The sequence below is a fragment of the Dryobates pubescens genome, chromosome 18 (assembly GCF_014839835.1).
Source record: "Dryobates pubescens isolate bDryPub1 chromosome 18, bDryPub1.pri, whole genome shotgun sequence".
Lineage (NCBI taxonomy): Eukaryota > Metazoa > Chordata > Aves > Piciformes > Picidae > Dryobates > Dryobates pubescens.
In genome coordinates, this window is record NC_071629.1 from 6,909,955 (window position 1) to 6,982,043 (window position 72,089).

Genomic DNA, 72,089 nt, shown 5'->3' on the forward strand with positions numbered 1-72,089 from the left:
GGTTTTGGTGTTTGGATGCTCCTGGCTCTGCTGAATTCTGTCACAGGTTACTGCTAAATCAGGCCTTACAGTATACCTGCCTTAGTGAAAGCTGGAGTTTACTCTTCACGTCTAAATTACATTTTCTTCAATGAAAAGTTCTCCTCTTTGTCTTTTTTTTTTTTTTTTTTAACATAAAAAAATCACAGTGTGGGCCTAACTAGTTGCTGTAACATGCAAGGGCTGCTTCACATCTCAGTAATGCTTTTGTGCAATTCCTGCAGTTGCAGTTCTAACAGCAGCAGAATTTACCACAGGACTGCGAGGGGCTCCAGCCTGCCCCTCTTAAATATGTTATAACAGAGTCACTACCATGGTCTTTAATTGGCTTGGCTTTTGCCAGAGGTGGCTCTGACTTAGAGCTAGGAAAGCTTTCAGGAACTTCTCACAGGAGCCACCCTTGCAGCCTCTCCCCTCGTACACAAACCTCTCCACACAAAGCCAGTGGTTCATATCAACAATGCTTGATGTAAAAAGGAGCTAAGGGAGGTTCCTTAAAACATACTCGCTTCCTAATAGGTGAATAATTTGCCATCTCTTAATGTTTGCACTAGTCCAGAAAAGCACTTAAATTGTTTTATAACTTCAAGTAGTCTGAGTTTGTCAGTCTCTTAGTTTCATGTGTAATTAAGGTTAAATGAGCCCTAGGTTTGGCTCTTTGAAAATGTCTCTGAAAGAGAACAATAATCTGAGTTAACAGCAAAATAATCAACGTTATGACAATAATTCAGCAGTGTACCTGCAAAAAATATCTGTGAAGCGTTGTGGAGTCCTGTGTCTTGCACCTGGTGTTTTAAAAGGAAGAGGCAAATGCTTAAAAGCTTTCACTGTGAATAAGATGGAAGTGACAGAAAATTCTTCAGATTCTTTCCAGTGAGTCTCCCATGTTTGGTAGAAGGGGAAGCTGTGAGACAAGGTGCAGTGGGAGCATTGTATGAAGGCATGCAGCTTTGATTCCACAACCCCCACACACAGTGATTGGAATGAGACACCTTAGTGCTTCAGCATGCCTCCTGAGATCTCAAATGCTGAAAAGGGTTTCTTTCCCCACCTTTAAATGCAAACTCTGACTTGATACCTTTCACTCACAAAGACAGAAGAAAACAGGTAAAGGGCAGTGAGCTTGCCTTGGGTGATAGACAGGGGAGCTTGCTGTCAATAATTATTACTGGGAAAAAAAAATAAAGAAAGAAATGAAAGCAGTTAAATTTGGACAGGAACAAGTACTGAATATTTACATCTGTCCTATACAGCTTGTTGGAGCTGTGGGTCTCTGCTCATGAATGAGGACAATATGTGCTTGGATCAAAGTCAGTAACAAATCTCTCATTGACTTCAGTTATGTGGGAAGCAAGTGTAAAATGACATGTAACCATGCCTGCATGTAGGCATTGAAGAGAGAGAGAAATTAAGAATGTTGTTTAATTGAAATAAAGCAAGTGAGGAGGTTGTTTAGTTGGCCTTCCTGAATGCTCTTAGGGATCTTTGTGCAAACCTCACAAAAATAATAATGCATATGTGAAGATTGTATCCTTTGAGTGTTTCTCATCTCTCTTTTCTGGGTTTATAATGAAGGAGGAAAAAAAAACCCAAGTGTCTCTGAAGCATTTAGTGAGCTGGTTCTGATTCATCTGGTAATGGTGGTGTTTTTGTTCTTCCCTTTGAAGTACCAGTGCACTTTGCACTTGTCAAACAGCAACTGAATTATCCTGCTCTGTTTATAAAATGTTTTAGTGTCTGTAAAGAAGAATGTTGCTCTGCTTTGCCAGGATGTTGTATCGCACAAAGATGCAACTGTATTATCTTGGAGCCTGAGATGAATGGAAGGGTTGTGTCAAAGAACTGAGGGAAATAATTTGTAAAGGGATCTGCTCTTGCCATCTTGCATTTGGTAGATATATTGCTCTTATGAAACCTGAAGGAGTCTTCCTGCCCCTTCAGATGTGAATTTGATTTTGAATTTATAAATGTAATTCATGGTTTTTTTTTTCCCCACAGCTGTTGGCTTGTGTTCAACGTACTTTGGCTGATCTTTTGAATAAAAATAAGCCATATTCTTTTAAATGTCTTGTTAGGAACAAAGGGTCAAGATCAGTGTGAGGTTTTCAAAAACTCTAGGAAAACAAGTCAGTGGAACAAAATTAAATTGGTGAATATTGCAAAGAAACAGTGTGGGTTTTTTTCTGGGACTGGCTATAGACAAATTAATGTGATATTATGCAGGTAGACTCCATTTTGATCAGTGATCAAATCCAAGCACTGCAATAGTCTGGGATTATGCCTCAGCAGTGCTTCTCCACCTTTACTTCTGATGCATCAAAATATAGAGGTGAACCAGAGAGAAGGATGGGGATTTCAAAACAGTGCAGTGGGGGAAAAAAAGAAAAGAATATTCTTTGCCTTTGTAATTTTCCTACTGTTCCTTCCCTTCACCCTCCACATGTAATTTCCAGAGCCATGCAATAGTAATAGCCTTTCTAATAAGAAAAAAAAATTAATTAAAATCAGTGATCTCAATTAAATTGTCATATTACTCAGAACAAGCATCTCAGAGCAAAAGAAAGGGTACTAATTAATACAATAAATTGCTTTACTTTCTATCTCTTAAAGAGATCACCACATTGTTACCATTGTAACTAAGATGTGAATTATTGGATAGATGCTGTTTGAAACCTATAAAGCATGCTAAATGAGTTTATACTGAGCCCATAACTGAAGATTCATATTTTACATTATTGGGATGAATAGTTTTCTGTGGGAATGCAAGGAGTTCAGCCTCTTACATAGAGCCTCTTTTCAAGGGTTTTAACCTGATATCATCTTTCCGTGTGCAGAAGTTGCATGCATTTATGCATATGTAGAAGCTATATTTTCACACATTTATCACAGAGTCACAGAATGCTAGGGGCTGGAAGGAACCTCAAAAGATCATCCAGTTCAACCGCCCTGCCAGAGCAGGATCACCTAGACCAGATCACACAGGAACACATCCTGGTGTTTTTTGAATATCTCCAGAGAGGGAGACCTCTGAGCAACCCCCCTTGAGCAGCCTGTTCTATCACCCTCACAGTGAAAAATTTTTTCCTTGTGTTTACATGGAACTTCCTATGCCTCCTTTCCACCTATTGCCTCTATTTCCTTCATTGTGCACCACCGAGACTATACAAGTAGCCAAGAAAATGTGCCTGTGGTCCTAACTATTGTTTGCACTGGCAGAAGTTGATATATGCACAAAAAATTTACCTATGCTGGAATAGAAACTACTTTTGATTTCCTTCCTGGCTTAACAAACTTCCCTCAGACAGCCAAAATTTCTGTAATAGGTGAGAACATCCTAGATACTGCATGCAACAGATTTTTTGCCTTTGGGCACATAACATTATCTTTCCCCTGCCTTTCAGATGAGTTAGGACACTGTCCTGCTTTAATTGGACCAGATGTTTCAAAGCAGCGATAGAGATTCTGCCTCAGCAGCATGATTTAGACACCAAAGCAGTCCTAGCTTCTGTACTTCTGCACTGCCAAGTCAATTAAGAAGATGCTACACTTCCATCATGGACTGCTCTAGTCTATCAGACAAATGAAAAATGACTGCAGCTAGGAAAGAGAAAAAGTTTGAGTGTTGAGTTTGGAGGTTTTCTTTGAGGGAAGAATGTCTGGGAGCTTGCTTGAATGCACATTCTTATGCTTGTTCAAATTATGTTGATTTTTAGTATGATAATGTTATTTCTTGAAAGAAGTTCATTTTCTATATATGTATAAACAGTTTGTTTGCCTGCTTATTTATTTATTACTTTTCTCTTCCCTCAGAATCACTCTTACTATGTCCAGATAATATCTCTGCTTTTGGGGCAGTATCTCATTCAAATTCTACTAATCCATGTTTGTCCCAGATGCTGGAAGAGCTTCACATCCAGACTTGATGAAAGAAAGACATAAATGAATTATAGAATGGTTTGGGTTGGAAGGGACCTCCAAAGGTCATCTAGTCCAACACCCCTGCAGTGAGCAGGGATATACTCTACTAGATCAGAATGCTCAGAGCCTTGTAGAGCCTCACCTTCAATATCTCCAGGGATGAGGCCTCAACTACCTCCCTGGGCAACCTGTTCCCATGTTCCACCACCCTCATGATAAAGAATATTCTCTAGAAATTGAGAACAAATGATGATGAATTTGTCCCAATTTCTTGATGGAGGTTTGGCCTTCTGCTTGTTTTCTTTTCTTTATTTTTTTTTTCTTTAGTGATATAAAATTAGCCAGAGGTTTGAAAATATCTGAGTCTTTCTTGCTCCTTATTTTTAAATTCTCTAAAGAAAAGATAAAGACATTTCTATGGTTCTGTAGTCTTTACATAACTGTGGGTAGTATAAATGTAACTGGAATCCCCCAAACACCTCATGCTTTAAAAACCAATAATCTGGGAAAGAGCACTAAGCCCAGACATAGACGTAGATTTCCTGTGTGCAAGCTAATTTTGCAGAATTCCTCTGGGGTAGGAAAGGTGTTGCACACAGCTGCCCCATCAATTTAGGTTCTGCTCCGAGACTTCTTCACTTCTGTTCCCTTATGGTTTTTTTGGTATGCAATATAAATTCAAAATGGAATCTACTATCCCCATCCAAAATGCCTTCTTTGATTCAGCTGGCCAGGAAGAAAGAGAACACAGCACATCCCTGGTTTATTTTTTGATGCATTGGTTTCTCCTCTTCTATAGTGCTTACTAAGCTGGAGTCACACAAATTGATGGGGCTTTGGGGATATCTAAAGCAACCAGTAAGTGATGAAATGATGCAGCAGCTGCATTGTCCGTTGTCCGTCATATGTGAAAGTGCTTCCCTTAAGATAGGACTGCACTGACTTATGGCCACTGTGTTCTCTACATTCTCTTGTGATAGAGAAAAAGTAATGAATCTTTAAAAGATGGGAATGCCAGTGTGAGAGGTGTGTACAGTCCACTCATAAAACCCCAAAATGTCATACTAAGTGTTTTGCTTTGTTTTAATTCCATACTACTGTATCCTGCCTTTCAAAGTAACTGAGTATGTACAGTCTCAAGCTGTGCCAGGAGAAGTTTAGGCTCGAGGTGAGGAGAAGGTTCTTCACAGAGTTGTTGAGATGTGCTGCCCAGGGAAGTGCTGGAGTCACCATCCCTGGAGGTGTTCAAGAGGCGATTGGACATGGCACTTGGTGCCATGGTTTAGTAGTCATGAGGTCTTGGGTGGCAGGTTGGACCTGATGATCTTTGAGGTCTTTTCCAACCTTATTGATTCTATGATTCTATGAATTAGTGGGGGGAACTTGGGAGTCAGATCAGATGCTCCATCACACTGCAGCTGTGTGTCAGTGGTATTGTCAACTCATCATTTATTGCAGTTTGGATTTGGCTTACTGATGGAATGATGGGTATGATTCAAAGGCAGCTACCATGAACAATTTTATCATTTGCCTATTTTAGCAGCTTCTCTTTTGAAATTTACAGCAACTTTCAGTCGCACTGACTTTGTTGAATGAAAAATAATAATTAGGTTATTACCTGACTAATCACAGGTATGTGTTTGATGATTCACACCATTAATCTAGGCTGTATCACTCGCATTTTGTATCACTGAAGTGCTTCGAGACTGGTCATTCTGATTCCAGTAAACAGCTCAGTGGGTTTCAAACTTCTTTTAAAAGGAGTGTTGTCTCCTGCATTCAGAAATATCTGAAGTAATGCATTGCTTTATGGAGAAATAGGAGTCCTGTGTGGAAGGAGACACCCACAAATAGTGTGAATCTTCTGCAGAGTCTTGTATGAACAATAGTTAATAATGCATGTTGGATTTCTAGGGGGAAAATCAGTAAAAGGGGCAAGTTGTCTTCTGTCAGTGAGGCATTTGAGAAGAAAAGGATATGTTAGGGTACAGAATTTCCCTCCACATCAAGCTAGGTGAACAACAGAAAGACCTCCAATTCCTTGCTCTCCCCCACCACTCATTCCCAATGATAGAGATGACATCTGAACATCAAAACTGCTGATTTTACATATGGTGGAAGTTAGCACATATCACATCTATTTCATTAAGTGTTCCTTTTGCTTTTCTGAATATGTTCCCCCCCCCTCCTTTCTTTCTCCTTTCCTCATAACTGTCATTCTATACTAGATAAGAAATACTAAGTACCTCCCTTTCTCAATGATTCATTTGCAAAGATGCAATAATACTGCTTTATATCTGCTTTACGACTTTTACCTTGATAATTAAATGAAAAATACTGAGAAAAGTAAGGCATGATAGAAACTGTTCCATTTATTTAATTGACTTTCAGTCAGGAACTGTTTACACAAACAGTTGGCATTAAAATATGTTGAGCATTTAACTTAAATGTAAGCCAATTATGCAGATGACAGTTATAGTACAAAAAGAGAGCATATGGATGTACACTGAGACACCAGAACTCCCCAAATGCATGTTAAAATCAACTGAAAACAAATATTTTCTCCCTGGATGCAGGAATGCTGGAGGGTTTTCCTTATGCTATTACAGAGGATATTAATGATACTAGAATATGGACTATGGTCACTGATATTTTAAGCAAAAAACAATTCCAGGAATAGACACCAAAGGTCCAGTTCTAACATGAAACTTTATCCATCTTATTTGATCTTCTTTACTTATTTTATTTTTCCCCTGATACTTGCCCATGACTTTTCCTTTGTCCTCTGATCCTTGTCTTGATTCCACTGCGGCTCTAGCCTTTTCATCAATTTGTTACACTTCTGTGTCTCTGGATTCTGTTTTGCTTTTTACTCAAAGGATCTTCATTTTGATCTAGAAGAGAGGGAGGAGAATGAAAAGAGGCTTCCTTTCAGTTTTAAAAACTTAGAAATAGGAGATCTGAGAACTTCAAACAAGTCTCTTTTACCATTTTTTGCAGTTAGTTTTCTTCTGATCTCATAGTACCGATCCTTCTTTCCCTCCCTCTTTTTAACTCTGTGTATTTCTATCAAATGGATAAAGAATCTCTTGCTTATCTGCCATTATTCCATTTTCCTAAAAGCTCTTCATTTTTTTTATTGTGAGAAGTGCATCTCAGAATCATAGAATCAGCCAGGTTGGAAGAGACCTCCAACATCATCCGGTCCAAGCTATCACCCAACCCTATCCAGTCAAGTAGAACATGGCACTAAGTCTTCTTGAAGATCTCAAAGAATGGTGACTCCACCACCTCCCTGGGCAGCACATTCCAATGGCAAATCACTCTTTGTGAAGAACAACTTCTTAATATCCAGCCTGAACCTCCCCTGGCACAGCTTGAGACTGTGTCCCCTCATTCTGTTGCTGGTTGCCTGGGAGAAGAGACCAACCCTCACCTGGCTACAACCTCCCTTCAGGTAGTTGTAGACAGCAATGAGGTCTTCCCTGAGCCTCCTCTTGATGCATTGTGTGGTTAAACTACAAACAACTAAGAGCAGGTACTTTGTGTGTGACAGCCCTTTGCTTTAGATTACAAAAGTTTCCCAAAGGACTGGAGGATGCAGTAAGAATAATCTCGGTAGCCTTTTCACTGTGAAATCCATTATTCTTCCTTCTATCCTGATGACATGCTCAGTATGCTGTTTCTGAAGTACCTCCACTCATGTCATAGAGAATCTTGCAAACTGAGTGATAGAGTCTCATGAAATGTCTGGAAAATGTCTGCTGCTGGTTGCCTGGGAGAAGAGACCAACCCCCTCCCCGCTACAACCTCCCTTCAGGTAGTTGTACACAGCAATGAGGTCTCCCCTGAGCCTCCTCTTCTCCAGACTAAACAACCCCAGCTCCCTCAGCCTCTCCTCACAGGGCTTGTGCTCGAGGCCTCTCCCCAGCCTCGTTACCCTTCTCTGGACACGTTCAAGTGTCTCAGTGTCCTTAATTTTCCTTTTATTGTTCCTTTCTTGCTTTCCTCCCTTACTCCACAGTCAGGTTTGGATTTAATTGAATACAAAAGGGGAAGAATGCCATTTCAGAGTATACATACAAATAATATGTATATAGGTGTTTCTGTGTGCACAGACACACATGGAGAATAAATTTAGTTAGCAGGGCAGCAGTTGGTGATCTTGAAAAATTTAAATGCAGCCAGATTATAGTTTCTTAATTTCAGGAATTTATATGTCATGAATGATAAGAATATTCAGTGTTTTAAGAATCAAATTGACAGAAACCCACTTGTGATTTAAAACACAATTAACGGATTATACCTTTTAAGATACAAATACACTAGAGAGAAAAAAGCCCAAACTCAAAGCCCACTTTTTTTATATCCAAACTTGCTGCTGCTTTTTTCTCTTTATAAGTGATTGCAGTTAATTGCCAACAATGATAAGCTCTTTCAGTAGATTATTCTTACAATGTGCCATTTTAAAATGAACTCTGGCTTTGAGCACATGCAATCATCTAAAGGAGAAAGCAGAGATTAATCAGCTAATAGTGAAAGAAACTTGATTATGCAGAAGTGGCAAAGCATAAAACCCCTTGCATTTGCAACCCATAAAATATTAATTAAAATAATTAAGATTAGGGAGTAGTGACTGTAAAGGGTTTTGTTTCCTATGCCACTTCTATTATGGAAGTGTCTTGATTGCTTTGCTTGAAGAGAAACTTGAACTCTGTGAGTTAGTTCTGACTTTTGTTGTTGTCTGCTCCTGTAAGTAATGCTTTGGAAGATACAGTCTGAGACTTGGTTGTTTTCCCTCATTTTTGATCATAGAGGGATTTTTTAGTGTGAGGAGATGGGAACTGTGTCAGGCAAGGAGACAGGTTTGATGGGTGAAAACTGGCATGAAACTGGTCCTTTGCTTGCTGTAGTGACTCAGCCAATGATTCCTTGCATGTCAGTAGGAGCATATTAACCCATCCTATTAACTCTATGACCACCAGCAGCACCTTCCCAGACAGATCTATGGTCAGGGAAATGAAAGCTAACTTTGTCTTATGTAAAAGAGCATTAGGATTTTGTTCATAAAGTCTTCACTTTTTGAAGTGTGTTTGGTTGTTTAGCCAAGGAACTTGTTAGAAACTAAATGGTGGGCTCTGAAGAGAGTTAAGTGCATGAATAGGCCACACTCTAAAAAAATGTCTTTCAGTTCAGCAGAAGTGAGTGAAAGAAGTGTGTGCATAGCTTCTGCTGTGGGGACTAAAAGGAGATAATTTCTTAAACAGAACTTCAGGAAGATTGTTCCTTTACTTGGACAGCAATGAGCAAAGGATAAACCTGTTTTTACTTACAAGCTTGAACTGCTAACCATTGCTCAGATTATAGTTCTGCTCAACACCTTCTAATGGGATGAGCTGGTAGAAAGGATAAAGCTAGTCACCAGAGGAAGGAAAAGCAAAAATGAAGAACCTCTAGACACAAGGCTTTCTATGTATGTTCCAACTTCACATCTCCATTTGAATGATCATTATCTTGGGCTGATGAAGTCTTTTGGAGCTTTAGCCCTGGGTGGATATACAGTGTGCATGTATCTGAATAAGCAAGCTGATCTATTCTTGGGTCACCCACAGGCCCTTTTTAGCTGACTTCCTTTTTTTCCCCTAGATCTCTGCTGCTGTCAGTCATGTGTGCCCTTGGAGAAGAGAATTTTTTCAACCTTACCAATACTGATTCTCCCTGTACAAGTTGTCAAACTGAAGATTCAAGCAGTGAGTAACCTAAAAGGTCTGTTTGTTATTAACAGATACCTTAAAAACAGCTTCAGGTGGTAAAAAACACACTAAGAGCTAGCATTTTATTGATAGAAAAAAGGAAACAAACAAACAAACCAACCCAACACAACCCAACCCAAATACTTCTGGCAAGGCTGTTGTCACTAATGGTTAAAAAAAAAACAGTTTCATGTAGTGGAATGTAATCTCCAAGTCCCTATCCTGCCTTGGTGATCGACCATTCTTCAAACAGTAGCTGGATGAACAACTACTGATCATTTTAACTTGGTCAGCAGGATACTTCCTTGCTGTATCTGGGGCCATAAGACTTTGTAGCAGAACACATATAGTATGCCTTTGTAAATCCAAAAGCATGTTGCCCATCATTTTGAACACAAAGGACATAGATTTTGTAAGTGTCACTATGCAAAAAAAATGAATGTGTGATAACAAATGTGGGGAACTGCATATGTGGTGTGTGTGTCATCATTCACCCTCCAATGTTTTCCAGTAGCAGTATTTTGGTATACCAGTTTGAAGGAGTTTTTAATATTGCATCCAAATCTTTAGCATATTTTGACTTTCAGAAATATTCAATGTTTAATTTGCCCTTACCTCTCTCCTTCTTGTATTTGTCTTCAACAGTCAAAAGTAAAGGGATGGCCAAGGTAGATGACCTGACAAACATTATAAAGAACAGAGCTAGCTGCAGCCATAAGATGTTTGTTTTACTCTTATAGTGTGGTGCCTGGGTTTTTGTTTTCTTCTTTTGCACTCTGTGCCCACATCATCCTCTCTACAGCAGAGGATTCTTTACAGTTCTGCAATCTCAAAGTGTTTATCAGCTTTCTTACATGCTACAAATAGTTTAGGATTGTGGTTTTAGGGATTCCCTGTTTAAGTGAATGACCGAGATCACTCTGAACATTTGTTAAAGGTTCTGATCTGTTTCCAGCTGAGCTGTCTTTGGCTTGGAGGTATGGTTGTCTTGTTGACTGGGTCATGACTATTTTACCCTTCTGTCCTGACAAGCTGTCAGTTCTGTGTTGACAGCACTATTTAGTCCCTTGCTGGTTTCTTTTTTTTGGAACTTAATTCAGCTTCTCCTTTCACTGTTCCTTCTCACTTTAATCCAGCTAGGCATTTTTTTTTACTGCAAGACGTGGCAATCTGATATAATAGAATATATGCAACCAATATTTTTTCTGTATCTTACCCAGCTTGGGTTATGCTAATAACAATATTTAACACATTTCTACAGCTTGAAATAATTGCACAAATTAAATAATTATTCTGCACAGGGAGGTAAGTGGAGGAAGAATTATAGTTTGTTTTTTAAATAGAATGAAAGCTGAAGTGAGTCACTCAAGCTCTATAATGAGATAGAATAAAAGCAAGTGGAGAACATGGAAGACTTTTGCTTTGTTTGAGAAATAAGCCTATAATGCCTTTCATGATACAGTGTGTTTTAGTAGCTTAATAGAGCAGGATAGCCTTGATAAATGTATTTTTTATTACATGTGTGAAGCACAAATGTTTTCTATATTTGAATTTGTGAGCACCTCATGCAAAAATTACTGGATAGACCAATTCTGCTTTGATATGCAGGAACTTTAGGCTATGCCAGTGCAGCCTGATTGTATAATTAATAACCTATGTAACTTATTGATTGGTTCTAGTTGCTACTTTTGTTGCACTGGAAAAATTTCAGCCTTATGCTTCAGTATGGCACAGCCACAGCTTCAAGATTTTGTGAAAAGATACACTTCAGAAAAATACATTTTAATCTAGGATATTGCTGACAGACATCACAAAGGGAAGGGAAGGTGGTATGTAAGGTTCTAAAATAAGGCAAACACTCCTCCAACTCCATTTCCTTTGGCTACTATTTCAGGACAGTAGAAATATTTCACAAACAGGGCACATAACTGGTTAATATAACATGAACATGTAAGAAAAAGTAGAGAGTTTCATGCAGATATTTGCCTGAAGGCGTAAAGCAGGAACTGGTGATCCTCCTACTCAAACCAGTCTGGCATTATCAAAGGCTATGGAAAAATTATTCTACACTGCTGTTTTGTCTTCCTAACCATAGTGGTTTGGGAAATCACAACTGTTAACGTTTTTTCCCCCAAAAGATCTCTTTGGGCTTTATGTGGTTATAGAGGCTGAGGGAACTGGGATTGTTTAGCCTGGAGAAGAGGAGGCTCAGGGGAGACCTTATTGCCCGAAGGGAGGTTGTAGCCAGGTGGGGGTTGGTCTCTTCTCCCAGCACCAGAACACGAAGACACAGTCTCAAGCTGTGCCAGGGGAAGTTTAGGCTCAAGATGAGGAGAAAGTTCTTCCGAGAGAGTTGTTAGCCATTGGAATAGGCTTCCCAGGGAGGTGGTGGAGTCACTGTCCCTGGAGGTGTTCAAGAGGAGATTGGACGTGGCACTTGGTGCCATGATTTAGTCATGAGGTCTGTGGTGACAGGTTGGACTTGATGATCTTTGAGGTCTCTTCCAGCCTTATTGATTCTATGATTCTATTCAGTTCTATGTAATCCCTGTTTGTATGAGTGAACATTTTAAGTGTTTATCTCATTCAAGTCGTGACTGAAAATATGAGTAGTGCTGTGTCCAAGACAGGCTTCTCTAGAATGCTGCTTAAACTGCATTTCTGATAGCAAAAAAACTGTTGATTGCTGCATTTATATGAAGTTTTGTGCCTACCTTCTGTTGTCTTCATCAAAACCCAATTTCCTGGTTTACTCACTCTGTCCCTCAGGAGACTCTCATCAGGTGCTTTACTTAAAGTCAAGACAGATTGTCTCTAATGCTTCCCCCTTATCTGCTAGGCCCATTATCTTGTCACAGGAGGAAACCAGATCATTTTGATGTGATTTGTTCTTGACAGATCCATGTTGGCTGCTTTTTATCACCTTTATTATTCTGTAGGTGCTTTTAAACTGACTCTTAAGTGATTTGTTCTAGTACCTTTCTGAACATTGGTTTAGAGTGGCTGATATATAATTTTCCAGGCCTTTTTCCTCATTTTGGAAGTATCCACAAAGTTTGACCTTCACCAGCCTTTTATATACCTTCAACAAATGCTTGAAAGTAAGCACCAACGACTCACAGATTGCACTGGCTGGTTTCCTGTGTGTACCCTAGGGCAAAGTGCATGAAGTCCTATCAAGTTGGGTGCACTGTTTTCAGTTATTTATTGTTTTACCAGCACTGTGGCCTATTCATCATCTGTTTTGCTCTAAAGCACAAATATGTTCAAACCAATGACTGTTATACTCCTTTAAAAGCGTACATGCCGTTATTATAGACGTGCCATTGTACATGCACATCCTGTTTAGTGCATATTATTAATGCATATCACATTTAAGCTCTGAAGATGAGGTTTACAAGGGACACTTACACTTAGGAACAAAGAAATTGCATTACTGGGGAAATTCCAGTTGCTGAAATTCATCTGTGATCTAATTGTAGCTGACAATGTAGTTTAAACGAAGGTGCAAGTAAAGAGTTGATATCCTGTCCATCCCCAAAGCTTTTTCATGAATAGATGAGAAGTTTCATTCTAAGTATGATAATTTTTATTACTATTTATTTTTTTTTAATCAAAACTCCAATCATTCACTTCTAAATATCTGGAAATTTCTCTGTCAATTGTAAAGAAGATTTTTTCTTTGAACCTTAATAAAATGTTGCCTTTAACTGTATTTTTACTTCCCTTCCCTGCCCCTTTCTTTTATGTTTTTCTTTTTTTAAATTCAAAAAAATATTTAGAGTGGTTTAAAAATTTTGGCAGAGTTTTTGAAGAGCAAATGGTGGTGAGAACTTCGTAATGTGCTAGCTTGAGTGATGGGTTTTTTTCCCCTTGTTTTCTATATGCAGAAGGGATTTTCATCTCTGTGTGGGTCTTTAGTTCAGATGCAGCCTGCATTGCTCTGTTTAGACCAACCATTTGTTACTGTGGATTTTCAAAATTGCTCAATTTTCCAGACTTGTGCAGGAGCCTCCCCTTTCAATCCCAGCCAATTTCTCGGCATCTCTCATTCGCTATGCAACGCATCATTTCATTTAATGGTAGCGAGGAGAGTGTGCAGCGTTCCTAACAATCCCAGAGATACTTTATGGAACAATCAGAACCCTCAAGGACAATTTGTGTGCAGCCAACACTGACTCAGCAGAGTTCAAGGCATCTCTTGTAAAATAGACGTAATCATTGTCTATTTTGAGCACATTTGCTTGCACAACGGCTTGCCAAGGCAACGTAATTTGGGAAGAACATCTTTGGGATTGTGGTGCTGTCTGAAACTTTCAAGACAGATACATAATCTGTGGTGGAGAATTCATTTATAAATTTAAACCCTGCTACTCTGAGAACTGCTTTAAAAGTGATATAAAAGTGTGTTTGCAGGTGGAAAGTTCTCTGATTGAGATACAGTAGGATATGAGCCAGCAAAGTGCCAAGAAGGTCCATGCCATTCTGGGGTGTATTAGAAAGGGTGTGGGTTAGCAGGTCAAGAAAGGCTAGATTCTCCTCCCCCTCTACTTTGCCCTGGTGAGGCAGCATCTGGAATATTGTGTCCTGTTCTGGGTCCCTCAGTTTAAGAAGGATCCCAGAGAACTGCTTGAGAAAGTCCAGTGCAGAGCCACAAAAATGATTAAGGCAGCGAAATATCTTCCTTACGAAGAGAGACTGAGGGAGTTGGCACTCTTTAGCTTGGGGAAGAGGAGACTAAGGGGTGACCTCATTAATGTTTATAAATATGTAAAGGGTGTCAAGAGGATGGAGCCAGGCTCTTCTCAGTGATGCCCAATGACAGGACAAGGGGCAGTGGGTGGAAGTTGAGGCATAGGAAGTTCCATGGAAACAGGAGGAAAAATTTTTTAACTGTGAGGGTGATGGAACCCTGGAACAGGCTGCTCAGGGGAGCTGTGGAGTCGCCCTCTCTGGAGATACTCAAAACCCTCCTGGATGCGTTCCGGTGTGATCTGCTCTAGCTGACCCTGCTCTGGCAGGGTGGTTGGACTGGATGATGTTTTGAGGTCCTTTCCAATCCCTAACATTCTGTGATTCTGTAAATAAGGAACTTGAAATTGACTGTCACCCAACCTAGGCTGTTTTATCCTATGTAGTGTCTTCCACTTCTGCCCAGCAATGCATATTGTCTCCTTAGGCAGAAAATTGTCTCTCTGCTAAAGCAACAAACTCCTAGACACGGTTTAAATGCCACTTCCCTCTTTATCTTTAAGTGTAGAATTGTTTCTGTGAAACCTGGTGAATCTCACATGGTCAGAATCAGCCATAGTCATAATTGGATGCCCTTTTCATGGGGTAGGGAGGCTTATTGCACTTGAAATGGGAAAACATTGCACATCTGGCTCTGGACAGACAAATTTCTGTGGATAGCTCTCAACTGGACAACTCTCCACTGGTCAGGTCTCCACTGGGCAACTTCCCATGGCAGTACCAGCCTCAGAGTAGCTGTTCTGGCTCAGTGTGGGGTGGGAGACTGTTGGGGCAAGGGTGTGTGTGTAGCTGCCTGCTTCCTGATGGCCAGAGCAAAACTGCATCCAGGAACAAGACTTCACTTTTGTTGCACTTTATGAACTGGGTTGACTCTGTCTGCAACAGCTGGGATCTAGGCTGAGCATCAAAATAGTCCTCTTTAATTTCCAAAGTTGTGTTTGATGCTGATGTTGCCTATATAGCTGGCTGTGGAGATCATCCTCGTCCTCTGTGAAACACCAACAGGGTTCCCCTTCCTGCAGACCATCATGTTACAAAGGAAGCTCTCTCTGCTTCTGTTGTCACAAAGGGCTCCCTGCCTATGCCATGAAGCGAGGACACAATGCCCCAGGAAAACATATGAAGTAGGTGGTGGACACCAGAGTGTGGTGTCCTCTCAGGCTGCAGCCCCAGCCACTGCCACCCAAGCAGTGTTTGGGCTCTTGTCCATGGAGATTCAGGAACTCACTGGGGATCTCCATTATTGTGCCTGTGACTTGAAGTGCTGTGGCCAAGCTGGTGCCATGTTGCTTGGCCTCATTGTTGAGCTCATCTTGCTCTTTGCCATGCAGTGCATCCAGAGATTCTGGAAGGATCTGGAAGTTTCAGAGGAGTGTGTCTGTAGCCCTTTGGAGGCAGTGGATCCTGTTGAAAAGAAGCCTGATGAGGCGGAAGAACAAGTTGAGGTATTACAGGAGAGAATCAAGAGCCTAGCAGAAGTGGAGGAGCAAGCTGAAGGTTTGGAGGAGAGCAGCATGAAGACATTGCTGCCAGCCACCACACTGCCATGGATGCTGAGCCCAACAAAGGATGACAGTTGTCTTTAATTACATGTCTCTATCTACTAACAACCTGAAGCTCTTTAATAAAATTTGTGTCCTTTTGAATACTGTCTCTTTTATCAATCCTTATATGCTATTGAAACAGAAATGGTTTAGCTCCTGTGAAATTTCACCATGGCTGAAGTGGTTGTGTCAGTATTTCCTTTTTATTTGTCAGCAGTCTTGCATTCTGTGGGGGACCCTGGCCATCAAAGCAGTGAACAACAAGAAACACTGCAGCCTTTGTCAGATTCTTCCTGCAGTCTCTTTTACAACTGTACTGAAAAGGCTTGCAGTAACTTTTGTAAGCTTAAGTACTGAATTAGAGACCTCTAAAACATTAAGAATTACAAATATCCAGGGCTGTGCTCGCAGACAAGAAGAGTATGACATATATCTGCATTCCTGGTGGAACAGCAAGTACGGCAGGCTAAAAGATTTGCCACTTAAATACTGATATTTTACTTAAAAGGTAAAACCATAATCACTGCTTAAATGGTGCAGTTTTCTTAAAAGACATGTCCCTAAGGACACTTTTTCATTTTCACATGCAGTAGTTTTCTTCCTATTTCTACATGGTACAAGGGAAGAGTCTGGCATATCTTTTGCTATCTGCATTCTTCTGAGCATCAATTCAGAGGCGTGTGGGAGTGTGGATCTAAATGTAATAGGTTTTTCACCTTGCTTTGTATTCACTGAAAAAAACAACAAAGGCAAGTCTTCCTAAAAGTTAATAAAGAGATCCTAAATCACTTGGTACTTCTTTAAAGACCTGTTTTCTTTTTAATATTTGAGCTATTTTCTTCTGAAATGAAGCACAGATATCTGCAAATGATCTCATATTGTTGTTTAACTAATTTCTCTTTCTCTATAGCAAAGGTTTTGAGTGGTAGTTGAAAATCCAGGGGGGAAAAAAAGGAGTAAAATAATTATATTATGAATATGACTGTTAGAGGGTTGTCAGGTATTGAAAAGAGGGGACAGTTAACTCTAAACTGTAAAGGACTTCACGAGAAGAACAGGACAAGTTTGTGTTAGGTAACAGAAGCCCAAAGGCAGGAGCTGATATATTATGAAGGACAGTATTTATGGCTCATTAGATAAAGTCACAATTTAGCATAGCATTCAAACACATGATGCTGTTGGGGGAAAAGGCATATACTTAATCAGCTTATATAGGAGAAGGCAGACAATTAAAACTCAGATCTAAAGCTGACTGTGTAAAAGTTGGGCAAAAGAAGCACTGACTCTTGTTTGGAGCATGGTATGTGTAAACTAATCTGTGTGAGTCACTTCAGAGCAGCTCAGCAAGTAGTGGTAGAGAAATGGTCTCACAGGAGGGTTGATGTTTCTGTTGTTTTTACAGCTGTTTGTACCTCTGGTCTCCCAGGACTTGTTGGGCTAGGTGTTTTTTATTGTTGTGTGTTTGTGAAATACTTTTAAAAAGAACTTCTGTTCTCTTCTCTTCTATTCTATTCTATTCTAATTAACAAGATGTTGAAGGGGCTCAAAGGTCCAAGGGGAGGGGGAAGAATATTGGCAAAACAAGTTGTAAAGTTTATGCTGTAGGTAAATCCTCATATCTATTATCTTGGCAACTGACATATACTACTTTATTTTAGTTCCCCTACTGAAAGACACAAGCAACCCCATATAGGCCTTGCTCCTAGTGTGCCAGCTGGGAATTCAAAACTGATGAGTCCTTTGAGCTTTGAGTCTTTTTGCCTAGGATGCTTGGTGTCCATTCAGGAGAAGTGAGGGGAAAACTACATTGTTCAATATAGGAAATCCTGGGGAAAAAAAACCCTGCTTTCTGGCTGCTGCAGTCAATATCAAGTATTTATTAACACTGCAGCCTTATTCTTTTTCATGACTGTCATATTTGTGCTTGTTGCTGAGGTTATTTTTGAACATTAATTGGCTGTTAAAGTAACCTTGTCCAATGGTCTTTTGCTGCTTCTTTTCCCTTGGTTGCTTTTCTCTTCTCATTCTCGACGCTTCTAATAAATATTTCAAATTCAGTTGTTGCTTTTTATTGCACTTTGGTCACAGAAGACAGAGAGCTTGGCTTATTCTGCACTCTGCAAGGTAGATAAGCATTAAAAATTGGAGCAGAGAATTCCTGGGTCAGTGGCCAGGATGGCACAAAATGACACCCAAAAAATAAGACCCCTAATGGCACAAAAACAATGCTGCAAAAACTCTTTTATAACTCTAACTTCATTCAAGCTGCAGTGGTGAATTTTTATTTCTTTGGCAATGCATACATTTATATGAAAAAGGCAACAGAAAGATCAGAGGAAGGATGAGGAGAGAGTTGTGATGTAACACAAAAGAGAATACAGTGGGGGTTGCTTCTCTTTTCAACGCGCTTTCAAAAATCTTTGTAATATTTGTAAGTCAATTTTGGTGATTGGGACATTGTTAGATAATTAATGAATGAGGTTCACAGATGTATTTGGTATTTTAGAAAAGGACAAGGGAGAGGTGGGATTTGGGGGATAGGTAAATTTGGTGTTCATTGCTCCAGCATAGGATTTCGAAGCAGGTGGTGTGTAGGCATACAATGCTAGGTGCAAAGTGCTCCTGTCATGACAGAGCTGCTGTGCTGCCACTAGTGCAAAACAACACTGAAATACCCTTATTCCATATCTTCCTGAACTTTCTTTTAATCTTCCTAAATAAATATGTCTGTGTTCTCCAACTCAATTGCTCTTCCTAATAATCCAAACCTAGTTGCTTGCCTAGCCTTATATAATCTGGTGGCTTTCTCCTTCAGCACTCATTTCATCTTCCTGTTTCCCCAGGTATATTTTTACCTGAGGAACACCAAACCAACGTTGCATTCTAACACTCTCTAGACCAATGGTAAGTCCTTATCTTTATTCATTACTGACATTTTATTGCTCAGATTTGTATTTTTTTGCAGGTTTTTAGATTGGAGAATATATTTGCACTTTAGTATCTGCATAAATGAAGTTATTTTAATTTGCCATTTTACTTTATAAGTTCATGAGGGTCCCACAAAAAATGCAAACCTTATGCCTTATGGCTTCTAGAAATTCATAAAAATACTTGGATTTCATTCCTGTCACTGTCAAAGAATAATTATGAGTTATTTGAAAAGCACCATACAATGGAAGCATCACTGAACAATGGCTCTGGATGTATTCAATAATGGTTCTGATTTTCATCTCATTTGATACATCTCTAATTTACTACACTGTAGCAAAACAGAAACCCAGGAAGGAAATATCCTTGTGTTTGCTCCTTGTGGAAAGGAAAGACACAGTCCCTCCTGCTAGAAAAAATCTGGAATATATTACCAAACTTAGCTCATGTAATAGTCAAGAACTGGTAATGAGATAGAGATGTGTAAATTAATCAGAACAGGGGGGAAAAAAAGACAATTGTTGGTTCAGTTGGTTGGGAGGTATGTGGAGAGTGAATGATCTCACAGTGGCATAGTGAACGTTTATTCCAGCTTTGTGTCTTGTACACTTCACTGCAGGTATTTCATGGCTTCAAAATGGCACAGAGACTCAGATACTACTGATGCTATTGTCATGTGTTACTCTCTGGGTAATTATATCAGTCTGTTTCAGTGGGGCTGGTGGTGGGGAGGTTAGTGGTGATGAACAGTCATTCAAGCTCCCTTGAAAGTACACATTTTAAAAGATAATTATTTTGTCAGGACTTTCATTTTATCAGGAAATTTTAAAGGCTGAAAGCTTATTGGTTAAAACCAGTTTTAAGCTGAGATGTGCAATGATAAGCACCATTTTATATCTATTTTTATGCAGGTTTCTCTTAGTAGGCTTCTGTTCAGAGGCAGAAAGTATAAAAGCAATCATGTGTTCAATGACTGTGCCCTTTGCAAGAAGTCAGAATTAGAATTAACCAGGTTGGAAGAGACCTTTGAGATCATCGAGTCCAACCTATCATCCAACACTATCTAATCAACTAAACCATGGCACCAAGCATCCATCCACTCTCTTCCTAAACACCTCCAGTGATGGTGACTCAACCACCTTCCTGGGCAGCCCTGGACTATCCTCTAAAAGGTGATGGGTGCATGTATGTAAGCTGTGTGTACCTACACAAAGTTCTTGATCTTTCTCAAGTACCTTAATTTGCCAAGAATCTAGATAATTGCATCCTAGCTTTCAAAATACATGGACCCTGAAAATGGAATTGTAGCCCTTCTGGAAGACTGGGGCTATGAATGTTTTTACCTTGCTTCTTCATTGATTCTCAAGATAGGAGACTTGTAGCTTGCCGTTGGGTCACATATTTCTGCTTTAGTCACCTTAGCCTTCTTTTCTCCTTCCCTTCCTCCAGCCATTTGCTCTCAGATGAAATATATTGTCTAGCTTGCTCTGTGTCCCTGAATCCAAACAAGTCACGAGGCAGTGAGTATGATGGGGAAGATCATCCTTGAGCAGGTGAGTTTAGCACAAATTTTTGCATGTTTTAAATTATCCTCTTAGGTGCTGTGCCGCAATGACCTTGTTCTGCAAACTCAAGAGCTGGAACTCTCCTGTTGCATATGACAATTCCAAACCCCTGCTGGCTATATTTTTCTACTCCAGCAGCATAACTCTCCACAGTCAGAGTAGCACTTAATCTCTTCTGATGCGGAGGTGTTCTTTCGGGCTTCCAATTTTGCAAAAGCAGTTTTGTGAGTCAATTCTCATCATGCAGTGATGTGAATTGAATGAAGAGAGCAAAAGGAGAAAAGAGACCCTTAGTGATGTCAACGGTCTAGCTGTGAATGCAGGACTCTGAGAAATCCTTGTGTTATAATGCGAGTCATTTCCTGAGGATCATCTGATATTTGACATTTTGAAGCAAAGTTAAATGCTTTATTTCCTGCCTGATCTCTTGTGAGTCAGTTGTTAGCATGTCATAGTGATAGGCTGCATAGACTATTTTCTTTCATACTTTGATGAGAAGAGGAATCAAGACATTACTTTCATGTGAGGCAGAGACCTTGATATTGCCTTGAATAGTTGCAGTATGCTGCAAAACAAAATTTTGTGCTATGAAATAGGGGGGAAACCCTCTGCCCAGCATCGTTATCAACTGTGTGTGATTCAATGCAGATCACTTGTGTAGCATAATGGAAAGATTTGTGTGGTACAATTATGTGTAAATAAACTCAATATGCTGTGACATGAGCGCTTTCTCAGTGTCAGAGATGTCACAGGGGAGGTGATTATGCTGCTTTTCAGTTGTGACCAAAGACTGGCAAAAGCTGTGAGAATGAAGGCAAAAGCTCTGAGTATGAAAACAGAAAATAAGCATAAGGGAAGAAAATATTCAGATACAGTAAAACCAATTTTGCTGCACAGGAAACATTTAAAAATAGTTGCTGCACTTAAGGCTGGTTAATTAAACCACAACATTCTAGAGAATAAGAAGTGATACAAGAATATCAGAAACAGACTTATTTAACATATCATCATCTGAGATGTAAAGGATTGCCATGAGTCTAGTTAAATTTATTATAGATTCAAATATTCTCTGTATTGATATTTTCTACCTAAATCCTTTTACTTAGATGGAAAGAAATTTTTACCTAAAGAGCATTTCTCACTGTTTCCAAGAAAAGAAAAATAATATTAAGAGAGACATTTGGTTTGTTATTATTCTCTTGGCAAAGTTTGTGGGGTATTTAAATTGTTTTGGTTTTACTGGTGATTTTTCTCTTGGGTTTTGATTGTGGTGAAGCAAGCGGAACGCATTCTGCTTTCCATGTAAAAAGGGAAAGGAGAGAAGGAAGGTATTAAAGAATTCTTATTAATCCTTACAAATGACATATTTAGTAAAATGGTAAGGATTTTTAGTCTATTTAGAAAACCCTGACAGGAAAAGAAAAGCAAAACAAAACAACAACAAGAAGAAAAAAGAGTGTAGATGAAAGAGGCTGGAACAAGGGTTCTTGAAGTCAGAGATATCTATTTTGTGCAAGATTACTCATGAAACAGTTGTGGTTGTGTGACTCTGATCAAAGGTTCTCCTTTTGCAACATGTTTGCTTCTTATATAAACTTTTCTCCCTTTACAAAAGTGCTGAGAGGCAAATATTAACAAAATATTAGCTTTCAACTTAACAGAAATGGCTTTAAAAACACACACATGTAAACTGGCTGAGTTCACTGGGGCTTTACATTCAAGATGGGGTAATGATATAATCATGGTGCAAGTCTTCTAAATGTAAAATAATCTCCATCTTTCACTTAAGCAATGTGCTGTATAAAGCACCTCTCTCTGAACTGGTGGCCTTTTCACAATGCAGTGATGAAACAAAGCAACCATATATATGAGAAAAACCACGGTTAGAGTTCATGTTATGTGCATTTCACATCCTTCCAAAGGCTCCGTTTATACTTTTATGTCTTCTTATCTTGCTAGCACTACCATTATTGATGATGATGATGATGATGATTATTATCATCATCATCATTACTATCATTATTATTATCTTTCCTAAAAAAATCATGGGATCACAGAATGTTTTGGGTTGGAAAGGGTTTTTAAAGGTCTTCTAGTCCAACCCCCCTGCAGGGAGCAGGGACATCTTCAGCCAGATCAGGTTGCTCAGAGCCCCATCCAAGCTAACCTTGAATGTTTCCATGGATAGGGCTTATACCACCCCTCTGGGCAACCTGTGCCAGTGGTTTTGTACTGTTACTGTAAAATAAAATAAAATATTCCTATACCTAGTCTAAATTTCCCCTCTTTAAGTTTAAAATCCTTACCCCTTGTTCAGTTGCAAAAAACCTTGCTGAAAAGACTGTCTTGTATTTTTTATAGCCCTCCTTTACATACTCTTTGCAATTTCCATACTTTAGGCTTGCCCTCAAGATCTCAGGGTCTATGAGGAAGAAAAGACTGAAGTCAGGTTCCATGGTATGTATGCTGACATCTGGTTGATATTTTATGGATCAGCTGCTCACTGAGAATTTCCTGGAGCACAGACGCTTTTAACTGCACACCCAAAATACATTTGACACTGGAAGAAACTTTTGCAATATCACAATCAACAGAATGTGCTTTAGCCAAATCTGACAGTAGCTTTTCACTACAGATGTACTCACAGAGAAGGTGTCAGTAGTCAGGCCATAAGGGAAGCAGGACAGATATCTTTTAACAGGAGGCTTCCAATTATGTAAATAAATAAGTACCCAATTTTAAGAGCAAAATGCACTGTCTATGAGGTGGACCTAGTATGAAGTTGCTAGCTGATGATAAATTCCTACTGCTCTACTGGCTTTTGCTTTGTATTCCCTGTGGATTTGGCTTTTTAAATTTTCATATTGTAACTACTCAGATCTTTAGCTATGTGCTGGCTTTAAGAAAGCACAAAATCCAAGGCAAATTGCATGGTTTTTCTCTTCAGGCATACAACAAACATTAAGCTTGAAAGAATTAGAGCTATAAGGTTTAGTCTGAACCCATCACTTCAGCATTTGAAGTGCCCTGTCCAGCATTTGCACCTGTCAAATTCTAGTCCTCTTGGAGTTCAAAGGGCCTGTATTAGTGGAAAGTTGCTCAGAGTGCTTTGGAAACAGTGATGATAGCTTGAGCTGAAAAAAAAATAATTAAAAAAAAAAGGGAACAAAAAAATTGTGATGTAAAGCAAAATAAAACCCACAAAGTGCAGAGCTTCAGAAATTGCTATCTAATTAGCCTGCCTTTTTATTCCTTCCTTTATTTTTGGCACTGCAGGTGTCAGTAGCTTAATATACAGCTAAGCATCCAACACTTTATTTTCTGCTTTGTTTTATACATGGCAATTGGACAGATAGTCCCAAAGGGTTCCTTTTTATTATGGATTATTCCCAGTGAACACCATGACTGCAAGTACTCTATGACAGCAAGGTTATAGTGAAATGGCTTTTTTTCTCCCTTTGAAGTAGAGCTGTAACACCGAGAATAACTTTTATGAGGCCTTGTGGGAATCTTGTTCTTTATGAAACTTAATGATTACATTCAGAGGCTGGAATAAATGTTCCTGTGAACTTTTTAAAAATAAGAGAAGGGAAGAAAAGAAATGAGAGCATTTGCAGCTCTGAGGGTCAGGCACTTTATTACACATAGTTTACTGGATTCCCTGCCCTAACGGTCACCCTAAACTAAGGTTGGACGTGCCTAGAGACTGCTCTGTAGAGCAGGAATTAATTGATACTCTGTACCAGCAAGGAATTATTTAGTCATGTCCTATGTTTCAAGCATTTTCTGTGTCCTCCTGTGAGTGGCGAAGGCAGGGCACTGAGAACCTAAACAGGATCTTTTGCAAGGCTTTGAAAAGAGAAACTTCAGACTTCTCATAACTTCAAACTATAACTTTCTTTAAAGTTCCAATTTAATTTGCCTCTTACACAGGGCTTTATGCTCATAAGGGACAGAAGCAGAGATTCTCAGCTCACTGTGCTGCTTCTGGATCTGCTATGAAGTAGTTTCCAGAAGGCCTCTGGTGCCAAATATATGAAATGTACAATGATATCCAAGTCCACATATGGGCCCCTGGCAGCAATCATGAACTGTAGCTATACAAGGTCTCTCCATATTTTATCCAACCTTTCCTCCAAATCCATCTAGTTTCTCCCAGAACTTTTTCTCAGTGGCATGCACAGAAATTGTTTCCCTCATCATGCACACCAAAGCTCCCAAGAAAGGCTCTTCATATCAGTAGAGAATTTTCTCTGCTGGTATGTGAAACAAATACATCTCAAATTGAGTCCTTATGGTCCCCCCATCACTGTGACTTGACAAAGGGAAAATCAAAGTATTATAAGTCAGAAAAGAAAGCTATTGGCTATGAGAGAGCAGAAGGGACAGGTGTGCAGGGAAGACACAACGGCTTCATTGTCATGCAGTTTACCAGCCACCCTCCATCATCATCTTCCTGAATGCAATTTTATTCTCTTTGCTCCTCTCCATGCTTTGTAAACATATGAAAAACCCTAAAGAAGTGAGGGACAATATGGGAATGAAATGAAGTTCAACATCTCAAAAACAAGTTTCAGTTTTTCACAAAGACTAATTGAAATAGAAAGCCAAAAAAAAACCCAGCATGAGACCCTGAAAACCCCTCTTCAGAAAAATAAATGCAGAAATGCTTAGTTACAGGGCCAGAAGACTTTGACTCTTGATTGTATAGCAGATAGAAAAAAAAATCCAAGGAAAATGGTGAGAGAGAAAAAGCCATTGATACTGAAATATTTTCAACTTCTTGTCATGCTCACCTCTGTTTTTCTGGCACTGCTGAAAAATAAAATATTTGCTGAGCTGAGGAACATCACTGAGTTCAACACTAAAAGAATATGCTGACAAGTCACACAAGTTGAAGGCTTGCAAGGGCAGGATGGTTAAACACCCAGTGGAGTGTATTTTCAAAATCCAGTTATACATGGGCTTTCATTTTCATTTAAGATCTTCAAAGGGAGGGAACACAGAAGAGAGAATGTTAAAACTATCTACTAGAAATTTAAGACAGTTTTATTTTCAATTTGCTTCTTTCAGGAGAAGGGTTCATTCTTTTGTTTTAAAACATAACATGGACAACAGGTATTGTCTGTCTGGGAAAGCCACTGATAGACCACTAGCCTCTCATTTTGGTGGTGAGAGTGAGTTATGATACCACTCAACTCTGCTTTTGTCCACACAGAAATTCTGATGTATAAATTTTATCTGGAAAACAGAAAATTCTCCCACATCTTATTTTTACAAGCTGCTTAAGAAGGGAGTTAACAGCTAGAGAGCACTGTAAGAAATGCAGTCTGTGTTTATGCTAGTGAACATTGTTACACATAACCACTTTCCAGGACTTATTCCCTCTGTTCATTCAGAGATACACAGCAGCAAGGCTGTTTTCCAGGCTACAGGCTCAGTTGTGTCCCATTGAGGCTGGTGTACTAACAGTGAAAGCTAAGCACATGCTTAGAAGTCTGGGGATCGATGTTTCAAGCCATCAATTTTGAGAGAGTGTTCCTTTAAAACAAACATAATTTCTTTGTCAGCTTGTTCACTGGATTTATGACTAAGAATATGGATTTCACTAGTTAGTTGAAGCATGTAGTGCTGAGTAGCTGGTGTTTGTGCCATTCATTAGCTATATAAGAGCATCTCTCTGTCTGGAACTTGCTGTATCAGGAGCTTTTGGAAGGTAAAATGTGCTTTACATTGTGTTCATTGATGCATACATATGAGAGAGAAGTTTGGCTACGAAGCTTTGCACAGGAAACACACAGAAGTCTAATCCTGTAGATTTCATTATTGCTGTGATAAGGCAAAACCATTCTCCCATCAGATGCTTATAAATGCTACTGCCAGCCTCTAGGTGATGCATCATCGGTCACCCTCTGTATCTTCGTATTTGGGAGTTGATGAGGCCCTAATTCGTTCAGTCCTCAAGAGAGAGAGGCACTGGTGCAGCAAGTGCCTAAATTCTACTGCTTGCTTCATGGCATCAGTCTTGTTAGTATCCTCTGTTATTGGAGGAGGAGAAAATAAACAGAAAAAGAGTGAAGGAAGATCATAAACTTTATTTGTATTCTTACAGAAGTAAAGTTTTGGGTATGCAAAAGTACATGACATATTTTTTCCACTTTTTCTAACAGAAGTAGGAGCCTGCAATAATGTGTTTACTTTCTTAATAGGACTTGCACAGTATGTCCTTGCATGTATGTCCTTAAAGGCCAAGCTGGTGTCTGAGACAAAGGTTATGGTTATCACAGAATTGCCAGGGTTGGAAGGGACCTCAAGGATCATCTACTTCCAAGCCCCCTGCCATGGGCAGGGACACCTCACACTACATCAGGTTGCTCAGAGCCACATCCAGCGTGGCCTTAAAAACCTCCAGGGATGAGGTTTCCACTACCTCCCTGGGAAGCCTGTTCCGGTGTCTCATCACCCTCATGGGGAAGAACTTCTTCCTAACATCCAATCTGAATCTACCCATGCTGTTTTACAGACAGGCTGTGAGACAGGTAAGTTTCTCTGTATTTCTACAGAACTTCTGGAGAATCTTCCAGTTATCTTGGTTTATTGCTCATGATTTTATTCTCTGTTATGCCTGCTTCTGTATGTATTTTATACAGGTTATTTTTTTAAATGAAATGTAAATGCTCTTAATGTTTAAGTTCTAGAGAAGTATCCATGCAGAGTTCTGCACTGCTATGCACCATTGCCATATTAGTCTCACAGTATGTAATTTGAGGAATGCAAGTGAGCATGGTATTCAGGGTGTGAGTATGGCTGTGTTATTGCTCTCAACAGTAACAACAACGTTGTCTTATTCTACAAGGTATAATTTTTTTCCTGAAAACTCTTTGTTGGTATTCATTTTGCTTCTTTCAACCTCTCTGTTGTGACAAATATTTACATAACAACCACCCCCTGTCTACCTTAATCTATAGTGAAATTGCACCTTTTGCTTTTATTAGCTGTGAAATGTACAGCTAGAGATTATGCTGAAATCACATCAAGAGACATTTCTGCTATTAAACGTGAACATTGTTGGCCTTTTGACTGCAATTGGAGATTTGGAAATCACTTCCCTCTGAAGCATTATAATTTTTACCACACTTTGGGGGGTTTATTGAAGCACTTTTAACAACAATAATAATTTTATCAGAAATGTGTAATATGTGCTTCATTAGAAATTCTATTGAGAGACTGTGGTAGTTTGTGTTAAAAATATGTTTGAATACTCTATCACCACAAGGAGTCTCTTTCATATACTGTGACTTGTTTAAAATGTTCTTTTTTTTTTTTTCCACTTGGCTTTTAGATGCTCTGTGATATAAAACTGCTCCTTGTTTTCATTAAGTGCAAACCTAATATTCTCTTCATAAACTATTATTACGATTGAAAGAATTTTTTTTAATCAGTTGGTGCATTTGATTTACCAAAGGTTGTGTGCTCAGAATTGCTTTGCAGTTTAATTAGAGCTTCAGCAATCTGTTAGCTAGCACTGAACTCTGATGAACACGAGTCTCTAGGCATGTTTGGAAAAGCTCATGAATTCTCTGCCATTTGCCTAATGAGCTGTCGGAAAGGTTCCATCAATAGTGTCAAAAAATTTGTTTAAGGACCCTCCAGACGTGTTCAAGAAGCTTGAATGAGCAAAGGCTAATACAAAATGAGTGCCATTGGGCAAAATATTTCTGGAAAGGTCTTTTGCTGCTGGTATAAAAGGAATTAAAGGTCATGCTTGAAGATTTGCTTTTGAAGGGGTGTTTTTGAAATATGGATTGTAAAACATAGCTATTAATATCTTCAATGTTATCTCTGGAAAGGCCAGTCTGAAGGTGTATCTGATCATCTCTGCCACAGTACAGGGGAGGATAGGACCTTTTCTATTCTCTGCTAACCACATCTCAGGGATTTAAATGGTACATAAACCCCCAGATTTCTCTGTGGAGTTCTTTGAACCCCACAACCATTACATGGAATAGAATTGTGATAGACAGTCTTTTGTTGGATCAGCAAGCCAATGGAAACCTATTACACTCAACAGTTCCACAGTGTCACACATAAGATTGTGAAAGAGGAATACTCTTTCTGACAGTTTCTGCTCTAAGGGAACTGAAAGACGCAAGGTGATGATCTCTTCACATGTCACTGGCCTGCTATTCATCTGGGAATTCATAGAGAGACAATAAATCCTCTGTGTTATTCACAGCATGAGGGTTATGGCATAGCATCCTCTTGGAGCTTATGGGGTATGTGAATGTCACTGTACAGGATATATCCTCAGGAAGATGTGGTAGAGTAATCTGCTGTTAGTTATAAATTATTTACAGAGCTATTACTAAAACTTCTTGACTAGGTACTACCTTGTGTTAAAAAAAATAGCTGCCTGTTCTCTAACCATATGTCAGTAGTCTCTCTCTGCTGTCATTGACAAATCTAAGTTTGTAAGAAGAAACACATGTATAAATATTTAAAAGTGGGAGAGCACGCACAGGAATTGCTGCTTTTGATAAGAGGATGAAGAAAATATCAGGCACCTTGCAAGCCAAGGTACAGTGTTCAAAGGGGTGCTAGAAAACCCCACATCACAATAAAAATAAGGAGTTCTAAGATAATTCTTTCTTCTTCTTTATTATTAGCAGTTGAATTGTGGCCCACAAAACAAAAAAACCAGCTAGATGGTTCTCTTTATTTGAGAAAAAGAATGATGAAATGGATGGTTTATTAAACAGCTTCATGTTTACTAGCTTGCCATACAAAGTTTCATAGACAAGAGAGAATAAATTCAGGGGTTTTTTTTCTTATCTGCAACATAGAACACACTTAAAATTAGTTTTGTAATAATCTACCAATGTTATGGGCAGTTCTGAAACTAATACATTATGCTTAAGACTGAAAGGAGAGCCTAGATATAACAGAATATTTTATATTATGTGCATTGGCAGCATAATTGCCTTAAATCATGCACATGTGTTTTCCTTCTGGCTAATCTGCTCTTTGCAATAATAAAAGTAAAATAAAATATAAGGGGGAGAGGCAAAACTTCTTACTGAGAACTACGGTGCTAAGTTCCCCTTTCCTTACAGAAGTAATTCAGAGACTGTAGTAACAAGGCCCATCTTCAAACGTTTGGCAAATCCTAGGTAATCTGCATGAAAATTTTAATAGGCAATTGAGAAGTATTAAATGTGCTCTGGGTTGGAAGTCTGTATGACTGGAACTGCTTAGTAGGTGGCAAGGCTTTATCTGGAGCAGAAACCCAGAGATTAGAAGCTGAATATTTGCAATGATACCATACACCTGGATTCAAATTAGCCCCTACTGTTCTGTGACTCTGCAGTGTGAGGAAGTCTCTAATGTATGAAAGTCAAGATGTTAAAAAAGCCAGGCTCTTTTGTGTGTGCTGCACTGTAAACACCTCATAGAAGATATTTTAGAGAAGATTTAGGCAGAAAGATTTTCACACTTGAAAAGAGGCTGTAGCAAGGTGGTTGTCAGTCTTTTCTCCCAAGTAACAAGCCCCATAGGATGAGAAGAAATGGACACAAGTTGCACCAGGGAAGGTATAGATTAGGTATTAGGAAGAAACTTCTTCACTGGAAGCATTCAAACAGGCTACTCGAGGGAGTGGTCATGTCATCATTCTTAGAGGTCTTTAAAAGATTATATATGTGGTTCTCAGAGACAGTTTGGTGGTTGACTTGGTGGGTTTAGGTTTACAACTGGACTCAGTGATCTTAAGTGCCTTTTCCAACCTAAATGATACTATGATCTGTGAGCACAAATGCTCAGGTATCTGCATACTATTTCTGCCACTGGGAGAGTTCCCAACAGTATACATCCATGAACAGGTGAAAATACTAAAGTAGTAACAGACACATGTGAAGGAGATTCTTTAGAACTTTGTGCCATTTATTTTATTGTCTCATTGGCACAGTGATGCAAAAATACTAAGAGCTATATGGATATGTATAAATTATCTATTTAGTTTCCAAATGTAAACAGTTTAACTCTTAATAGGATTTGATTCACCATAAAAAGGGATTTATTTTCTTAACTCTTCATAAAGGCAAAGCACAGGTTTTTGTGTTAGGTTTAGCTAGCAAGGCATGCTTGTGTGTTGATAGCATTGTTTCAATTAGGCAGAATTAGTTAATGTTTCATTAAATATCTCTTCTACATATAAAATTATCTTCCTAAAATCTGCATTGAATAACAGCTTTCATTTCAATTAAAAATGGGGGGATTTCAGTGGGCGTTATTTACACTACAGAATGTAATGAAAGCCTACTGTCAGCTAGTGATTATGGCTATCTGTGCCATAACTGCATCCGTACAACATTGACCTGCCTCATTCCTGGCATACTGATTGATTGACTATTCATCCTGTAGCCTAACAGTACCATGGATGCACAGATATCCAAGCTGGTCAAGGTACTGTCTGCAGTATTTTATGTGTACAAAAGACTTGTCACCCAGTTGTGTTCGTTAAGAAGGATACAATTCACCACAAAGGAATGCACTGGGTATTGATAGACTTGTGTGTTAGATTAAAACTCTTTATGTCGCTCTCTGTGTTTGCTGCCTGAAGACAAGGGTGAGAACACTGCTCAAAGGCAGGTTTCTTAAGTGTCAAGAATATTGTCTGAATATGAAGGATAAACAATATTTACTGGCTCCTGTAAGATGGATAGGCTGGTCCATGGCCTGTCTGACCTATCTGGAGAGTCAATTGGTGCCGTGCCCCAGGATTATATCATTAAAATGGCTCTTAAAGTAATTGTCACCATATATTTAGTGAGTTTAACAAATTAATTAAGGATGTAGGTCCTCCTGTCACTCTAGATGGGAGATAGGTTTCCTCCTCTTAACAAGTCATGGCTTGTCACTGGCTTGCATATTTGAAATTGAACTTCATGGTACAGGTTGCAGTATGTGTACCTTGTTGGAAATAAGCTTAAATACAAACACATTTGTATAGTTTAAAAAGTATTAGAATAGAATTAACCAGGTTGGAAAAGACCTTCAAGATCATCAGGTCCAACCCATCACCCAACACCATCTAATCAACTAATCCATGGCACCAAGTGCCTCATCCAGTCTCTTCTTAAAAGCCTGCAGTGATGGTGACTCCACCATCTCCCTGGGCAGGTCATTCTAATGGCCAATTTCTCTTTCTGTGAGGAATTTCTTCCTACACCCAGCCTAAACCTTCCCTGGCACGTTCTTTGGACTGAGAAGATTTCTTGCCTATTATTGCAGTTTGAGGGCAGCTAATACACCTGACTGCCTAGTATAGATTTCCATACCTATTCAAGAGGCATTTTTTTTTGTGTGTGGATTGTATGAATACAAATTATACAGATCAATGCTTTATATTCAGGAGTATTTTCTGCTTTGCTTTGTTGCTTTTTCCAGGAAGATGTAAAGATTTATTTTTAGTTTGATATATCACTGTCATTTAGATCAATGTGATGTATTACTTTAATTTCAATAAGTGTTTGTATTTGGACCTGTTGCAGAGCACCAGAATGTGCAACGGTATTATTATTGAAAAGAGCATCTGCGCCATTGGATAATTTTAATGCCTTACCCTACCCATTAGGAAAACCAATGTAAGAGTTCTCTTTGATTCTCTGTCTCCAATACCCACACATATGTTTATATACACTGGTAAAATGGGAATATTGAACTCCAATAATGAGTTGATGATTTGGAGTGTATTCTTTTACTACTAAATGTGAAATACTGCATGCAGGACAATTGACTGACAGTCTCACAGCCTCTTCGTATCCTTTCAATAGTCTGCTGTGCTCTGTTTAGACTTCATAATGTTTCTGAAGTGCCTGCTGATTTTACTAATGAATGTTCATCAGCACTCATGTAGTGGCAGTGATTAATCTTTGCCCACTTTTATATTTTACACTGGAAAACAGCATCACTCACTGACTTCAACATCCTGATCATCCCCTCAGATAAGAAAAACAAGTTGAAGTACCTTGCATAGATTATCCAGTAGAGTTTCACTGCCTATAGCAAGTACAGAAACCTGAATATCACAGAGCACTGAAACATCTAAAAGAGGATTTTAAAGGAGATTTAAACACAAAGGAGAAAGAAAGAGGGAACATATTATTAATAGTGGAAGAGGGATATTCTGGGATAATTCAACTACATTGTGGCTTTAAAGAAAATAAACTCTGTGCTCCTCCCTCCCCCATTTCTTTCTCTTGAGTGGTGCTGGTTGAGACATTGTCCTTGAAAAGTAATTTCAATAATGATGTGAGGATGGAGTAGAGATGTTTGTTCACTTGTTAATGTAAAGACTAGATATTATTAGCACAGACCATGCTGGAAGGTTATATAAAATGTAAAGTTTTTATTGTACCCCTGAGAGTACCATGCTGGATCACACCAAAGATCAGCCTGATTCAGTGTCCTGACCCTTCTCAGTGTCTCTGAGAGGATTAGGGAGCATTGACCACTTTCCAGAAAATCTAGAAACTATGAATTATTCTATAGAACCTGTGGATATAGAACTACAAAGAGAAAACCTGTAGAGGGGAAAAGAAGTTGCAAACTTCACTGGACAAGTTACTCAAAGTCAATAAATACAACAAAGTGGGAGCTTCTTAAAGCCAAGGTACAAGTCATTGTGAAGAAAGATATTGTAATATCAGGGGTTTCTGATCACAAAAGTGACAACTGAGGAGAGCTAAATGAAATGGATCTGTCTACATATCAAGGTGAGGTCAGCTTGGAGCCATCACCAAAAAAGCAGACCACCCTAAAAATGAAAATTTAGACATGTGTAAAGCATATCATCTGGAGCACGGAGACATGTCGTATCCTGACAGCTAATGAAGTAGCTATTTGGACACATGGCAAGCAAGAAATGAAGCATTTTGTGCTGTCACTTGGTCCAGAGATTTGATTTATTGGGCAGTGAATGAGCCAGCTAAAAAAAAAAAAAAAAAAAAAAGGCTGCTAGGACTTACAGACCACCTTTTTTTTCTTTGGTGGGTACAGTAAAACACCTCTAGTTCCATATGCAAATCTGCTGCTTTTGTTCAGTCCAGGGGAAATAATAGAAGGGAACACATCTAATATGAAGCACATTTGTTTCTGCTTGGGTCAGGGATGTTACTTTCTATAAAGAGACGTCTAGGTTTCACCTTATTTCAATGCAGATTATCAAGAGAGGAAGTGTTTCTTTTTAACAAACAAAAAGATCTGTTTTTCTCTTAACAGGCTTTCAAACATAGAATGTTAATTCCTAATAAAACCTTGAAGTAAGTCAAAGGTTAATCTGGGAGAACCCATTTTCTCTACTATTAACTCCATCTATTTATTTCTTTATTAGGCCTGCACTCCTCTTTACACAGCAGAATAGTGGTCATGCTGCCCATCTCCCTTTTTTAACACCTCCAAAAGCACTGCTGCATCTAACCCCCAAATTCTATCAGAAAGGGGGAAATACATTTTTCGTTGAGGAACTAAAAGTAGTCTTCAGAGTTAAATAACATGTGTTTACATTACAAGTAATCCAGAGTATAGCAGGGAAAGTTAATATATTCAGATAACTGTAGGTTTCTGGTAATATTCCACTGTGATATTCCAATAGTTTCTGACTCAGGAGAGTGCATATTACAGTTGGTAAATACTGAAAAGACAGTTATGCTCACAGAACACATACGGGTTGTCAGCCTTTGCCTTACTACAATTGTAAAGGAGAAAGTTGGTGGTTCCCCGCCCTCCCTTTTATGTTTATAAGGTAAAAGGAATTTTAGCTGGCAGATGGCAGTTAGCACTCAGATGTGTCAGACATTTATGTCGTCCGTTGCACAGAACAAGTGCTGTATACTTAAAAAGAAAAATAAAAAGAGAAAATACCAACTCAAGAATCTTAGGTACCAACTTGCCATGCCTTCAATTTGGGTGAGTGCCTATTGCCTTTAAGAGGATAAGGCATTAAGGTGGTGGTGTTGGCTTTTCACTCACTATTGCAAAGTGTTCATCTGAGAGAATGTTCTGATAACCTTCATGAACGGATGAGCACAACTGATAGCTATTGCTAAGGAGCCTAATGGCTTAAATGAGTAGGAACCAATGAAATGATCTGTTTTCCAGCTTCTCTTAAGTTCCTGACATTCATCTGTAACTATTGTTTACTCATTTTAGGAAATTACGGAGTTTCATCTACGCTTCATTACATTTCTGCTGCAGTTACAATTTTCAAAGCCCAAAAAATTAAGTTGGTGTATATCTCCTTATATCACTAAATAGAACAGAATAGAATTAACCAGGTTGGAAAAGACCTTCGAGATCATTGAGTCCAACCTATCACCCAACACCATCTAATCAACTAAACCATGGCACCAATCACCCTATCCAGTCTCTTCTTAAATATCTCCAGTGATGGTGCACCACCTCCCTGGGCAGCCCATTCCAATGGCAAATCACTCTTTTCTGTGAAGAATTTCTTCCTAACATCCATCCTAAACCTCCCCTGGCACAGCTTGAGACTGTGTCCTCTTGTTCTGGTGCAGAAAAAGAATCAACTTTCTTGACAGCTGATCGTTTTGCAAAGAGGAGCAGAGTCTGCATATAGCTCTCTGTTAATGTCTTTAATACTTTTTTGTATGTGTTATACATAATTTACATCAAAATGGCCTTCCTCTGTGAGTTTGCCTAATCCCTTTCTGAACCTAGATAAACTGTTGATATCTGCACCGCTCTTGAGGAAATTAGTTCCAACTAGTGCGTGATTAAGTTCCGCCATTTCTTTATTTTGAACTTGCCATCTAAGATTTTCATTTAGCTGTTTCACATTGTTACTTATGAAGACATCTATCATATACCTCTGCAGTAATTTCTTTTTCATGCTAGAAACTCCTAGTATTTTCTCTTTTTCTATAGCTTTGATTGCAGGCATACTGAAGTCTGTACAGAACCTTGTAAGGATTCTGTTTGGTGTTGTTTCTTTCCTGGAAGGATTCATTGCATTTTAAAGCACTCCTGGGTATTTTTTGTTTTAACCATTTCCTCTTTCCTGAGTTCATCACTGCCTATGTGCAGTTAAGACTCTCTTGTCCTTCAGTGCATTACCTTGAATATTCATCACCAGTCAGGTTCACCTGCTATTTTGTCACCTACTCGCTACTTTGAGGATCTTTTGCATTGTTTTTTTAAGTCAGTTCCACTACTCTGAATACTTAAGTGTCACCAATGAATGTTCTCATAACTTTATTTATCTCTTTTTCTACATCTTTCAAGTTTGACACTTTATCCATTTTAAGTACAACTTTATTTAAACAAGCATCATTTTTAAATCTTAGGCAACTCTCAGTACTCGTCAAGTTTCTGGTACAAAACCAGTTTGCTCATGGCAAAACCCCTTTCTTGTTCAAGTATAGCATGGTGACAGAGTGTTGGATAACCTTTTCTGAGAGCGGTGTCAAGTATTTAGGCTCTCACTCAGTACATTAACTGCATAATGAAGAAGTGTGAAGCATTTATAAGCACAGTACTAGTTGCTGCCAATTCTTAAGTACTGCTGGGCATGGAGAATAGTTACTGATTGGTGAAAATGGGAACACTGCAGCTTGAATACTGCAAGACACTTAGCTATTTACCTCCTATAAGACTTTGCTGATTAAGCCTTCTAGTTTGTTCTTTGTGTAAGCTACTGTGAAGCCAATGAACAACCACACCATTTCTAGATTTCTGCTTGATACCACAAGCAAATGTGACGAAATAGCTCCCAAATAACTACTGCTTACTAACTAAATAGAATATTTGAACTGCCATCACTGAGGAATTTTATTTCATTCTTCACCAACAAGTCTAGCAAATTTTATTTGGCACTTTTGACAGTACATAATGTGTAGGCAACGTGTGCTGTGTTTAGAAGAGATGCACCACATCATATGAAATATTACCTGTCACTAAAGCCTCCATCAGTCACATCAGACTCCCATAAATCAAGGAGAGCAGATCCCCATTTTTAGAATAGGAACAGTTTTGGCAAGTGTGCCATTCCCTAAACATAGTGGGTCAGGAAAAAAAAAAGAGATAAATAAAATAATAAAATGCAGCAAGCGTTTGAAAATGACATGCATAAAACTGGGGATAAAACTGACAATAAATGTCAATGTAACAAAGTGTATAGTCCATGCTCTTGCAGAAACCCTAATATAAGCTGATGTGACTTACAGGGAAAAAAATGGTGCTGTTAATAAATATGGAGAGTGGAACACAAACAAAAATACCACAGAATCACCAAGGCTGGAAGAGACCTCAAAGATCATCACGTCCAACCTGTCACCACAGACCTCATGACTAAGCCGTGGCACCAAGTGCCATGTCAAATCCCCTCTTGAACACCTCCAGGGATGGTGACTCCACCACCTCCCTGGGCAGCCCATTCCAATGGCTAACAACTTAGAGCCAGTTTGGCAGCTGATATTAATATTTCTTATGTAACAGTATGTGCTGCACAAGCAGGAGTCTTCTTTTCTTGGTAGTGTGGTGATTCTCATGAATAAGGTAAATAACCTTCTAGACTTACCAGGTGACACAATGTAGGGTTTAGCTGCACTTTATGGATCAGTTTGTGATATTTCAGGGAAATGCTATTTCAGTAGCAGCCACAGCTAAGAAAGCATAACTATCATTTATGTGATTCAAAATAAAGTGTTGGGTCCTCAAGCAACTATATGTGTTGAGTCCTGTATTCTGTGTTATTTGAGGAAAAAGCCTGTCAGCATATGTGAAATATGACTACCAAATTCACCTACATAGATGTTCTTTTTAAGTACTAAATGTGAGATTTTTCCTTTCATGGACAAGTAACAGCTCCTTCTCCCCACCAAAGCTAAGGGAAAAGTTTTACTTTTTTCTCCCTCCCCCTCTCTTTCTCTCTTTCCTTTCTTTCTTTCCTTCCTTTCCTTCCTTTCCTTCCTTTCCTTCCTTTCCTTCCTTTCCTTCCTTTCCTTCCTTTCCTTCCTTTCCTTCCTTTCCTTCCTTTCCTTCCTTTCCTTCCTTTCCTTCCTTTCCTTCCTTTCCTTCCTTTCCTTCCTTTCCTTCCTTTCCTTCCTTTCCTTCCTTTCCTTCCTTTCCTTCCTTTCCTTCCTTCCTTTCCTTTTCTTTCTTTTCTCTTCCATTCTTTCTTTCTGTTTTTATTTTCCTTCCTTCCTTCCTCTCTCCATCCCTTTATCTTTTGATTTCATTTTTTTGAGCTAGCCAATAGTTTACACCCTTACAAATCTTTCTCTATCATGACCATTTTGATATTATAAATGCAATTCCCTGTGACTTAGTGGTATTTTTGCAAAGGAGGCATCTCACTGTAATGTAATGCATTATTACTGAACTATTTTCAGCTGTGGCAAAATAATTTAGTTGTCACAAAGACTGAAGTTCACTACTGATTTATTTATGTATTTTTTATCCAGAGTGCAAAACACCATGGACCTCTTAAGCATTGGTGCTAGTGGTTGTGTTGAAATCTGCTTGAGGGAGTGATGCTCTACTGTAAATGAGAACAGCCATAACAATAATCAGCCTACATGAAGAGTTCTGTGCAGATGAATAAACTTTGAGTGTAAGGCTAAGCTTCAAACATGATTGGTATGTTTACTGTAAATGTAAATAATACAGCAGGCATTTACATGTTTATTGAGCTATTCATTGAAAAGTTGAAATTAAAATGTGGAAGCACTGACAGCTGTCTTTTTATTATTGCAGTGCGTTTATGCATATGGAAGTCAAAATCAACATGTAATGGAATTGACATTTAAAGTGATGCAAAACCATTTGTAGAAATAATTGTATTAAAAGGAAATATGAACTGGAATTGTGCCTTGCTGACAACATGAAAGGAAATGGCAGGCATTTAAAAATCAATGATGTTTTCTACACTGAAGTATTTATATCACCAATAATAAAGACCAACTTTTTTGCCACTAAAATAGGGGTGATAACTGGTGCATACTGATTCATGAAATACTGTTATAGAAAACTTGGGAATTTCCAATACAGCAAACCACAATGGAAGCTTAATTCAAAACAAAACAACCAAACAGAAAAAAAGCCCCAAATAACAACAACAACAACCAAAAACCCCAACTCCAAACAACCAAACAAAAAACCCAAACAAAAAGGAACAGCAACAAAAAAGAACAAAAAGACCACAAAACAAAACAGTACTTATTGTAATCTTGAAATTAATGGATCAATTATATTATAAGACATGCATGCTGCTATGCATTGAATAAGAGTTACATTATTAACTGCAGTATAGTCTCTACTAGGTAGAAAATAAAAGGCTAGCTTATATGTAAGCACCTTAATATGTTGGTTTAGGGTATGGACCCAGACTGCAGCTAAATCTTTGGGAAGACCTATGCTAATGTGAAAATGGAGTCTAGATTTGGACCAGACAACTCACTAGCTGAAAACATGTGAGGTTTGTGTATTAATAAAACACCCAAAACCCTGACTCCAAAATCAGCAAAACAAACACACAGGCAAAAATACCCATCAGATTTTTGTTGGGGGTATTCTTTTTGCTTGTTTTGGGGGTTTGGTTGGGTTGGTTTCTTGCTTCATTTGTTTTCTTGTTTGGTTGGTTTTGTGTTTAAAAATCTTGCCTTTGTTATTTGAGTAGGCAGTGAAATAAACATGCAGGTCCACAGTACTGTGTTTGACCTGGATCTTATAGTAGTTTATATGATGATTTTCCCAGCATAGTTCCTCTGAAGCTGATGTGGTCACAAGGTTAATAATTGAAAACTGCAAACCCTGATAGTTGTAATCCACTCCTAGGTGGATTGACTGTCCAAAAAGAAAGAAATACATTTAGAGGCAAAAGAAACATGTAGCACCTTGGTTCTGTTACAAAATCAATTTAGTAATCAGAAAATTGAGCCAAAAGATAGGGGGAAGTAACAAGCTTTTAAAAAACTTGGCTTTCCTGTCAGAGCAGTGAAAGGACTTGAGGATATACACTTTCAGAGAGATAAATTTACTTTGGCTGCAGATAGATTTGTGGCTTCCTAAAATTATTTACTTCTCTTCTGGTAACTTACATTAGAGTTTTCTCTATTTTTGGTGGCAGACAAAAGCAAGGCTGACTATTTAGAACCAAAGAGATGAATGCTTCAAGATGCTCTCTCCTGCCCTACACAGAGAGGCACAAGTAGACAACATCAAGATAAAAAAATGTTGGACAATTTAAAGTAGTTGCATCACTAAAATGCCTCTTTGGGGTTTGGTTTGGTTTTCTTTTTATGTTGTAGAAGTAAATCTGAAAATGATGTCAGTGTTGCTAGGATCAACTACAGTGTTCTCATGCAGTTACTAGAAGGACAAGATGTGAAAATAGAGGAAGATGTGAAGGATTAAATACATATGACATAGAAGAAGGTAACAGCAGCTGTAATTGGGGACAGAAGCAGCCAGTAAAGAGCTGGTATATTTTAAAAGAATAATTGGTTGCTAGAGGTATTTTCTTTAAGTGATTTAAGTAGGCAACTTGCTTATCCAGCATTATGACAAACTGAGCTACAGAAATGCTCACAATTCTTTGTGTATGCAGTGAGATGTTTTTGGACAGTGATCTGAAACTATTAAATCACCTCTTGTATTATCCTTTAAAATATCAGCACAAGAAGCAACTCTTTAAGACATTTCTCGCTATCTTTAGGTGGGCTGATAGCAGTATAGTGAAGTCCTGTTTATTCTTTGTGCTGTCAGTCTGCATGCCTGCAGATAACCTAAACTTAGGTCCTAGTATAGGTCAGTTTCAGGAAAGGAGATTGCTACTACTCACAAAGTCTGCAGAAGTAGAACCTTGAATTCAGAAAGCTGCAAGAAAGAGGGATCTGGATATATTTGTTCTTTTCTTTCATGCAACCTCATGACTCCCCTATCCTGTCACAGCTGTGTGTGCCTCAGATATTTCAGCATCTTGGGTCTAATGAGAAAAGTTTTTTGCCCCACAAAGGCTATTAGATCTCTGTGGTTCATGCTGTTGACAAAATAGAAAATAGATAATTGAAGTGGTGAAGTCAATTGAACTGTCCCTGCAAATTTAGCTTCTTGCAATAAGCCAAATTGTTACATGGATAGGAAGTGCACTACTGTTGTCAGCTTTTGGGCATAGCACAAAGACCATCTGTGTGAGGCCCCAGAATGAGCTGCAAACTCACACAGTGGTTTTTGCTGGTGTTTAAAAAGAAATCCTTATCCAAGGTCTCTATTTGTAATCCCCTTTTTGCTCATATAATACAAGAAAAAAAAAAAAAGTATCTTACATCAAAAAGTGAAGTTGAAAAGACCCAATCTGGAAAATACTTCATGAGACTTCAGGAAACTCCATCTAGATATATGTACGAGAGAGGCAAAGAACATGCAGTAACAGTATGTCAAGCATATCTGTGCCTTGTTTGAACCATACATACACCCCCTGAAGCTAAAGTTCCATGGGAACTTTTACAGAAGGGTAGAATTTGGCTGAAAGCCTGAATCTAGATGATGCCACAAGTTCCATTCAATTTAATGAGAATTCTAATTTATTGAATCTACCTGCACAATAAAGTAAAAGCATCATATAATAAATTGAGTCCTGAGTTCCCCCTTCACAGTATTTAAATTCAACATGGCAATATATTTTTTTCCAGCATTTTCTTTATGGTCAGATGAGGCAAACCCCAATCATTCAGCTATTTGAAGTGGTCAGCATAAAAACCCAAACACCCTGCCACTGGGTTTGTAGATTTTTGGGGTTTGGTTTCATTGTGTTTTTGCTTTGACTTAAAATTTTAAGTCTGTAAATTAGTTTAAATGAGTTCTTCATCTGCAGCAGGTAGGTAATTGACTGCATAACATAGTCCTTGCTAAAATATTCCATGCATTTGTCATATCAGTGGCAACTAAAAACCAAACCAAAACAACAAAAAAACCCACCCAAACCAATTAGTTTTAATCAATTTCAGTGTATTAACATATCTTATGGAATGGGGTTGCACCCAGGTCACTGATGAATGATTTTCTGGAAATTAGTCCTTATACGCAACACTGGAGTAAATCCTTGATTGAGAGTTCCCAGAAGCAAGATCTGGTTTTCATATCAATTCTGAAACATTGCTTGTGCAACAGAGGTTTTGCAACGTGAACAAAACCAACGAGGAGTGTTTCAGATGTAAGTTGATGTGTGTCTCCATTTCATTGCAGAAGGGTCACGAGGATGAGCAGAGGGCTGGAGCATCTCTCCTGTGAGGACAGACTGAGGCAATTGGGGCTATTCAGTCTGCAGAAGAGAAGGCTCTGAGAAGACCTTCTTGTGGCCTTCCAGTATCTGAAGGGGGCTATGAGAAAGCTGGGGAGGGACTTCTTAGAGTGTCAGGTAATGATAGGACTAGAGGGAATGGAAAAAAATAGAAATGGGTAGATTCAGATTGGATGTTAGGGAGAAGTTCTTTACTGTGAGGGTGGTGAGACACTGGAACAGGTTGCCCAGGGACGTGGTAGAAGCCTCATCCCTGGAGGTTTTTGCAGCCAGGCTGGATGTGGCTCTGAGCCACCTGATCTAGTGTGAGGTGTTCCTGGCCATGGCAGGAGGATTGGAACTAGATGATCCTTGAGGTCCCTTCCAACCTTAACAATTCTATGATTCAGTATATGTGAGTGTCACTTTTACTATTTCTTTATCAAGAATTACATCACGGATACCAAATCTGCAATGAACACCATCTTGCTGTTGCATTACCCTACTATTTATTGCTGTTGATACCTATCAGGGATGGGGTGGATGTAAAGCTTCGCTGCAAGCACTGAAAGTGCTGTTGGACAGTAAGCAGTTGCCTGGCATGAAATTTTACCTGGTTTTACATAAAGTAAGAATTCACAGTGATAACAGATTAATGAAACTTCATGGATAGTAAGGTAATATTTTTATTACACCTTGGGTAAGATGGGCATTTGAAAGCTAGGGTTATTTTCCTTAGTCTAGAATAGATTTATACATATTTTTCCCCCAAAATTATAATTATATTTTCTATATTTTTACTTGTGAAAGCTCATAAAATATTAACATATTATTAACTTTTCACTGTTTACTGTCTGAACATAAAAATTTGTTGGAAGAACAGTGAGCCAAATAATTTTTTCACTTATGAAAATAAAGGCTCATTAAAAGCTGCATTTTATTTTATGGCTTGTGCTCTAAAAGGATCAACTGGAGTGTATTTAATTCAAATGAGATTTGGTCTGGAGTGTTAGTCTTTCATACATCTATACACACTTGTTTATTTAACTAATAAATAATATTATCAACCCCCTCAGGGCTTTGGTCTGTAATAACTTAAAATAATTCAATGCTGCATACATTAGAAGAAGTTATCTGTGTTTCTCCTAAAATAGTTTAAAGATCAGTGAATGTATATGTGCCTTAAATGGAAAGAGACTCCTCAATTCATATTTTCTTCTAACAGGTCTATGTGTTTGCTGTCAGCTATGGCAGGTGAGGGTAAAGGGAGTTCTGTGTCAGGCTCTCATTGAAATTGCTGGCAGCTCATTGACTGTTGCCATTAAGGTACCAAGCCCTGTCTTTACCTGCTGACATCTTGCACCTTATTAGTGTCAGTTCTTATGTGATTTTGTAACCTAAGCTACACACACATGTTAAAATCAGCAGAAAAAATTAATTTAATAAACATTAGTGACATTGTTAAAAGCTCAGGCTCTATTCCTTGTGCATTATTTTCCTCTAGAATACCGATAACTTTTATTCCAAGTAAGGTTCTCTGACAAAAATTAAAACAAGCTGCTTATTTCCAGAGATTCAGATACAATGCCACCAGTTAATGCCAGACTTTTCTGGTTTTGATGTTTTTTTTTCTTGCAAATACCTGAAGTACATCTAGCTGTGTTTCCAAGTCCATTGCAATCCCAGAATCTTGTCCATAACCCTGTTTTCCTCTTGTTCATCACAGAATCCACCCGGTGCAGTCGGTCTGAATTTCATAGGCTAACTACTCTATGCTGGTTTGGCATTAAGGAGATGTGACAGTAACTCATTCTTTTGCTTAGAACTGTTGTTATTGCTGAGGATTGTGCTCACCAATTAGCTCTCAAATGGAGCTTGCTGGCTGGGTTATTAATGGTCTATGTTAATTCGACTGACACTGGCTCATTGTCATTTGCCACTGCTGCTTTTGACATTTCTTGATGTTTTAACTTGTCTGCTTAAGATAGCCTCATCTGTTTGATAAACCTTCCTTCCTGGCTGAGACACTTTCACACTTCTCTACTCAGCTGTGAGTTTGGTTTCCTTATTCTGTTCTTTCCTATGTGGTAAGTCCCTGTAATGCACTTGGGAAGATCAGTGTGAGCAAACTTAAAATTTCTGTAGGCAATTTTATTGATTTTATTGTTTATTTTTTTAAAAGAAAAGATTTTGTGTCCAGTTCTGGGCCCCTCAATTTAAGAAGGACATTGAGACTCTTGAACGTGTCCAGAGAAAGGCAATGAGGCTGGGGAGAGGCCTCGAGCACAAGCCCTACAAGGAGAGGCTGAAGGAGCTGGGATTGTTTAGCTTGAAGACAAGGAGGCTCAGTGGAGACTTTATTGCTGTCTACAACTACCTGAAGGGAGGTGGTAGCCAGGAGGGGGTTGGTCTCTTCTCCCAGGCAATCAGCAGCAGAACACGAGGACACAGTCTCAAGCTGTGCCAGGAGAAGTTTAGGCTGGAGGTGAGGAGAAAGTTCTTCCCAGAGAGAGTTGTTAGCCATTGGAATGTGCTGCCCAGGGAGGTGGTGGAGTCACTGTCCCTGAAGGTGTTCAGGAGGGGATTGGACGTGGCACTTGGTGCCATGGTCTAATAGTCATGAGGTGTTGGGTGACAGGTTGGACTTGATGATCTTTGAGGTCTTTTCCAACCTTATTGATTTTATGATTTTGTGATTAAGCATCTTATTGTTTCCCTCTTCCACAGTGCTTAACTTTAGGCACTTGAATAATCTTATTTATCAGTGTATGTAACATGTATATTAAATGTTGTCTGTATAACATCTGCTTGAAAAGGTTGTGAATGTGGCAAATTTGTGAGGAGTATGGATAAATAGGTCAAGTAACCACAAACGCAATAAAACAGATCACATAAAGCATATCTGTGGGGGAACACAGAATTAGTTCTTCCCATAATTACTAGGGAAGTCCTCAACATCTGCTCCATATTAAGATCCCAAAAGCCTTTAGGCAGCAATAAAGTTACTTATTATGGCAGATTGACTCTGAATTGCTTATTGTACCCCAGACATTAAAATTATGTTTCAGCATCACCTCTGCCTCTCTATTGGCTGCTATTAAATGTAAGGTTTGTGTTTAATTGCTTAAAATACTTAAGTGTTCTTTAATTGTAGATTTATATGGTAGAGAAAAAATTAAGGCAATAAACAAAAAATGGAAGATTGTAACTAGATGAAGCCTTCAAAGATTTGACTTTTGTTTCTGCCTCTGTTAGTGGGCTGGTGTCTGACTGGGGACAGCTACCCTGTTCTACTCAGTCAGGTTGCTTATACCAGGGTAATAACCTTAGTGAGTCAGGAACTCTCTCTGTACCCCACATAAAGGCAGAGATCTAGACACAGGTATGGAACAAACAATTTGATAAGGAGGTAAGAATGGGAAGACTATGAAAGGGTATGTGTGGCTATGGGTACCACAGGTGTCAAGAGTAGGCAGTCAGAAGGGAATTGGAGAAAGCAAGCATTTGAATCTGGAAAAAAAAAGGCAGCAAAAAGAGGTTAAAGTTTTTTTAATCTTTTATTTTCTGTTCTCTTTTCCTCTTTATGTCATCTGATTGTACCTGCAGCATGTCTAATGTAGAAGCGTCTCAGGGCAAACATCAGCTGGATGTTCAGAGGAAAGGCCTAGCATCATTTCAGGTCAGTTTGCATAGATTGCCTTCTACCAAGGGTGCTTATAGCAACACTTAAGTAATGATTAGAATGTATGGAGAGGAGGCTCAGGGAAGACCTTCTTGCTGTCTACAACTACCTGAAGGAAGGTTGTAGCCAGGTGGTGGTTGGTGTCTTCTCCCAGGCAACCACCAGTAGAGCAAGAGGAGATAGTCTCAAGCTGAACCAGGGGAGGTTTAGGCTGGATGTTAGGATGAAATTCTTCACAGAAAAAGAAATTGGCCATTGGAATGTGATGCCCAGGGAGGTGGTGGAGTCACCATCACTGGAAGTGTTTAGGAAGAGACTGGATGGGGCACTTAGTGCCATGGTTTAATTGATTGGATGCTGTTGGGTGATAGGCTGGACTTGATGATCTTGGAGGTCTTTTCCAACCTGGTTTATTCTGTTCTTCTCTGTTCTATTCTATGGCAGCTCAATAAATAGTACAAATGGTTGGTGAACCTGTGGTAAGGTGCAGTTGCAAACCCCTGTATCCTCAGTTGCTGCTTACCCTATAACTGATGTCAGACTCTCATTTTCTTTGCTCTGGTGATACTGGTAGGCAAAACCAGCAGGTGACTGGAACAAGCTCTGTTACATGTGACTTTGCTTTAAGCTGCACATTATGCAATGCTTTCATCTGCCATGCATCTCCTTTGGCAAAGACATTTGGGTGCAGTGGAGGAGGGTTTCCCTAAGGATGGATTATGAATTGGCACATCTCATTGTGTAGTGTTTTGCATAAGATCTACACTCTGCCTTTGAATTCCCACAATTGCTAATATCTACAATTTACTCCATACCATCATCCACATGTGGCAATAACTGATAAAAGAATTACAGCCACCTGGAAGTATACACAAATATTCTTTAGACCTGAAGGTGTTTTTCAATTAGGGAATGGGTACATTTATTAAAGGCAGTTGCAAAATGAACTACAAGAGCAACATTGGTGTCATTATGTGATATCAGTAATGCAGAAACTCATAGGAATGTCTTGTTGAGTTTACACACTGCCTTTTAATTAGATTTGGCTTTGTAAAATATATTTAGTGCCCTAAAAGAATTGTTATCTGAAATTGTCACTTTATTCAGCATCAAATGTTGTCAGAAACTCTTACATGTGATAAAGACATATTAAATAATATTTTACAAAATATTTTCAAAGGAATCCTCTTTTCTTTAATGGTACTCTTTTTTAATTCCTCAGAAATTACTTTCTAACTCAGTTTCCTCCTTTCATTTTGTCTGTTTGCATCTGTCCTTGCTTCTGTGTCTGATTTTAACAGCTATTCCAGACAGGTTTCCTTCTGTAGGTTTGGAGTATGTTATTAAGGCGAGTTTTATGAAGAGCTTCCTGGGTGAGTGCTGGGAATGGGACTCATGCTGGCTGTAGAAAAACCAAATGTTAAATGTACCAGATATAGATTAAAGAATAAATAAATATTTAAAAGTTGGTAAAGCACAGAACTTTGAACAGGGAAAGAAAGGGGAAATGGCAGCTATAAAGTGTTTGTACTTTGTATAATATGTGGTGTAAATTAAATCAGGACTTTTGTTTCCTAGAAATAAGACTTTTTCTTTTGGCCAGGAGCTACAAGGATCATCTGGTCCAACTCCCTGACCAATTCAGGGCCGGCTGAGATAAAACATATTCTTAAGGGAACGGTCCAAAGGCCTCTTAAAAACTAACAGGCTTGAAACAATGATCGCCTCTCTAGGAAATCTGTCCCAGTGTTTGACCAGTCTCTCAGTAAAGGAAAGAAATTATGTTCTTGTAATGTCTGAATTGTTTGAAGAAGAAAAAAAAAAGAAAGAAAAAAAGCTGTGATACCATGAGTGTGACTAATATGTGCCCAGAGGGTAGAGCAGTAGGTAGAGACTCAGGTGGCCAAAGTCATGTTTTGTAAAGTTTTCTCCTTCGTCAGTCACTGTTTCTGTCCCAGCAGTTTGTCTTCTCTATTTAAAGAGGAGCTGACAAAGAGACTGGTTCTTACATTGTGCAGTAATGGGGAATAATTACATTAATGTCTCTAGCCATTATTAGAAAATAAATGACATCTAGTGAGATTTTTCGAACCTTGAAATCCTGCTGGAAGGATTCTTCAAATAGTTCATGGGAGTCTTGTGAGCCTGTATCCTGCTGAAATATTAGACAACTTAAACAGCAACATAGTTCATAATTGCAAGATAATTATAACATAACTCTGTACAGGAGTCTCAGTTTAAAGCTCTCGTTGAAAATGTGAGTTCTGCATATGCTGAGCAATCTATCAAGCTTCTGTGTGTATCTCATGAGGCACTCTAAGAACCAGCGCTAGCAGGAAGGTATTTCTTAAGTTCTAAACCTGCTTTGTTAATCTGCCACACTAATGCCTAGCTGGTTTTCATTAGCAATTCTATTTTGCTTGTCTCTTAATTTAATTTCAAGTTTGCATTCTATTTCCTTACTAAATTATTAAAAAGAAAGTCGTTAGTCTAAAAGGAAGAAGGAACCAACTGCTCTGAGATATGGAATGGAAATTATTTTCTCTTTTTTTGCTTACAGTCCTCTGCTACTTACCATACTGCAGAGATTCCACTGCAAAGTATTCACTGGGATATATTTTACACAACACAGCAGGGTGCAATCTGCTTGCTATGCCAAATACATCTTACAGCAGACAGGAGTTTTAAAGGCTATACCCATGAGGGACTATTAAATGCATGCAGCTGAAGAGTCAAGTACAGGGAAGAGCCTTATTCTAGAGATGCAATGTAAGCTGTTGCTGACACTGAGGCAAGAAAGGTATAGGCTGGTTTTGTATGAAATAGACAATGCAATGAAAAGGTGTAAGTCATGGTGTCCATCACCAACACTGCTCAACAAACTATTTCTTCAATTAGAGATATCCACTGACTTTGAAAATGTTTCTGGAAGACTGGGAATAAAAAAAAAAACAACTCAAAAATATGAAAGAATCTGGAAGAAGTTCTGCTTGTCCTTTTGAAGGATTTTCAGAGAGAGTTCAGCTTAATACTGGAAGGAGAAAACCATGAAATACATCTAAGGGTAGTGATTGGCTGCAGAGAGAATCACAGACATTTGATCTGTGCAACACCTGATTGGATTTTAGGACTTGGCACACCACTGAACTTTGTAAATACATGTTCCTTGCTATTCTGCTTTTTCTTGGCAAGCATTATGAGGATCTTCAGAGTCAGGTTTAAAAGCTGTCTCATGACTGGAAAATTTATGTCAACATTCATGTGCATGGCTTTACCACTGTGTGAAAGGAGGGGAAGTTGCACATATTTATATAAAATGGAATAAAGGAACTAATAGCTAACAGGAATGTCAGAGGGGGAAAAGCTTGTGAAATTGTGCTGGGGATCTTTTAGAAGTTTGGGGGTTCTGTAAGAAAACCTAATACATGAGTACCTACAAGCAAGGAAACCACCCTTCATTGAGGGGCAAAGCAGGCAGTGAAGTAGTGTTCAGTTAAGGCTATATAAAAACAGAAGCTACACATGCAACAGTTAAGAGTGAGGAGGTTCTTAGACTTCTCCAGTATAGCAGGTGTATCATTTGTCTATTTTATAAGGCAGTGTTCTTCTCTCACATTAGAGATAGTCATATGCTAAATTTGAAAAGAATCTAGTTACATTTTGATTAGGAAATCATAATAGTAACTTAAGGGCAATTATTTCTAACTCATCACACATTTTTCTAAATTATGAGTGGACTAAATTACATTATCCCTGTTTACTGTGTTCAAATGAAATGTTGCCCTGTCAAGCTTATCACATTTGTTATATAACTGCAGCATCAGCCTGCATTGCTATCACATATACACGAACACTTTTGAGTACATGAAGAAGTATATAAGATTTGCTTCCTGGAATTGAGGCAATGTTTCTTACACCAGACAATGACTAATGCATGAAGTTGTTTGATCCAAATAGAGAGTACCATTCTCTAACTCATTCATTTACCGACTTTTGAGTTTCCTAGACTAAAAAGAGAGCTTCACCCCAAAGCAATAATAGCTGCTAACCAGTCACTCTTGTACACCTACACTGATTATCTGAACCAATATTTGACGCAACATAGTCAGAAAATGGGTAACTGGTTGATATTAGGCTGAACATGAGCCAGCAATGTGACCAGGTGACCAAGAAGGCAAATGGCATCCTGGCCTGTATCAGTAACAGTGTGGCCAGCAGGAGCATGGAGGCCATTCTGCCCCTGTGCTCAACATTGGTTAGGCCATTCCTTGGGTACTGTGTCCAGTTTTGGGCCCTTCAGTTTAGGAAACATGACTTGCTGGAACGTGTCCAGAGAAGGGCAACAAAACTGGAGAGGGGTTTGGAGCACAGCCCTGTGAGGAGAGGCTGAGGGAGCTGGGGTTGTTTAACTTGGAGAACAGGAGGCTCAGGGGAGACCTTATTGCTGTCTACAACTACCTGAAGGGAGGTTGTAGCCAGGAGGGGGTTGGTCTCTTCTCCCAGGCAACCAGCACCAGAACAAAAGGACACAGTCTCAAGCTGTGCCAGGGGAGGTTTAGGCTGGATGGGATGGAATGGGATGCCCAGGGAGGTGTTTAAGAAGAGACTTGATGCAGTGCTTGGTGCCATGGTTTAGCTGATTAGATAGTGTTGGATGATAGGTTGAACTTGATGATCTCAAAGGCCTTTTCCAACATGGTATGGTCTATTCTATTCTATACTATTCTATTCTATTCCATTCTATTCTATACTATTCTATTCCATTCTATTCTATTCCTGCAAAATTTCCAGAAATTTTAAATAGGGTGGGTTTTTTTTTGTAACTTCTTAAAGAAAGAATTTTGCAATAGAACAAAATTCTTATGTTAATTTCATGGCAAAATGAAATAAATACTTTGCTTCAAGGAAACCAAGCGCTGCTAATTTTATATGACTCAGTTCTGCAGGGTGTTAGGTATAGAAGTACCTTTCTACTGATTTGAGTCAAATTTATCAGGAAAGATTTTCTATTCATGTGAGTGGAGAACCATTGGAACAGACCATGGGGGACTCTGTGGAAAGTAAACACTGAGAATGGTTTAGTTCTACTCGATTTCTCTTCAGTAAAAGGACTAAAGGTAGCTGAATCTCAGGAGGTTTCCCTCAGGCTTGCATTTCTGTGATTTTTTGATCAAAGTAATTTTGTGTAAGTGTGCAGAATAGATTACAAATTTCTTTGTCTAGCATGCATTCACAGTTACTTTATGAAGGATTAAACAATTTCAGAAAGGGTAGGAAGTCAAAGCCCTCACACTCCAAGGCATAACCAACCTCTGAGGCTAAAAATTAGCTTTTCTTATTCATATTTCTTTTCTGTAGTAATGCTTTCCATTTCTTTCCATTTTTAATTCCTTCTGAAGCTGATGGCATTACTTCTGTTGCAAATAAGATACTGCACTAGTAAATACTTGTTCCACATTGGTCTTTTCTTATTAATTTTCCAAGTGTTTTCTTCAGTTAAATACAATTTAATAAGAAGAGTCTTGTGTTTGTCCTTACTATGACCTGTTATAATCATGTTTCTGTATAATAAAAATCGGGATTGGTAACCAAATTATTATTCTCCTTTCCATTGAATACATATTTTCCTCTTTTGTTTGAATTTTCCTATCTACTGGCACTAGCAATATGAGAGCATATCAGCAGTGAGATGAGCTAGATACCGTTGTGTGTCTGTATTTTGGGGCTCAATGTATATTTAAATATGATGTCATGCCCACTCCCTTACCCCCCCAAAAGACTCATGTACAAAACCAAGGACTCTGAACCATTACATGATAAAACTGAATGGAGGTTTCACCATTTCATTGTATCCATCTCTACCAATGTCTCATATTAATCTGATATAAGTTCCTGTTTCTGACGATTTGCATGCGTAAGCTTCTCCTCCATTTTTCGTACTTGACATTTACTTTTTTAGTTTGGGTTCTTGGCTGACATTTCATTCTAAATAATGGAGATTTTCTTAGCATTATTATATGGATAACACAGATGCTGTTATAAGTTTCTCTAAGACCTGCAGTTAATCTCCAGTTCTGTTCTGTTGTTTTACTGCTTTGTACTCTATTTCACCTTACAAACAGAGGATGTTGTTTCCGTGTGCTGAGCTTTCTGACTTGATGTTGAAGATGCAGAAGGGCAAAAAACTTCACTATTCTGTTTCTGAAGTAATTAAATAATTATTATCCTCTCATTTATGGGTTCTTGATAAGGAATTTCCTCTTCTGTGAAATGTGGAAGAACCAAACACAAAAAACTACAAGCTGAAAATTCCTGGAGTGACATTTTTGCATACTGGAGTCTCCTGTGGACAGAGGACTGCCCAGTTTGCACATCTAACTCATCTAAGTAGAGCTGTAATTTGACAAGATCATCAGAATCACCCCATCTCCACTGTAGAAGGTATGGGTCCTTTTAAATGCTGCTAAGATTAATAGTAGCTTAGACTATGAAAGATCTCTGTTGTATTGGTAAAGAAGCTGTATGTGATGTACTTGTCCTTGCTGAGGTTTTTTGGCCTCTGTAAGCAAAATGCATTGGCAACCCTTTTAGTCTCCAAGCCAGATTCCCTATACAGATGAAAATACTAATTTGACATACTGTTCTTGTATAAGAAGTATTGGTCATTAAGGTGCTGGAGATGGTAAGTATCTAAACTTCTGTTATTCCTTAGAATCAAGATACAGTCAATTCACAAGAGTTTGAGCTAGTTCACAAGATTGCCCTAACCTTCTCAGGAAATATATTTGCCAGGCTCTCCAGTGATGTAGTAGCTACAGTCAGTTGAGTATTTTTAGAGTTAACATTATCCCAACAGAGTATTCTCTGCTTCAAAACTTGCTAAAGCAAAAGGAAACACTCACAGTGATGTTAGTGGGAGCTAAAGCTGAACCATGTCCTTGCTGATCATCATGTGCAGGCCTGATGGTTTCTGACTGCTACTGAAATCTCTCTTGTAAATCAACCCTCTTGTGAGTGTGATGGCACTTCGGCTCATGAATCATATGTGTTAGCCATTATCACCCCTTTCTGTGTGCTGAAAGCTGCTAGCTATGTAGCTGAGAGAATAGCTAAATATTTTTATAGCAATATTGAAGTCTTGTCCCTTAGCCCTTTAAAGTAAATAAGTAATGCAGTGAAGTGGGAGTGTATTTTCCTTCAGAAATTCGGTTTCTGTTCTTGCCATATCTGCAACAACTTTGAGATGTCACCTTTGGCAATTTGTTCGAAAAGGGGAGAGAATTTCTAATCACAGAATGATGGAATGTTAGGAGTTAGAAGGAACCTCCAGAGATCGTGGAGTCCAACCCACAAGCCAGAGCAGGATCACCTAGTTCTTGCCTCACTCCTGAAACTGAGACAATGGTTTCTTCTGTGTTTCAATTTTCTGCTTTTTCCTAAAGCTTCACTTCAAGAAGTTTACTGAAGAGGAGTATGTTGGAGGTGGAATTCCTGTTGTTTAATGTTATTTCTTGAAAATTTCTTGAATTTCAGAGGACTGGGTTCATTGTTGGCACTGTAAGTGTGGTTCATAAGATCACCTTGCTAACCATTAAACCAGACCTTATGAAGTTAATGTTTCCAATATTTAAGTTAAAATCAATAAGAATGATGTGTTTACTCTAGTGGAATGGAAATGTTCACATAAATCTCTAAGGCATTGATGTATATCTGTGGAAATGTCAAAGGTTCAGCACATCTCTCATTGCACAGGGTAGGCTTTCACAGAGCCTGGATAGATGACCTAAATAAAGATGTCTGGAGTTAGATTTGCTTTTAGTGAAGGCTTTGGGAAGTGCTGTACTGTGTTATAAGTTACAAGGTGGGGAAATTTCTGCCTCTTTCAGAGAGCTTTGGCTGCAGTGTTAACATTGCTTTATACTGGGAGAGGGAAGAAGAAATTAAAACATCCCCTCCTTTGTATTTTCCCACAGCACACCATATGTGTGAAAGCTTTTGTTTAAAGATTTTTACATAAAAACTTGTCAGTTCTGTGCTGTACCAGTAATGTGTTTACCACAAAGGCTTTATTTCTGTCTTTGATAAACATGGTGTCTCCTAAAACTGTAGAGCAGTTTCATAATTCTTTTGGGAGTACAGAAAGATATCTAGAAAGGGAAATTGAAAACAAACAGAATACCATGCACCCCACCTCCCAACAAACCCAAACAAACAAACAAAAGCTTAATCATTTGTGAGTGACAGAGAAAATTTTTTATCCTGACCTCTTTTCCCATTTCCTATGCAGTGCAACTTCTTCCTAGTGCTCTTCCCGAGCCTGAAGCCTTTGTCACTGTGTATCTATCTTGTTTTAATTCTCTGGTGTCCAATTTTCCTTCAGGGGGCACTAATGAGCTCTGCCTCATTGCTGTGCTTGATTGTTTTAGGGATTTTCTGGGGGGTGCAAGTAGGGAACACCCTGTAGTCTAACATTTCTGGGACCTTTAACCTCTCTCAATTGTATCTAAATTGGTGGAAAGACTTGGAAATCATTGTAGAGATTGGGGTGGGTGTTAGAAGATGGTAAGTAGAGGCAGTCAGATTAAGTGACTCTGGTTGTATAGATTTTTCCTTCTTTGAGGATGAATGCCTAAGAACTAAGATTTGGAGTTACAGGCAAAATTCAGAAGCAATAGGACTTAACTGAAATATGTTCATTAGAGACAGATGAAGAATTTCATTACAATTAGGAACTGAAACAGTGTTCCTTTTTTCTTCATTAAGTGAGGAGAAAGTTCTTCACAGAGAGAGTTGTTAGCCGTTGGAATGTGCTGCCCAGGGAGGTGGTGGAGTCACCCTTCCTGAAGGTGTTTAAGAGGAGATTGGACGTGGCACTTGGTGCCATGGTTTAGTAATCCTGAGGTCTTGGGTGACAGGTTGGACTTGATGATCTTTGAGGTCTCTTCTGACTTTATTGATTCTATGATTCTATGAATATTTAGTTAGAGAAGAGAAGAAAGAAAATTCTTGAAGGGAATCCTATTATTATTTTTTTTTTTCCAATTCATGAGCATTACACAGATAAAATAAGCCATTGCATTTTGCATTGGAAAAGCCATACTGATGTAATCATATAGCATTCCCTTACTGATTCCTGTCAGTTTTCCTTAGCTTTTAAAAATCTTTTTTCTTTCCTCTCCCTACATTCTGAAAATAAAGAAATCATTGGTAGTTTTCTCACCTAGAGTTAGAAAGAAGAGGAAGGAAGGGTTAGGAAGAATAGGTTAATTGCTTAATGATCCAGAGTGTGGGGGTTTGTTTGTTTGCTTGTTTTTCTGGGGTTTTGTTTGTGGTTTTTTTCTTCTCTATTATTTAACAAAATTCACATAGCAGAGAAAGAAACACAGCAAAGTTCACAGATTCCCTTTAATTGCCATTTTTTCCCTTGTTAAATCTGTAAATGCACTTTGCAAATACCACACCTGACTAATGCTGAATTTCCACAAACTTAAGTAGGAAGAGGGAAAGGAGATTTAAAGAAGGGATTGGTCTTTTTATTAACTGATGAAAAACAGATTTTCCTGTCTAAATAGAAAAGTTTGCTTACAGTAAACTGTATAAAATAACCTTGTTTAAAACTTCTAAGCAGATCTAGGTTAGACCTGCACACTTACTCATACTGCTAGCTCCCCAGAAATGTTTTTGGATTAACTTTGTAAACCCTTTTCCTGTCAAAGCATGTTTCGAAGGAGTAAGGGAGAGGAAGTGGAGGTAAACTCTACATGATGGATACTGGCCATGACTGATGAAATGTCAAGTAACTAACTTAAGGTCAGATTCAGCTCTCAAACAGCACTTTATCTTGTTTCTTTGTCACGTTCCCACTCTGTGATTACAGGAAAATGTCAGCTTTTTCTTTAAAGGTCCTTGTCCATGTGCTTCTTAGAAGAAAACTGAAGGAATTCATATTACAGAGAGTCAAAGAAATGAATTCAAGTAACCTGCTCCATAATGTTTGTTAAAAATATAGCATCTCTATCTAAATCCTTCAGTTTAGGAAGGATGTTGACTTGCTGGAACGAGTCCAGAGAAGAGCAACAAAGTTGGTGAGGGGTTTGGAACATAAGCCCTACGAGGAGAGGCTGAGGGAGCTGGGGTTGCTTAGCCTGGAGAAGAGGAGACTCAGGGGTGACCTTATTACTCTCTACAACTACCTGAAGGGAGGTTGTAGACAGACGGATGTTGGTCTCTTCTCCCAGGCAAGCAGTACCAGAACAAGAGGACACAGTCTCAGGCTGTGCCAGGGGAGGTTCAGGCTGGATGTTAGAAAAAAGTTCTATACAGAAAGAGTGATTGCACATTGGAATGGGCTGCCTGGGGAGGTGGTGGAGTCGCCATCACTGGAGGTTTTTAGGAGAAGACTTGACGGGGTGCTTGGTGCCGTGGGTTAGTTGCTTGGGCGGTGTTGGATTGGTTGATGGGTTGGACGCGATGATCTTGAAGGTCTCTTTCAACCTGGTTTATTCTATGTATTCTATGTATTCTATTCTATGTATTCTATTCTCATCATGAGGTGATTTGATTCAGGATTTTTTTTTAACACAGTTGTAAAACTGAGGTTTACAGCATCATGCAGTAACTTTGTAATTTACTTTTCCCACAGAAGTGACAACAAAATTTGTTCTTTACATTTCTTCCTTTTTTTTCCTTTTCTTTTTCCTTCTTTTTTCCTTTTTCCCCCCCTTTATCTTTTTTCCTTTTTTCTTTCTGTTCTTTCTTTTATTTTTTACTTCTCACAAGCAATGGGCAGAGAAAAAGATGAGAGCATTTCCTTCTAATTTGTGAACATTTAAATTGCTGCAGAAGGAGACCTAGCTGTATTAATTTCCCATTTGCCCATTAATCCAGAAATGATCCATTTCTAGAAAGGAACATTCATCTTTATATACAAATGCATGGCCATTTACAAGAAAGTGGTGATCAATTTTGCAGCAACATGCTAGAGCACATTTAATTACTTTATGTTAGATCAGATTGTCATACAGAACAATATACCAGTGTCCCTGAAATACTTGCAGTCATCTGTTGTGCATTACAGAGTGAAATTATTAAGACAGTGTATGTCAAAAACTCTTCTTAGTGACATTTGTATAAATCTCAACAGCTCTGTAGATAACAGTTAGGTTGCTCTGGATTTAAATTGTTTTAACTGGAAACAAACTTTGTCCAAGAATCTTTTTTTACTCCTGTCTTTCACTGATTAAAGTGGGCAACATTGTCTGCCTGTTGATTCAAGAAGCTGCATTACTTGATCTGAGAGGAATGGAGAATGAATCATTAGGTAACTTTCTTACAGCATTCAGATCTGCTTTATTGGTGTGTTTCATATATATATATACTTTGTACATATTTTTAAACATAGATGAGAATTGGAAACATTTTGGGTTTTTTCTCTTCTATTTTTTGAAGATCATATAGTGTTGAGCTTGCTGCTAGGGTAATGCGTGTGGTTTTTCCTGTGGTCTTGAAATTAGAGGATTTTCCTGGAAGAACTTCTACTTGCATATGTTTAGTTTGTGATGTCATTTTTTCTTCAAATGCATTTAGCTGCCAAAGGGTTTAGCTCCTGTTATTCTTAATACTTCGTCTTCAAGATTTAGTAATCTGTAAAGTCCCACGTCTGGCTGGAAGAGAGGAAGAGACTGATGCCAATCTCAGTGACACAGCAGTAATGAGCATGGGAATGGACTGTGACCCTGTGAGCCACTCTCTGGCTCCTGATCTGGTCCTGCCAGCAGCAGAGTAATGAGTCTGTACAGAGAACAGACAAACTTCATTGCTGCTGGGCATAAATCCACTATTTGCCTAGTATCATCTGTCCAGTTTCTGCTGGTACATGTAGAAGGGCAGGCTATCTGTGGCTGCTGCTTTCCATTACCTACAGATGATTGTGTCATGAGAGCCCCTAGGACTTTCTTCATATAAGAGATCACTTTGCTAAACTCTATAAACATAGAGTTGATTTCTGCTCATCTGAATTTACAGCCCAGATTTGTACTCTACAGCATTGCACTGGGCACAATGTGCTTTGCAGTTCTGATTGTCTCATTCTATTGATTCCCTCCCTTCAAAACTTAGATCCACTTTTTTTTCCTTTTATTTTTTTTCTTTATTTCTGGTAGTTAATGTGAGTAAACATCAACATCCATCAATGTTAGCAGCTCCTTCTGGGACAGAAGCGGATATTATTGTGCCCAAAGTATAATTTCTCACATCTGTCTTCTTCATTTTTGTGACAGTGTTGGTGTAAGTATTTACACTGTGCTTAACAGATGTGAATAGAGGAGAAAAAAAAAGAGAGATTTTTACATACATTTCCCCTCCCATTTTCCCCACAAGGTAGCTTTACCAATGGCATGGTATGAAGCATACTGACATTGTGGTAGTCTTTCAATTTATCTTAAACTGCCTTTTTTATTTTTACCCCCTAGGTCCCCAAACAAGGAAACAGTGCATCTTGATGGGAAGAACTACAATGATGTAATTAGGAAAAGACACTCCCAGCCAGGCATATTACATTTATCATATAAATAGATCCTACTAATTTGAAAAGGGGGGTGGGGAGGGCTGGGGCCATTTACCATGAGGAATAAGGCTAGATAATTAGATTCTGCTGTATATTTTATCAGAGAGTTTGCTCTATTTACAGTTTTTGTCTTACTGTTACCTGAATCTAATCTGACAGAGAACAATTTTCAACAAGGGTTAATTCAGTCTAGTTGCAAGAAGTTAAACAGGCTGCCTGATATGATTTTGCTTTACCAGATTACTTATGGTAGATCCAGTAACCTATAATGGAGATACTAGTCCCTTGTGTCTGTGGTAGTAGCACACTGGAGCTCTTGAAAAAAAAAAACATTAGGAATACATACAACACAAAATGCATAACAAACTTTACAACACTGGATAAAAGTACATAAATAATGACACTTTCTTTTTATTGGGTTATCTTGAATACTCTGCTAAATAGTAAAATCCAGGTATCCTTTGAATGCATAAAGGAGAGAGTGTGAAAAAGCATATCTCTGTTTGCAGCTTTACTTTGGGGAAATCTAATTCATGTTTGCTTAGATTTACTGTAAGAAAAGACCTTGAAAATGAGACAATCTTTGTTCTAGGAGTCTTATTTAATCCATACATGACTGGAATGAGGTAAGTCTTGTACCTCATTGATTTATAGACCTTCTCCTCTATCCTTATCATTTCTAAAGAGGAAAGCCCTATCCTTTGTGTAGACAATATATAGCTAGATAACAAGTGCAAACTCAAAAAGTCACACCAAACTAGGGTCTCTCACATGCCACCATCAGGGAATGATTCACTTTCATTTCATAAGCTCTGTCTTATTTTCCACATGGTTTGGGTAGGCGATGTTCACTGGAAAGCAGCACAATCGTGATCCTTATACAAAGTGAGAATATGATAAACATTGACACTCTCTTGTTATCATTTATTTATATCAGATGTTAGTTATATTTTTACACTTCATTGTTTTATATGCAGCTTCTGGGTATGGCATTTGTGAAAGAAAACTACAGAAAGGTAGCTGTAGAGATCTCATTTTAATGAAGTCTCTTGGCCACCACCAGGATTGCAGTAGATTGACTTCAGAGGAGAGGATAGGGAATGCCTATATTTCTGTTACATTCCATTCTTAGCAGAAGAACTATCTGTATACTGGAAAGTGAGAAAGATTCTTGGAGGCCTTAAGGATGAACTGAATGCCAGTCTTGTCTTCCCCCCTGCTGGGCAGAACAGAAAGTTGTGCTTACCAGGACGCCACACTGTATAATGTGAAACACCCTCCACCAACAGTTCAGTGGTGAATCAGGAGCAGAGACAGTGAGTCTTGAACTATCCTCTACATTTTTCTACCTCAAACTTGAAGTATGCTCACCTTAGTATTCCTTAAACACCGGTCTGTTATTCCATGATGATTTTGAGGTAAGTAAAACTGTATGGCTGCTTTGCACTCTGTGCATACATCAAAGAATGTTCTATCTAAGTAAATTTTCTACCTAGCACTGTTGGTAAAGAGAAAGAAATCTCATATTGTTTAGTGGGAAGAATAAACTGCTGTGATTTATAGTGCCGCCTTTGTTTTAGTGTTCCAAGGTTATAGATTATAAATGTGGACAGCAGTGCATACATTTTCTTGATTTTGATCTTCAGCTTGAGGGAAAGAAAGCTGAAGCTGTTTTGTTGCCCCACAAAAACAACACAGATGAAATTCTTCCATAGTGCATGGCCCAGCAAATGAGAGGGGCATGAGAAAGATGGATTGTAAAAAAATGAAGAGCCATAATTATTTCAAGTGTAAAGAGGCATTTTGGGCTAAGTATGAAGTTTTCCTTTTCATAGGGGACTGTGATTCCTGCTTCTTAAGCAGGATATGTATAGCAAATTATAGTCATGGTAGCCAAGCAAGGGAGGAGCATAATTAATGGAAACAAATGCACTTATGACGTGGACAGCAAATACTGACCAACTGGCCTTTAAAAGGATTAACTTGACTTTCTCCTTACACTGTTTTTGGAATTATAAATGGAAGTGACAGCTCTGCAGTGATTTGTCCTGCAGAATTTTTGACTGAACTTTTTCAAGAAGGTAAAAAAAACCTGAGGAGCTTGTATTCTCTCTGACATAGGTAATGCAAAAAACCTCATGCATTTTAAACATTGTTATCTTGATATTCATAAAAAGGAAATGTTTTTAAACAACTGCACCTTATTTTAAGCAAATAGTGTTTTATAAGCATTGAGATTAGGAATGATTTTCCTCAGAGTTCCAACTGTGAACCTTCAGGGAGAGGAAGGAAAAAGCAGACAAAAAGATAAAAGTTTTGGTTACAAACTATTTTTAGCGGAGTAATTTTGGGTAATTAAGGAACGTAATTGCAAACTCACATCTCATCAATCAGAAAGACTGAGACTCTCATTATTCACAAATTTTTCTAGCAGAAGAGCCATTGTTTATCTCCCTATAGAGATACAGGACTTCATAAGCACAGCGTGTTGCATCCTAAAATTTGGTAGAAGGTATCAAAGAAAGCCTTATTCCTGACTCATTGAAAAAACAAAGTCACTCAGCACATTCGGGAGTTACTTATTCTGCTAACAGTGACAGGAGTGCTGTGAACATGAGGGAAGCAGAAAGTGGGGAAAGGTTAACTGGAGGATATTATCATCTTCTTCTACTAGAGAAGAATATTGACATTCTTCTTATTTCTGCCTTTTTTCCAGTAGTCTACAGTCTGAAAAACTACAGATCTTACCTGCTTGACACCAGTCTTGTCTGTTTTGATAACATGCTGAACTTGATGTCAAAGTCTGTATATTGGGTGGCATATGGTCATGTTGCACTTCTACTAGGAAATGTGCTAAACAGGTAAGCGTGCTAGTTGTATGAAATATATTTGTTAAGTTTTTGAGAGAGCATGCCACTTTCATTTTGTTTCCCAACACTGAGGAAGACGGAGGAATAGCAGGCAGAACTGCTTCCTAGAATTTGTCCTCACGGTCTCAGAATCAACTTATAGAGCAATTGAAAAAATGCATAGGGACAGATTAGAACTTGCTAAATTAGCTAGCACTTATGGCAGCGCTGCCATGGCAACAAGAAGTGTTGCGGACACTAGATCCCTGAACTTAGGCAGGCTTTGTGGCCTGCATTGACTCTCATGCTGCCATAGCAACACTCCTGTCTGCAGCAACGATAGCTTATTTAAAGCCGGCACCAGTACTTCTATGTAAATCGGCATTATGATTTAGAATTCCATAGTAGACACACTCCTTAAGATAGTGGATGTCCAACAGTTGTGGGAAGTGAGTCTGAAGCCAGCTCTTTCTGGATTATCACAGCGTTCATTGTGTGTAATAGAGATGACTGTCAGGATAAAGAGAGGGAAGTTATCTGGTGGAGGTGTGTACGAAGAGAATTTTGGCTGGACTAAGCACACATTCTATTTTTGTTGATGAATACTGATTTTCATTTGGTGAAAAACACTGCTCGGATTGGTTGTTCTCTTTCAATAGATCGTATTGAGTCGACTGACTCGCTTGGCAGCATTATCTTGTGATGAGGTAAATACACCACAAATCCTCGAGCTACAGTTCTGGACTCAGATGTTCATATATAGCTTGTATATAGCTTGCAGAACATCTAGGCTAAAAGAGTTTAAGAAAAGTAAGACACTCAGGGGTCTGTAAGTTAAAATGACGAAGAGTGGCACTGGTTTATATGTCCTGGAGCTCATAAAGCAACATTTCCTAGTGAACAGTGTTGCTGCTTAAAATCTTATAACCACTGCAAGTAATGATGCAACTGTCACAGATATTAGCTACAGGTTATAGAACTTGAAACTTGTAGTTTTCTTGGCCTCTGCTGGGATATTGAACTAATTCATAGTAGATGGACATGTAACAGCAAAGCAGCTACCTCATTCCTCTTCTGAAACCTATACTGCTACACTGTAGTCTATCTGGAAGTGATTCTCATGGTCTCTTAGCAGTTACAGATTGCTGAAGCTCTGGGTGTGTTATGGTTTCCATTTCCAGAACCACTCCTACATCTCAGTAATGTTCTTTAATTTATTCTCTGCTAGTGCAGAGTGCACTAGTGGGGTCATTCCAAAGTGTTTGACACTGAATACAAACACAGTCCAAGTACTTTATGCTAAATTAATATTTCACCACATTGGTTGGCCTTCATCATGAGAGTTCTGGGACAGAAAAGTCTTTATGATTGCCATTGAGTCTTGAGATATGGAGAAAGAATGGGGTTTTTTTATCTACAGACTTGGTGATATCCACTGAATTTGAAATCTGAGAGGCCTGTGGTGAATTGTACCCAAGAAGAAGAAAAACTTCCACGTAAGGATCCAAAGCAATACCAGGCACAGAGTAGCTGGGGATGTGTCTTCTGTTCTGTAATGTTGTAATGTAATACATTACAAATGGATTGCATGGCATTGAATCTATCTGACCTAGCTGCTAAATGGCCTTCAGTGCTTCAAAACTTGGTTTACAAATGCCACAGAAGCTCGCATTTTTATACGAGTGAGGTCACTATATTCTTCCAGAATAGTGAACAAAAAGGAAATGATAAAAGACATGGCTCCTGAAAGAGCTTACACAGACATTTTTAGAGAGGTAGAACACAGTCTGTATGTGCAATTAATCTTCCCATTGAAGAGCTTGCTTTCTCTTTGCATCTGCAGGTTGTCACAGAAAGTATCTTCAGCACGAAACAAAATTTAAATCAATATTTTCTGCAAATGGTATTAAAACATAGCAATTGTAATTTAGGAAGCTATTTCAATTACTGAAGAAAAGATTAACATAATAAAAGTCAGCAAAAATGGAGCACACCTGACAATTGCTCATTACTGAAGGATGAATGATGAGCTAGGAAGGTAAGTAGCATTAAAAAAAATAAAAGTTAAGAGTAATATGTGATCCTGGAGATCTGAGAGGCAAATTGACAATGAAAATCTAAAGAAGACTAATTAGGTTCTTATTATGGCAAACTTTCATATGACAATCCCTTATGCCAGGAATAGATGTTTGAACATGATCAAAACCAAATGAAAGCTGATTAAGAGAAGCAGCTAGGACTTTTAAAGGATTTTTCTGTTAGCTTCCCTTTCTGCTGCATGTAAACAATTTGTCAACGTGATGGTTATACTGCACATCTTATTATTGCTTATAGCTCCAGCAGTGTCCTTGTGTTGCTTTTAACCCTGCTCTGCTGTACTGGGGAGTCTTTCATTTGTACAGAACAGAAGATGTGGAGCCTTTTCATTTGTGTTCTTTTAGAAATGCTTTTACAAGCATTAAGCCTCCATATCATGTATTTGATTTGAAGTGATAGCACTCTACTGAGAATATATTGCTGTGTAGAATCTAAGCCTGTATGTTGTAGGCTATCTTTGTATGTTTGTAGAAATCTAGTTAAAAAATAATAATGTATATATCTAAACATATTTTATATTATATATTTATATAGTTATATAGCTTATTATATAATACATATTTTATATTATATATTTATATAGTTATATAGCTTATTATATATTTATATTATATATAAATATATATATTTATATTTAAAAAATAGAAATATATCTAGAAATCCACTATTTCTTTATTGCCAGGTAAAAATGTCTGGAATTCCTTCATAGATGAGAAGTGGAAATGTTATGATATATAAAATAGAGAGATATTTTTGTTGCATGTATTCATTTCTACCATGTTGCTGCTCTGTCATTGCCGTGTCAATCTGCAACATGAAAACACTTGAGAATATTTCCCAGTAACAGCACCATTCCTTACTGCACAAATCTAGAATCAAGCTCTGCTCTACAACAGAGAAAGCAAAAAGTGGCTCAATTTGCGTTTAAAAAATGTGAATTCCCTCAAATATAGAAATACTTTTAAATAGGTCATTATGATTTCCATTTTATCTCAGTTGTAGGAAATAAGAATCACTGGGTGATTTTCCAAGGGCAAGATAAAAATCTTCAATTCAGGGCAAAGAGTTCACTATCAGTATGTTTTCCTTAAAAAAAATGTTGTCAGCTTAAGTGCCATCGGTTTGCTAGCAATTCAGCAGCAATATTTGCACACCTAATTTTCAACATAACTGGATAGCATTATGGATCTATGAATCTCTTATACCTGGAGATAGTACAAGTTCATCCAACTAGTTCATTTAAGATAGATTATTTAAGATAGAAATTGTGGCCATACCAATGAGCTGTGGTGTTTAGAAGATGCATCTTGAAATCTGTATGGAAGTCTGTAGTGGAGATGTTCAAACTGTATGCTGAAGTTGCCCTAGGGAGTGCCCAAGGAGCTGTTTGAAACAGCTAGTTTGAAATAAGTACCTTCTCTATTGAATTTCATATATTGCTTTATCTTGTTAATTACATCTACTGCTTGGTGAAACTCTCAAATGGTTTGTGCTTTTGAGTGGCTCAGTGCTACAAGAGAAACTTTGACAAAAAAGGATGCAGGAGCTTGCATTTTCAGAACTAATGAGATCATTGAACTCTACCAGGATAGAGAACATGAGGAAATTAGTTGAGAGGGGTTTTTTGTTGGTGGTTGGTTGGTTTGTGTTTATCTTGTTGGTGTTTGTTTTGTTTGTTCGTTTTGGGTCTTTTTGTGCTTTTTTTACCTCTCCACATTGTGAAGCAGTACCCTTATGCAAACTTACATGCCATGGATTTTTTTTTCCAGATGATGATGTTTTGTTTCCTATCTGTTGTAAGATGAAATATGTGCACTTGAGGTTCAAATTTTAGAAGTTCCCCTTTAATACAAGGTCAAATGTGTATTTTTAGAACTGTAATCCATCTGTGCTTAGTGCCTTCCCAATATTTAGTCACCTAAACCATAAGACAGATGTACAAAATCAATGTTACTTTGTCATGGATTTGCTGCAAACAAGTGCAAAATATTTGTTACCAATAGAAATAAGTTTATGTTTTTGTTAATCACACTCTACAACTACCTGAAGGGAAGTTGTAGTAAGGTGGGGGTCAGGATCTTCTCCCAGGCAGCTTGTGACAAGACAAGAGGGCATGGCCTGAAGCTGTGCCAGGGAAGGTTTAGGTTGGACAGTAGGAAGCACTTCCTCAGGGAAAGGGTAATGAAACACTGGAATGGACTGTCCAGAGAGGTGGTGGAGTCACTGTCCCTGGAGGTGTTTAAGGAAAGGTTGGATGTGGCACTTAGTGATGTGGTCTAGTCAGTGTGGCGGTGTTAGGTCATAAGCTGAACTTGATGATCTCAGAGGTCTCTTCCAACCTCAATAATTCTGTGATTCTGTAATGAATTTGTTTTTCAGTCTTGTGAGGAACATAAAAAAATTAATAATAGATGTGGTATACATCTGTGGTAATTATCACAACATTCTTTCCTCTTTTCCTATATTTGTATCATGTTATTTTTTTAGTGTGTTTCTGCTGAAGTCAATGCAATTGCTCAACAGTCAGACTGTGTGAAACAACAACAATTTGCTTTGGATCTACCAAAAAAATAAACTGGAAAACTCAATTTTTAAGTCAGATTTTTCAAGCAGGAACACATGAGGAGAAGAACAATAGATGATTTTCCTAATGCTGTTATTTACAGAGTTGTGATAAAATATACATCAAGAGGGAAAACTATAAAGAGCAGTAATACATTTGGCTTTTTTTTTTGCCCCCTTTTTTTAAGCACATGTAAGCAGGGTAGGTTTTATCTGTGGCCACAATAGTTCTAAAGAGATGGATTGAAATGCACATTAAGAAAATGGAAAGTATAAAGGGCAAATACATGGAAGCTGCATGGAGATTTCTGCCTTCTCTTGTATAAGAGAGTATGTTCTTTATGCCTGTCTTTGAATACATTCTTTGAATAATACTCTATTTTTGTACAGTGCTGCCTGAAAAAAAAATTACTCTTACACTGACTGTAAAATTCTGAGAAGATTTGAGGTAATAAGTTGATTGTAGAGACAGAAATAATGTAAGCCTCTTCCTGCAGGCACTTTAACTTCTAGTGCATCACACTTGCAAACTGTTTTCCCTTGAGAGAATATGCTTCTTTTTCCACTCAGTGGTAAATGTAGCCAGGCTGGAAAACAGCAGCAGCCTCCAAACAAGGTTTTGCTGGGCCAGTAAATGATACAGGTTGCTTTCCAAATCAGGTCCTTCATGGATTTCACTGGGCAATATTTGTTAGAGTCAACTAATAAATTTCCATCTACCTAACCCTGTGAGCATCTGGATAAAACAAAGCAGCAGCTACCTGGTAGCATCAATTACAAGGAACAAGTTGTAAAATTACTCCCTAAAGTTAAACTGAATCTGGGAACCTGCTCAACCTTTGCTAACCTGAGCAGCAGCCTGTAAACCTCTCCACATGATCTTTACCCAACTCTTAAATTATACTATGGAGAAGCAGGAGGAACATGAAAAGCACAGGAAAAAAAACCAACAAACCAAGTTGAGCTTTACGCTTCGTTGGTGCTTAATAAAATAAAACTCCAGGGAGTGTGCTGTGCTGAGAGCTTAGGGTTGGGATTCTGCCTATTTATTCATTAATTTCACATCAAATGTTTATACCAGTGCACTGTGCATCTTAACTATAGCATAAATTATGAACTTTGGAACCTAATTATGCCAAATAAGAAAATATCAAACAAATTCCAGCTGCTCTTTATATCATTTGTATGACTGGATCCCCCTGTTACTTTCAAGGCCACAACCAAAGCATGGCAAATATTATCCTGTGCCACTTACCTCTCCTAGGAAGCTAACTTTGATATCTACGGTGGTTTTGTTGCTGATGTCAAGCAGCCTTTAAGAAATCATTTCTTCTCCTCCCTTTTACCAGGAAGAGTGGCTGCACAGTCTTGCAAATGGGAAAAGGTTTGTTTCTGAAAGAGTGTGTAGAGTTCAGATTTAAATATCTTTTTTTAAAAAATCTACAAAAGAGCACAAGAGGAAGGGGGAAAAAAGGCAAGAAAATTTAGAACCACTTCAATAGCAATTAATTGAGAGAGAAAAAGCTGCGTGAGCTAACTTCATGATAATGCCTGGATCTCTGTGATTAAAAAGCTTCAGTCACAAAAGAGCAATGTAAAAAGTGTAATGAGCAGATTAAAGAAGAAAACATATTTTTAGCAGCATATAGCAGAGACACTCACCCAGGGCTTACCAAAGCCTGACAACTTGCCAAAGACTCGATAAGGATTTGGGCTTCCTGGCTGTTGAAACTCAATTATTCTGTTTCAGACCCTTACCTTGCCTTTGTCAAGTGCAGCTAAGTAGAATTAACTACAGCTCAGACTTGACTAGGCTATAAGTGGGAGCCGCACTGGAGAGCTGAATCAGTTCTCCTCAAAGCAGTGGATCTGATGTCAAAGACTCTCCCCTTGGCTTGGGCCACTGCCCAAGGAAAATTCCTGGCAATGAATGATCCCTCAACTCCTGTTTGGTGAGTGAAAATTTCTTCTGCATATTTATACATATTTTCTGCATATATACATACATACATACATATATATATATCTCCTTGAATTTAACCTTCAACCCCTTTTGGGTGAGTGGCCCTCTTTTCTGGCTACCCTCAGGGGGGAGATTTTCCCCTTTGTGAGTGAGCATGTGCACATTTTGAGTCATCTTTCTAAAAAAAACAATAAAAATAAAATGCACTGAACTCATGAATTCGTTGTGCAGCATTATATTCCCCCTGCCTAGACACACAGCTTGTAACTTACTTTGGGCTCAAAGGAGTGCTGGGTGATTTTGATTGTAAGAAATCCACCATTCGGATAGCCACTGCTGTCCTTCGTGGGTGACACAGAAGCACAGATGCTGTGTGTGATATACCCATATAAGTATCTCACAAATGCTATTGAAAGATTAGAAGAATTGATTTTATAATTGAAAGAAGTGAAAAAAAGAGAGTTCCCTCACTGCATCCATTGCTCTTCTCACAATTAGCAAGACATTCTACAGGAATAAGATGAGATGGCTGACTTCCCTGGCACTTCAGCTTTCAGGCTGCTTGAGGTAGATCTGAAATGATAAGCGTGGGCTTATTAACCTTTTTTTTCTGGTTTTCCCAGGAGTCCAGCTAAGCTTTTTAAACAAATGGTATAAAGGAAGATGTTTTAAATCAGTCTGAAATATTTTATGACATTAGTTTGAGACCCATAGAGCTAGCTTGATGTTTCTGGTATTTCAGACTCTTAGCTAATATTCATAATCAACTTGATTAAATATCTAGCAATGTGTGTCACCAGAGTATGACTCCAGTTTGAATTTTAAGTCAAATTCTTTTGGAAAATCAGTTCTATGCAGGAAAAAAAAATAATAATCAGGCTCATAAATTCTCAGTGGTTACAGGAGAATGATTTATTTTCTTGCATTTCAACATCTGCACTACTGTTTTCTTGAAAGTGAAAAATACTTTCTTGTAAATGTTAATACATTCACATTTTGTGTGTACTGAATTTGGGGGAGACAGAAGCCTCAAAGTCATTCATGGAATTGTATTTGAATACCAATAGAAAGACTTAAAAATTATCAAAACTATGGATGCCAAGTTTGCAGTCAATGAAAAGTGCAGGACTGTAATGTAAGATAAAACTGGCCAAAATTGTTGGACTGCATGATCTTAAAGGTCTTCTACACTCTAAATGATTCCATGATTCTATGACTTGTCTGGTCCCTAGGAAGGAGGTCCCTAGGAGGAACCTCTAGAACATTCTGGGCAGGATGGGTAGTGGATGAGGAACACAGGCTCCTACCTGAAGGAAAAAGAGTAGTCTAATATGGATGCTTTCTCCTTGGATGCATTGGCAGAGGACATAGGTTCCTAAAGCAGGCATCCATTGAAAAAACATCAGTGATGGTTCCGCTGAGAAAATAGAGGCAGTTATTTCACCATATCAAGGTTGTGTGTGCTGTTCTGCCTGGGCCATGAAAATTGTCATCTAAAGAGATCCTTAAATAAAGTCATGCACTGATGTGGATTTATGTCCATTGTTTTAATAATGTACTGTGTCCACAAATGATTTTTATTTTATCAGAGATTCCATGTGAGAGCTTCAAGAGAGCTAAAAAGCTCAAAATGGCAGCAAAGTTGCCGTACTGAGTCTTATTAGGTTCCCTCCCATTTCTCTAAGAAAAATGTTTTTGACAACCTTGGAAAGTATATTGAAAACAAATGTGCTTCAGAGATTGTGGCCAGCCACAAAGGTTAATATCCAAGTTAAATAGTTGCAAAAGGTAGAGTAGCTTAATGGAGTGGAAATTGGCTGAAGGACAAAACAAAACAATCTTAAATATAACTTGACATTATGTGTTCAGTGAAGGCCCTACTTTAGTAAAGTATTGTTGTGGTTTTAAGCCCAGCCCCAGGTGAGCCCCATGGGCTGGTTCAGCTGGTTGTCCTGACTGTGGTCCCTCCCAGTTTCTGGTGAAGAAAATTAACCCTCTTCTAGCCAAACCCAGGACAAGAATATAGTTGAAGAGTTCAGTTTAGATTAGGCAAAGGTGTACCATAAGACACTGGAAGACATTTATATGTTTGGGTGTGTATTTTTGTTCAGAGGGTGTTGCAAAGTGCACCAGAAGGCATCTTTCAGAGAAACTACTTCCTGATGATGAGCCTGGTACTGTCATGATTCATGCAGTTCTTGGGGGAGGTATATAGACACATGCAGTTTCATAACATTTAAGCTTGGAATTGATAAGGAAAAATCCTATTACTGTGTAGAGTTAGAGTAATCCTATTAATTATATAAGTACTAATCCAATTAGTTTAGAAGTCCTCAAGACATTCCACCAACATGTTCATCAACCTCCACTGCATTGTCAGTAGGGACCACCAATGTTCCATTTTAGCTTCCCAAGAGTGAGACAATTAGTGCAGTTATGGTGGTGTTCTAAATGTTATACTTTGTGAAACCTGAAATGCCTTTTTTTTTTCTTTTCTTTTCAGTTTGCTGTCCATTACCTTTAGGTTACTATCTATCCTGACCTGTTTCATCTTGCTAGTCTACATACTACAATGGCAGTAGGTCAGGAGATACTGTGACAAACCACATTTCTTTTAATTCGCCAGCTTCTCTCCAAACTTAGCTTGCTCCCAGAACAAGAATTACACAGAGTAATAACCAGAAGAGCTGCATGGCTTACATCTTACACAGCCGTTTTTCCTGGTTCCAACTGCTTACAGAGAGAGGCTGTGGCCCTTCCTGCAGCTACAGACGTGGATAGCTGCATGCCCTGGGGAAGCTCAGTCTAAACCGATATACATCCCTTGTAACAAGTGCAGAGGAGGATGTGCCCTTTCACCGACTGGACACCATGCCTAAACTTTCTCACTTGCTGAACTTGCTGGCTTACATTTGGACTGGGAGAGAGACTTTTCCCTGCCTGCTCATCCTAACTGTACAAACTGCTGCACTGAACCCTTTCTGCCTTGCTCTGTTTGCTCGCCATGTTTACCCACCCTGTTCCTGGCACTCTGTGTCACCAGTGCTCCCTGGGGGTATTTCAATCACCTAAGGTGGGTGAGAACAAAGCCCCTTGGGTGGAGCCTCAGCTCTTGCACTGTTTGCTGTTGGTTCCTATCAGGGGCTGTGCACTCAAACCCTGTCTGCCCAGTGCCAGGAAAGTCTCCTGTCTAGTTCGGTCTAACTTTGACCTAGCACACAGGCCTTAGCAATGCTTTCTGGGAGATGTCACCTCAACTGTTTCCCTTAGGGTGATATTCGAGAGACACAAAGACCCACTATGGGTAATAGCAATGGGGAGAACTGTTTTTAGTGTCCTCTTTAGTGTACCATGCATGGTTTCCAGATTATGATTTTCATCTTAGCTGTGTTTCCAACATGTCCTACCTGAAATTCCTGACTGTATGAAGCAATTCCCTGTGTACTGACTTTTTATTTAGTATTACTTTTGTATATTGCCACCAAGTCTCCAAAAGATGGCTTTTCTTGTTTCCTCTGTTTGTGCTGGAATGCTGTCTGCATACTTGCTGACTCTGTATATTTTGGCTTAAATCAACTTTAGGCTTAGCATTTAACAGGGCAAAGCAATTGGTATATCTGACATCCCAAGGTTTGTTCAAGGTCAATTCAAAACCCACATCCCACATTTTCCACTTCTGTCTTGTAGATTATCCCACTCTTTCATGAAAATAGGACTGTATTCAAATAAGATTGTGAATAATGGTAACTAAATCCTGATGTCAGCCCATGAAATACGATTATAAATGAAAATGTCAACACCCTGCTACTTCCTGTCTATACTTATTAGTGTTCTGGATGCTCAAGTGTTCTCAGAATGGCATCTGTCTTGTTATTTAAAGTAGAAAAAGAACAGCAGTGCTCTGATTTTACCTAATGTATTGTTTTGCCTTTATTATCATGTTGATTTCTGCCAGTTGTCAGTTATTTGTCAATTGCAAATACTGAAAATGAATGTCAGTGATCCAGTTAGCGTGAAGGCAAGAAGCAGCTGGTAATAAGAAAATTATTGGAATTATTGGCTGTCCACAACACCCATAAGACTCATTTAATAGAATTATAGCTGTTTATGAGGAAACTCTCAGTAATACTTCACCCTTTTGTCAGCTGAGTATTATCTGTCTACAGGAAGGCAGAAATATCTATCATGTTGATAACAAACCTTAAGAAAAGATTATGTTCAGAAATAAGTAAGGTGGTGTGTTTTATAACGTAGGTAATGCTAGGTACAGCCAATTGCCCTCATATCTCAGTGAATTGTTAAATCCCATATTTCAGTATTACATGCTGAGCACTGAAGCTGTAACTCAAGCATGCAGCAAAAGGATGAAAATTACCCACCACCACATTTATTTATGTGTTCTAGTTGCTTGGGGTTTTTTTTCCCTGTATTTTGTTTGAGTGATCTTTATGTCAGAACAGCCAAATTCAGGAGTTAACTAAAGAAATCTTTACCCAAGTTATGAATTAACAAGACTCACTGATCAGAATAAATGCAATTATTTTCCTACCAGCATATTTGGAACATATAATTTT